The following is a 72,089-nucleotide window of genomic DNA, read 5'->3' as shown; positions in this document are numbered from 1 at the left end:
TGACAAAGACCAGGGTAGACTTCATCCATGAAACGACCACCCTGAAAACTTCGAAATCCTGCGTGGAGGACCATGATCTCTGCGACACCTTCTTTGACCAAACATGGAACTAGTCACTCCTTTATTTCTCACATCAAGCTACATCACAACTGTCTATGTGTCTGCCATGCGTAGAACACTCATTTATTGAGCACCTCTGTGCCAGGACCTTTATGTTCTCTCGTTAATCAATGCAGTAATGCTCTGGGATATGTATTACCATTTCCATTTGCAGATGAGTAAACCAAGGTTACGTGAGTGACCCAAGCCAGGTCTGACAGCTAGTACAGGATTGTCGTCTCATAGTCTTCTCTCTCCACTACAATATTCTTCACACAGTGCCTTTCCCATGGTAGGCTGGCACTAGAGCAGGCTTTCAAATGCGAGCGAAGAGAGTCAAAGGTGTTCTTGTAAACCAGCTTGGGCAGGAGAGGTGGGGGGAGTCCGAATTTGTCAATTTCTGTGATACAAGTACTCCCGCTTTGGCTGATTTCAAGCTATCAACCTGCTTGCAAAATTCCTCAATGTTTAACTACGGCTGTCTTGAGCCGGTAGCAGCAGCTCCAACACACCCCCTGAAGCTCAAGGTCATCAGGTACAAGCTCCTTCCCCTCCTACATTTCCTCTTCACTGCACTTCTCTATTCTTGGACTTGACTGCAACCTCAGAAGGATAAGGATTGTTCTACCTCTGCTACAGCACACCTTTACCAGAGCCCCACAACCTATTCCAATTCCAAGCGGTGTTAGGAGACCCCACATCCCTTAAACATCCTCTCCCTATCTTATTTATATCCAGGACTATTCAAGCCCTTCTGCCTTCAAACATGCCCAGGTCTACTCTTTTGTAAACATCTGACCGACCCCACAGCCTCATCCAGCTTTCTACTGACAAGCAGTATGGCCCAATAGTCATGAGAATCTCCTCTGAAGTCACATAGCCTGGCTTGACTGCAGACAAGATGCATGCCTTTAGGCGAGCTCTGTTATCTCTCTGCCTCAATTCACTCAGCTATAAATGGTGATAAATATAGTGACTACACCTCATGTGGTGGCAGTGGAAATCAGATGAGTAAGTAGATATAAAGGGCTCAGAATGTGGTATGTACTCAATATCCAACTTATTATCATCATTATGTCCTTATGCATGGTGTAAATCTAGGAAGACCACAGAGCTGCTAAGAGTTTGGATTTTCTCCTTTGACAAATTACTTATTCACTGGCAACAATGTGTTACACTAGATGCCATTAAAAGCTTAATTCAAGGGGGCAACCTATTCATTTTTCTTTTAATTAGCAGTCTGTGGCTAAGCATACCTTTTTCCGTACTTATCTATCCCCATTACTCAAAACTTGTGCTTTATCTGCCGGAAGAAAAATGTAATTTCCTTAAACAACTTGCTAAAAGAAATGGAAAGGACATGAGAACTTCTAAAAAACATTTTGTATTGTATGTACATATACACATAATGTACATATACTAGAACATGCAGAAATATTCTCTTTCCGCGCTCTACTTGTTTTAGGTCTCTTGGTATCTTATTTCAATTCTAGAGGAAAGAAAATGTTTTTAATGTCGAAAACCACTGGCCAGCAGAACCTCGGGAGATACAGGCTCTAAAGAAGAGTTGCAATCAACTCTCGGATGTCTCATCTGAAAAAACTGGAGATCAGCCACCCTTACCGCCAGCCAAGGGGTTGTGTGAGTACTCATTAATAGTGATCCATAGCTTTTAGACCCTATGAAAGAACAGCCATACAGTTTATTACCACTGTTAGTTTCTAAATTTTAAACCCTATTGGGGCGCCTGGGTGGCGCAGTCGGTTAAGCGTCCGACTTCAGCCAGGTCACGATCTCGCGGTCCGTGAGTTCGAGCCCCGCGTCAGGCTCTGGGCTGATGGCCCGGAGCCTGGAGCCTGTTTCCGATTCTGTGTCTCCCTCTCTCTCTGCCCCTCCCCCGTTCATGCTGTGTCTCTCTCTGTCCCAAAAATAAATAAAAAACGTTGAAAAAAAAATTAAAAAAAAAAAAATAAACCCTATTAGGTAGTTGATACCAAGAAGAAGATCCCTCTCTAATTTCCCCAAGTGCCAAAATTCCAGAATCCCAGGACAGTTGATGACTACAAGTCATTGGTGGAGGGCTACAGTCACCTCATGAAGTGGCCTTGGATCTTCCCGGTTGGCAACCCGCACTCCAGACCCTGATTTGAACTGAGAGTGATCTATGTCTCATTTACCACCGTAGATGTATTAAGACCAACTTTTCCACTGCAAAGATAAATGAGAACATTGTAGTTCTCCACCAAAATGTTTCTGAACTTCCTAATCTACAGATCCACAATATCTGTAATAATCTTTCAATAATCTCAGAAACTCTTTTGATGCTGTATTGCAATGCGTAAGGCTGGACTACCTCCTACTCCCCTTGATAAGGTTCAATGCCAACCATTACGTTAGTTGACTAGGCCTCTAGTTCAGTCATTGTTCAGTCACTGTTCAGTCACTGGTCTTCCTAAGACAGCAAAGTATTTGCCAGCTCACTACCATTATACAATAACCATAGTACGGTGCCTCTATACTTATGATTTAACTAGGAGAAAGGGGCACCCGGGTGGCTCAGTCGGTTGAGCGCCTGATTTCAGCTCAGGGCATGATCTCACAGCTTGTGAGTTTGAGCCCCGCATCAGGCTCACTGCTATCAGTGCAGAGCCCGCTTCAGATCCTGTCCCCCTAGCTCTCTGCCCCTCCCCCCCACACACTCTCTCTCTCAAAAATAAATAAAACATTTACAAAATAAAAAAAATAAATAAATAGGAGACAAATGCATGGTTTATATGGAAATTATTATCATTATCTTCAGATGAACCAACCTCAGCTATTCTGTAGGCAAACCCAAGATGTTATTAGCATCACTAACTGGACTCTCGGCTTTTCACTGGGCACTTGACTCCCAAAATAAAGGTTTCATTTCCCCGTCTCCTTTCAGCACACATATATGACTAAGTGACCAAATTCTGCCCAATACAACATAAGCAAAATATCAAGTGCAACTTTCAGGATATGTTCTCGAGTGGAAAGGACATGCCCTCTTTCAGCTCTTCTTTCAAGCGATGGCCAAAATTTGGACCCCCATCTTGGAACATGAAATGGAAGACAACTGCTGAGGACTGTGGAACATGAACACAGGTAGACTCAACATTGGATCCAGCAGTGTGGAGTACCATGCAAGCCCTGGACAGACTGCCTCTATCTCGACTTCTTTTAAGTGAGGGAGAAATGAGCTTATGTCTAGTATCAGCCACTGTCATTTTGGGTCTCCTGTCACATGTGGCCAAACCTAATCCTAACTAAGACACTTATGTTGCATTGTAGGAAACACATTCACATTATAGGATTTTTAAAACTTTTTTTAATGTTTATTTATTTTTGAGAGAGAGGGAGACAGAGCATGAGCAGTGGGAGGGCAGAGAGAAAGGGAGACGCAGAATCCAAAGCAGGCTCCAGGCTCTGAGCTATTAGCATAGAGCCCAATGTGGGGCTCGAACTCACAAACCGCGATATCATGACCTGAGCCAAAGTCAGACGCTTAACTGACTGAGCCACCCAGGTGTCCCTATAGGAAATTTTAAAAAGAAAGAAAGAAAGAAAGCAAAGGAAGAAGAAAAGCCATTCCAAATCTCACCATCCAGATGCAGTCAAGATCTAAGGCTCCCGTTTCACTCCACAGACTTTCCCTGAGTGTTCTTCTTCACCTCACCTGTAGTTCAAACGCTCCCAAATCTATACCTTCCTCTCACCCAGACCTACATACCTACTATCCATATTGGACAATCACCACATGTCCAACACCAAATTCACCATCTTCCCTGGTCTAAATCCTGTCTCTTCTCTTAACCAATGCTATCACCGTCCTCCAATCTTCATTGCAGAAATCAAAGCGGCGGGTTTGACTTCTTCCTCCACTTCATCCCACACTGGGTTGTGAATGTCTCCCTTATCAAAACTTTTCCCTGACGAAGAACCAGATTTTATTAGCCTGTATTTCTTCAGTGTCTATTACACTGGCAAGATAGATGCACAAAAACATTTGAGGGATTATTCATATTTTGTGTATTTCTTTCTAGTCCTTTTCCTATACTGTTAAAAGCAAGACAGAACTATTCTGTAAAATCGATTTTAAACTCTTGGCTTTTTTCATTAGACATTATGGTACAGAAAATTCCCCCATGCTATTAAAAACTCTATGTGAGTCATTTGTTTAATGGCTGCATAATATCACATGAGTTAGCAGCTTCCCCTAAGCACTGACTGTATATCAAGAACAGTGTTAGGCATTTTACATACATTCTCATTGAATCCCCACTTTACAGATGAGGAAACAAAGGCCCAGAGGAGCAAAGGGCCCTCTACTTGTGGTGACTATGACTAATGATGCACAATAGATAATGGGCCCATGAAAGACAGAACTCATGTCATTTATGTGTGAGAGCAGGCCCTCAAATATTGTTCAAAGAATGAAAAGAATCAACACTTGACTAGAATGTATATCTGGCAATTAAAGAGAGTTTTATCTTGCTTTATAAAAAGCTTAATCTAGGGGCGCCTGGGTGGCTCAGCTGGTTAAGCATCTGACTTCGGCTCAGGTCATGATCTCGCAGTTTGAGGGTTCAAGCCCATGTCGGGCTCTGTGCTGACAGCTCGGAGCCTGGATCCTGCTTCAGATTCTGGGTCTCCCTCTCTCTCTGCCCGTCTTCCACTCACGCTCTGTCTCTCTCTCTCTCTCTCTCTCTCTCAAGAATAAACATTAAAAAATAATAAATAAATAAAAAGCTTAATCTAAATCTAACTTTTTCATATCTGAGTATACTGGGAAGACATTAATTAAACACTATGTTAGATGCATTATAAACATTATCCTATTTTTTTAATTTTTTATTGAATTATAATTAATATACAGTGTTATATTCATTTCAAGTGTACCATATAATTATTCAACAATGCTGTACATTGCCCAATATAGTTTTAATCCCCTTTATCTATTTCACCCATCCCCATACCTCCTTCCCTCTTCTATGGCAACTACCAGTTTGCTCTCTGTACTCAAGAGTCAAATTATCCAATTTTTTTTTTAAGTTTATTTACTTATTTTCAGAGAGAAGAGAGAGAATGAGCTGGGTAGGGGCAGAGAGAGAGGGGGACAGAGGATCCAAAGTGGGCTCTGTGCTGACCGCAGAGAGCCTGATGCGGGACTCAAACTCACAAACAGAACCATGAAATCATGACCTGAGCCACAGTCGGACACTTAACTGACTGAGCCACCTGGGCATCCCAACATTATCCTATTTAATCCTTACAATGCAAACAGAGTAACAACACTATCCCATCCTACCTGGTGCAGATTTGAACCCAGGTCTGTGTGACACAAAAATATATTTTCTACTTCTTTATTTAAGAGGAGTCCTTTCACGGGCGCCTGGGTGGCTCAGTCGGTTAAGCGTCCTACTTCAGCTCAGGTCATGATCTTACGGTTTTGTGAGTTCGAGCCCCACACCGGGCTCTGTGCTGACAGCTCAGGGCCTGGAGCCTGTTTCAGATTCTGTGTCTCCCTCTCTCTGTGTCTCCCCACTTGTGCTCTGTCTCTCTCTGTCTCTCAAAAATGAATAAATGTAAAAAAAAAAAATTTAAGAGAAATCCTGTCATAACATGTGTGAGTTGTTTTCTTGAATAGATACTCAGCTTCCCCTACCTACCTTGCATTCATTCCAAAACAGCAATTTACTTGAATAGAGGTGTATGTGTACAGATTCTTATGTGAATGCTACATAACCACTGGTCTCCATCCTCTTGATCCATCACATAAGGGCAAAGCATACACAATTGGTTCAATCAGCACAGTGGTTATTTCCACAAATAGCACTAAAACAGGTGTAAAAAGCAGTCTGGTCGGAGGCGGGGGGTGCTGTATGTACAGAAGTTAGTGAGGAACACCGTGACCTACAAGATCATAAGCACAGTTTAGATCAAAGCACGGTTCAGCATTAAGAGCCTAGCCTTTGGAGCTGGATTCCCCGGATTTCAAGTTCCAGCTGTATCACTTACTGCTTGTATGACCATGAGCAAGTTACCTGGTCTCTTTGTGCCTTCGTTTCCTCATCTGTGAAATGGAGATAGCAATATCTGCTTCACAGAACTCTGTGATTAAAATAGTTAACATTTGAAGTGCTTAGGGCAGTGGCTCATCGATATTACCATAAAAGGGTTTCTTGCTATTATTATTATTATTCCATAAGGAACATGAACAGACAATTCAGATAACTGAGTACAATGAAGGAAATACAATTCAGATCTTTTAAAAACTGCCTCATTAATATCAAAGAAATACAAATTAAAATAAAGCCACATTTTTTTTTTACCTCTCAAATTGGCAAACAATAAGTTTGAAAAAGCTCTTATCATGTGGCACTGGGGTGGCTCAGTCAGCTAAGCATCCAACTCTCGATTTCCTCCCAGGTCTAGGAGTTCGAGCTCTTGCATGGGGCTCCATGCTGATGGTGTGGAGCCTGCTTGTAATTCTCTCTCTCTTCCTCTCTCTCTGCCTCTCCAGCATTCTCTCTTTCTCTCCGTCTCAAAATAAATAAATAACTTTTTTAAAAAAGAATATTAAAAAAAAAGTTCTTATCATTTCTTAACACCCACTAACTATGGGGAAAACTGATTGAATTCGTGCAATTATCAATTAGCACACATCATTTAAAAGGCTCTAGAAATTTAGAAATGTTAATACTCTGATTCAGATATCCATTCTGGTAATCTGTCTTATGAAAAGAATTCTAAATACAACAAAAACTTTAGGTACAGAGAAAAATATTTCTAACCTATTATTCCATAATAGCAAATAAGACTGGCAACAGACTATTTATCCAACCATAGTGGAATGGCTAAATAAAAGTATTGTATGGAATATTTTATAGCAACTGAGAAAATCATTAATAACTTTTAATAACATGCAAAAATATTTTTAAATAATAAAACAGAACATAGGATACATAAAACATATACAATAACAGTGGTTCTCTCTGGATATAACTACATGTGCCCTTTGTGTTTCATTTTACTGCATTCTGCAAATTCTCTAAAATGAACATTTTTATAGGCAAAATCAAAATGCCTAAAGAACATTTTAAGCCGCATCCATAAAATAAACAGAACAACCTTCTATGGATCCCCACTCCCTACAGCACAAAGCCTCTTTACTTTTCCACTTTTATCTCTCATCATTCTCTCTGCCAGGCACTCCTTACTAGATTCAGTCTAAATAAACAAGCCATGATGTTTTCTCATTTGTTTTGTTTACAGCTATGAATTCCTCACTCGCCCCTTTTTTCCCACCAGGAAAACACCTGTCCAACATGCTGTCACAAGCACTCTGTGATCCTGCAGCCTTTCCAGACACTGGATCACACTGAAATTAGAGGGGAGGCAGATGGGAACAAATAGAATGACCTTAAAAAATGAGACTGTGCCTTCCTCATCTTTTTTCTCCATCGGTGCTTAGTACATACATAGGTGCCCAAACACATCTGTTGAATGAATAAACATCAATACCAAAGTGGTAAGGTCTGAGCTAGCCTAGGGTACCCCTGAAGGGGTTCCCTATGGTCTAAGCTAGTCTAGGGTACCATGTTCCTTATGGTACCTCTGAAGGGGTTTTTATTTGTTTAAAAACAGCAACCCCTGGAGAGGCAGCTGGGGAATCAGACAGGCCTGGGCTTGACGCAGCAACACTGAGCAAGTTACTAAAATGCTGAGTATCTGCTTCCTCACTCATAAAGCAGAGTTAAATCCAGCAACCTCACAAGGTCACTGTGAGGATTAAGTAAGAGATGTGAAACACAGGCATTAAAAAAAAAGTTCATCAAGAAAAATAAAAAAAATAAAAAGATAAAAAATTTTAAAAAGTTCATCAATATAACTCGAATGTTTGTTCCTTTCCCTCTCGGCGAAGGCATTAAAGCCGTGCCCTCTATAGGCAGCCGGGGGCAAGGATGATACACATCGGAACCTCTGAGCCAGTGAGTGACATATGGTATCCCGATACTCACTTCTGGCAGACTGTCACACAAGTCCTCTCAAACCTTCTATCTGTTTCCCACGCCGACAGGTGAAGAATATGGCAGCAGCTACCAGACCACGTGAAGATGATGACACCGATGTCTGTTCCTCGGATCAAAGCCCCCGGGCAGATACCCAAGCCACGATACAAGGCTTCATAGAGCACCAAGCCCTGTGAGTGGCAGCTCGTCCACAGGGGCAGCTGAGGCGCAACCGTCACGGGGGCAGCTTGCACAACCTCCGGTTAAACCAGCCACCGTCACATCCAGGAACACGGATCATAGTATCAATACCACGAACATCATACATAAGGAGGGAGGGTGAGTCATGAAGGGCTCTGAGGAGGCAGTCAGAGGAAACCGAAGGGAGGCACCAGGAATTACCAGTGGGTTCACCAGCAAGCCAACTCTCCTCTATGTGAGTACTTTTCCAAGCCTCGTTTCCTCATCATAAGAAGGTGATATCACTACGGACCTCACGGATGGCATTTGGAAGATTAAGTAGGAGGACACGCATAAGCCTCTGGCACAGGGAGGATGGCATCTATGACCATTACCACTGCCCACACACAAATACTAACACGTGCCTCCGGGGTGCTGGGCTCTTCTCTCTCCAACACCCATCTTGGGAGATCTGAGTGGATCTGGACAGCTGTTCTCAAATAATAACCTTAATTTGTATAGACTGGTCCGAAAGCCACCCCAGAAGAGGGAAGAAGGAACTGTCAGGGTGGCAGGGCAGGCTCCTGGCAGCACAGCTTTCCTTCCCGATTTTCCTTGACAGATGATACCACTGCCATCAGGACCTCTGCAGAGCCGCTCCAGTGCCAGTCCGGTTAGGCGGCACCCTGCGCCAGCTGCCACAGACATCAACTCTACAAGCAGCGGAGGAGGCTTGCTGGGGGGGGGCGGGGGGGGCGCACAAAGCAAGTCTAACTTTGCAAGAGCACAGTTCCCTACTCCACTTCCAGCGCTGAGTACACAGCAAGTCCTCAATAAACACGCTGGATGAAGAAAAGCACCCGCCTGATTCTATACTGAATACCCCTGCCCACCAATGACCCCCTGGCTCTTTGAGAACCTGCTGTGCTCCAGGCACTGTGATTAGGTAGCCAACACGGGTGAGAAAATAATGCCTGTGGAGGGTTCCTCATGGAAGCGATTCCTTCACAAAACCAGCACTTAGAGACCACACGAGCCCACTCCAGCTTTGCAATCCCCAGCTTCTTAAAGACACGGACCTGACCACGTATCTCTCCTGTGTGGCTGGGTCTGAGGCCCAGCACATGCTGAGCAGTGTTCTTCCTATGCCAAGGACAAGTAAATCGCATAGAATCCAAAGTTCTTAGATTAACACTCATACGTCCTACTTGCCTTAGTACTCAAGATGTCAAACTTTTGGTGTCAGTATGCCTTTATACTCTTTTTTTTTAATATAAGTTCTTTTTTTTTTTTTTTTTTTTTAAAGTAGGCTCCACACCCAACGCGGGGCTCACACTCATAACTGCAAGACCAAGAGTCCCATGCTCTACAGACTAAGCCGGCTGGGCGCCCTGCGCTTTATATTCTTAAATAATTATTGAGGACTCCAAAGAATTTCTGTTTATATGGGTTATAGCTATCAATACTTACCACATTAGAAATGAAAACTGACTTTTAAAAGTATTTATTTATTCTCTTAAAATATTCACAAACCCATTACATGTTAACTTAAATAACATACTTTTAAAATAACTATATTTTCCAAAACAAAAAAATATTGAGAAGGTTGGCATTATTTTACATTTTTGCAAACTTTTGTCTATCTGGTTTGATTGAAGACAGCTATAGTCTCCTATCTGCTTCTGCATTCAATATATTGTAATATATTGTTTCAGTAGAAGCATACGAAAAAAAAAAACCACTCTCGCAAAGACAATGAGTTGGAAAAAAGGAGAAATATTTAATAGATTTTTCAGATAATTGCAGATATTCCTTGATACTACACCAAAACTCAACAAGTAATAGTTGATTAAAGGTAAGTTGCAACGTGGAATCCGAAAGCAGATGCATGAGGTTTCATACTCTGTCACATTAAAAACCATTGGAGTATCTTGAACTCTGAATGGCTCTTTTACCCACGAACAACTTTGTAAGATCAAACATTGATCATTCAGAAAACAGTCATTCACTAATGTATACAGATTTTCTAAATGCTGACATATTTCAATACACAATATCAAAATAATTAGATTCATGATTGTTACATCGAACTTCATCAGAAAAATCTTTAAGTCCCGAAAAGCTATTGAGCTCACACGCCAGGTACAACTTCTAAGATTCTGATTTTCATCTGAAAGCCCAAATTTTATCATGGGCAACAAATACGATCAGTAGTTCTCCCTGAAGTGACTGGCTTGCCTTGTTCATTTGGGGAGAGATGTTTCCTAAATGCCCTGGTATGAATAATCCAAATAATTTGAATAATTTGATTGTCAGTCAGTCTTTAAGGTACACCTGGTATTCCCTGAGAAAAGCAGCCAGTTCAGTTTGCAGTGCAAACTACGAGGTGCACAAGTGCTTCTCCTGGAGACAACCATCATGCTTCATGGCAGCAAAATCACTTTATGCGTACTTTCCTCGTCACACAGAATATGAAAAGATGTCTGCTCAAACGGTTGAGATTCAACAAAGGCAATGATTTTCCCTACCTCATCGAGAACAATCTTAGGTAAAATGGCCATTTTCTTTTATTATGAGTATGGTGGCAAAGACTATAATGGAAACTAGTACCATCTGGTGGTACTTGCGAAGTTTGGGTCATGCTAAACTTCAGCAGTTTTACCCACAACTGCTTTTGCACCGTCAACGAAACTGCCAAAACGGTAGAACAGTAAATAACATCTTAAACGTTATTAGAAAACAGTTTTGACCTTGAGGACCTCCAAAAGATCACAGGCATCCCCAGGGGTGTGCAGACATTTTGAGAAACGCTGCCTGGCTCCGTAAATCCTGATCTGTTCCCGCCAGCTGTGCAGACAGTAAGTCAGCACGAAAAGGAAGACATCTTCTTATGTGTGATGAAGCAGTAAGTGAAAACCCAGAGATCACCAATTCCCTCACCCAGCACGAGGCTCCCGTCCTTCGACTACAGAAGCTGGTTCAGGCCAAACCTGTCCCGACTCATATACTTCAGGTTTTCTTAAGGTGGGACTTTACCGAGGGGTGAGTGGGAGCGCCCAGCTGTGATCTGTAGATCCACGGACACTTCCTCAGTAAGGGGAAAGAGCTTCCTGTCTGATTAGTGTTGCCAGAATTAAAATGCCTTTACTAACTTGCCATCCACCCGTGGCACCTTTGTCATACTCTGTGCCGTCCGACTCATGCCCCCTTTGGGGCACCTGGTACCTCTGTCATACCCATCCTCCTCCACTGTTACCTCCCGTACTTTCCCCATCCTTAACAGACATGTTCATTTGTTTTATCTTGTTAGTTTAGTTAGTTTGTTGTAGGTTTCCTGATTCACACCAAGTTGCAAGTTGACTTAACTCTCCCAGGAAAACTTACATTTTTAAAAGGCTACTTTTTGACCCAGATGAAATTTTAATTATTGGGGTTTCCTTCTATAGACTATGGAGTATTAGGGGCAAGAACTTTCCTTGTTCTTCTGGAACAGAAATGCTATCATATGAGGGGAGACAGACAACACGGTATTATGGGAAGAACACAGACTTTGAAACTAAACAAGGCTGTGTCCAAATCATAGCTCCACTACTTATATGACTTTAGGGAAGTTGTTTAACTTCCCTGGAACTCAATTTCCTCATCTGTAAAATGTGGATATGTTCCTTGTAGAGTTCTTGTGAGGATTAATGAATTTGAATACAAGCCCAGAATAGTCCCCATGAAGCACAGGCACTCAGTGGGTGGGACGCTCTCTGTGTCGGGGAATCTGTCTTTAGAAGGATCAAAGAATAGTTTCCTGCCCCACAACTACCTCCTTCCTCCCGACCCAGAAATGAGCTTTCTATCTCAATTACCATGTCTCTCTCTCTAGCGGAGTCTCTTTTATTTTCAAATACTATTTGGTATTTGAAAGGTGGCAAATTTGTAAAAATAATAAAGTTACCATGAAACCAGTACATACTGTACCTGTAACTAAACTCAAGGTTAATAGGAAGAATGATTTCAACAACAGGAAACTCATACCAAGGTTACAACCTAGGTAGACTACAGGCAAATACGAGTAGTCCCAGGGAGTGGCTTGGCTAAATGGTCAAAAAGAGGAATCAACAGGTGAGAGCTCACTAAACAATACAAACCTCAAAGGAGAAAAATAAAAGCCAGACAAAACAGATTAAATAAAATATACAGACAGCAGATATAATTTACATGTTAAGCAGAATCTTACCTGCTTGATCAAGTTCGAGCAAAAAATAAGGAACACACATGGACTTAAATAACTTCTTTACCTGGAAAAACAAGAGGGAGAATAAGGCAAAAGAAAAAAAAGGCTTTTATCCAGCTTTTTACTTTCCTCTTAATCAGCCCTCTCCTTTGCAAATTTACCAGCCCATTTTTATGCAACCCACAAGATTCTCCCTGTTGACAGTAACGATACTTAATGGGTATTTGAAGTCTGTTGACTCTACTCTACGCTCAATGATTCACCTGTATGGCTTCATAAAATACATTTTACATGTGGAGTGACTCCGTCTACCCCATTATAAAATGGGTTTAATACTAACCATGTTTAAAAATACACTGGAATACTAAATATTTCCAAAACAGGGGCGTCTGAGGGGCTCAGTGGGTTAAGCATGGACTCTTGATTTCAGCTCAGGTCATGACCTCACATTTCCATGGGATTAAACCCCTGCTTGGGATTCTCTCTCTCCTCTCTGCCCGTCACCCGGCTTGTGCATGCTCACGAACTCTTTATCCCTCTCTCTCAAAATAAATAAACATTAAAAAAAACATATTTCCAAAACATACATGCAACCCTGAAGAAAAAAAAAACACATCCTACAATAGTCAAAGTATTATTTATTTTTTGGCCAAGTAAACCTCAACCAACAAATCAATTACAAAAGTCACATGCTCAAGATTACACAAATTGTAATGGTAAAAAAAATTTACTGGAAGGGTAAGAGTTAGTTTTGCCAAATCTGCTCCACTAAATGACATTTAAATTACTGAGGAAAGAGACTTTAAAATGACATTTATATTGAAGACACAATAGCCTATCATTAATGCTTTAGGAAAGAACTACATTTCCTCCAGCTTCTACAATCAAATGGCAAAGGCCAGTACTATGGCCTGGAGTTTATAGAAATGACCACTAGAGAGAAGGTACTCTTGTCTCATTCTAATTTAACTACAAAAACAGTAGGCTGAAATATTTCTATCATTTTTGTAGGACCCAATACAACATTTTGATAAAAATGAGAAAACGAGTTCATTCACACAGCCTCAGTGGCCTTCCTCCTAAACTCCTCTGGACAGCCTCTGTGCCCCAGTATGGATTGAGCTCCCCCTGGGAGCTGAATGTACAGTTAAAAACAGAAGAATCCTTTAGAAGAGTGATGGGGTGAGAAAAGAAGAACTTTAAGGAAAGAGCAAGGAAAGCTACAGCTGGGAGACCATCTGGACAAAAGTCAATTCATATTCCAGTGCTCATTTTCTAAGACTAAAAATAAAAAGTTCACACACACACAAAATCATGGATTCTTCAGACTTCCTTAGCGACTTAATTTTAGAAATAAACCATTTGCAGTTTGTTACAAGAAACAAGTTTTCCATATTTACGGAGTAGTCCTAAAAGCGGCTCCTAAAAGTATCAACATTTGACAGTACGTGAAATGTAGACAATATATGCTCTCGGTTCTGGGGTACACATGACCCTACTTCAAGAAACCATTAGGTTGGTTACTTTAACTCTGACTAAACTTTAGCATTGATTCACAGCGTAAGATTAAAGGTCTGTATTGAATACCATTAGCACCGGTTTCCAGGATATTCTATTTGATAAAAGTAGGGGATGGTCAACTTTGCCTGTAAAATAGACACACTCTGGAGAAACGGCAGTGGATCTGGGTGTCAAGCAATGGATGAGCTGTAATGAGACCTCATTTGTAATTCCGACTTCATACTTTTAATCTGCCACTGAAATATCCATAAGAAACAGATAGCACATTTTCTGAAAAAGGAGAGAGTTATCTCTGCACTATAAAGCCCAGTCTTCGCAGTAGGATGTATGCAAAGCACACACAGTGATGTGTTATGCAACAAGCAGGAAACTAACTAATGTAGAATTTCATTTCTCTGTGGGCATTTCCCAACTTGAATTAATGCAAATTGCGTTACTCATCCCGGAGAGAAATATAAATTCATCAGGTCAAGCACCAATTTAAAAATGCAGTTTCTCCCATTCTGATTTACTCACATCACAACTGCTAGATGATAAAATCAAAACTGAAAGAAAATAACCTGGGCAAATTCTGTGTCAAGGTAATTTTTAAAAATAATATAATAAAAAATTAAAATAAAACAAAAATTAAAAAGGCATGCCAACAGTCAGTACATAAGTTGTATCCTCACAGAAGAAAATCACTATTTTTACTAGAAGAGACACCTAACCATCCTTCACAACCAAAGACATTGAAAATTAATTTCCATATTAATTGGCACAAATCTGAAAATAGCTTATCTATGATGCATTCAGAAAAACTAAGGAACTAGTACTGGTTAAGGTAAAACCAGAGGATTATTTGTCCAAAAGATCTGGCATATCCAGGAATGATTCAGATAATGGCATTAAATAAAGTTGTAAGAATTACTATATATTTTAATACAATAAATATGCAAATATCTGCCACAAATTTTATTTGGGAAATTTATTCCCAAATTTTGTTTATTTCCCAAATAAATAAATAAATATGCAAATATCTGCCACAAATTTTATTTGTGAGATTTATTCCCAAATTTTATTTTATTTATTTCCCAACTTTTATTTGGGAAATGTCCATCATTCCCAGAGTACATTTAATTGAGTAAAACTGAAAAAAAGAGAAGACTTTGCCTTTTCAGAGTCAAGGAGGAGAGCTAGGAGATGAAGAAGTTAGTAGAATTCAGGGAAGAGATAGTAGAAATAAGTGTAATTATAGATCAAAGAGCTCTGAGATGTCAGGGAACACGGAAAGAAACTGCCCATCATTACTAGCAATCCTGTATCCTCAATGCAGAACTAGAGCAGAGTCAAGACTGCAATTTTCCAATTCCTTACTAGTGTTTTAAAATATAAGTAGAGTGACAAAATCCTGCCTGGCATTCAATGACAAAATACTGTCGGCATTCAATGGTGACTACTAATACTAAGTGTATGCTATAGGCTTTCAAGTGCTTTCACATAGATTTGAAATTATTTGGTCCTCAGAATAAAGCTGTGTATTTAACAAGTATAGTAGATAAGGTGGCCTTGTCAACCTTATTGTTGAGGAAACTGATTTACAGAATGAGAACTGATATCTTTCAACTACAGTGTTCCTTCAACTACACCACCATGTGCATAGAGTTTTGGAGGGAGAGGTTAGTTTAGAAAAAACAACCACTTTATAATAGGAGTAACTGTACTTGGAACAAAGTTAGATATTTGTTGATTTCCACTTAACTGAGCCTCAATATTGGTGAAGGAAGATCACCATCCAAGATTTGAAGTCTTGATAGAAAAACAGGAGGGAAAATAGTTCTTAAAAACATTATATAGGGACACCTGGGTGGCTCAGTCAGTTAAGCATCCAACTTCAGCTCAGGTCATGATCTCGCGGTTTAGGAGTTCGAGCACCGTGTCAGGCTCCACACCAACGGCTCAGAGCCTGGAGCATGCCTGGGATTCTGTGTCTCCCTCTCTCTCTGCCCCTCCCCTGCTCACACTCTGTCTCTCTTTCTCTCTAAAAAGTAAATAAACATTAAGGTTGGCTGTTTTTTTTAAATAAAAATAAAAATAAAAACCATTATTTGGGCATTTATTATGTGCCAGGCATGTTCTATGGCTTCTATAAATATTAGCTAATTTGATCCTCATGACAAACTTATGAGATAGGTACTACTATTACCCACATTTTACAGATGAGGAATCTGAGGCACAACAGGTAGGGGGAAAAAAAAGCCAAGGTCACATGGCTAGTAAGTCACAGAGCCAAGATCCAAATTCTGACTTTAGAGTTCAGGCTCTTCATCATTATTTGGAAACAGAAAAGATTATACAACCACATAAGTTCAGAACTAAAAGGAATCTCAATTGTCAGCTAATCCAAGCCCTTCATTTCACAGATTACACAAACAACGAAGATGAGCCTAAAAAGACCACCAGTGCTAGATGAGGAAGCTCCCAGAGGCCGAGAATTATGCGGCAGATTTCTAATACCCAGCCCTCTACCAAATTCTCTGTTTACCGCCTATGCTAATCATTTAGAATTACCTTAGATCCTGGGATACCTTAGATCATTTTCCTCTTTAAGCCTAGGATCTGCCTTCTCAGTTTGACTAAACCCCCTCGGGAGGGAACTTGTGCCTCCTATGTCTTTGCAACCCTGTTCCCAATATGATGTCCTACACAAAACGCTCCACGATGGCATTAATAGGGATGAAGCTTCAGGTGACAATGAAGCAGACTATGTATCGGTAAGAAACCGAGAAGAAAGGTTCTGCCTACTTTCAGTGTTTCCACTGCTTGCCCACCTTCCCTTCTTCCTTATTTAGAACAAGAGCACACACACACACACACACACACACACAGAGAGTAATGAGTAATAAGTAATAAGTAATAAGTAATAAGTCAAGAGATAGACAAGCTGAGAGAAAAATTGAACTTTATAAATTACAAGTGAACCTGGACAGAAGGCCAGCTATGTTCACTTAAGAATCCACTGTGTCTAGTCCTGGAACTATCCAGAGTATAATTTAAAGCTAAGCTTCAGTGACCTTTGAATGTCCTCAACCTTCCTATAAAGCACCCGATCGGGTCTTTCAATTCTCGACATCATTCTGTGGTTTTAAATCAGGCCGGATTAAACCAATGCTCCCTATGGCTGTGATTGCTGACCTTTTCTCTCAGATAACCTAAGGTTAAGAACCAAGTAGGAAGCACAGTTTATTCTTTGGGAAGTCATTTTCCCCCATAATGAGCATGAAGAGATACTTAAAATTTGGAAGTACCTTAAGTAACAGCATCTTAGGAAATATTCTCTATAGACAAGCCTAATGAGGAGCAAATCACCTGGTTTGGGAACTCCCCCACCCCAACTCTCCCTGACTTTGAGTACCTGAAGACATCCAGTATTTTGCAAAAGCTCAGGAAAAGAGATGACTCAAGCAACTTTTTGTTCTCGAATCTTCACTCTCCAGGGACTCTGAAGAAACATCTACACAAACCACTTCCTAAGGTGAAATCCAATTGTTTACAGCTGAGCCCAAAAGTCTGTCAAATTTCTAGAAGGCAACAGTTTGTGGCCCCTCCTAGAAGTTGAAGCCTTACCTCAGCACAGCGCTCGCATGTGGACTTGCTGAGGATGACGACAGGGTGGCTGTCTATACAGGCCCTAAGCCGGGCTCTGGGGTCCAAGACCCTCACGCTGGTGGACCCTGAGGGGCCACTCGCACCAGTGGCTGGGCGTTCTGGCAAAGGCGGACTGGGGGGATGAACCTTAGCTAGAAGTAATGGAAGCAAAGATGGTAATTATCAGAAAGGAAAACATGATGATGCATTTCCTAATATTAGGTTCAGTCTCAAAGCCTTACAATTTTAGCCCCAACCACCAAAAGAAGGAGTCTGAGGAAGGACTCTAAAATGGATTACACGTCGAGTCCTGTCACCTGACTGGAGCCTTCTGGCAACTCACCCAAGATTTCCAATTTGGTTTGCCACACTCGAGATTAGTTCTCAGGGGACCCTGACAAAAGACAGCAAGAGTCTGGAACCTCCCCGAGGTAAGAGGGTAAGTAACAGGTTCTAGACACCGAGGGCCACTTATTACCCCACCCCCACCCTACCCACTGGTTTAAAGGCAAGGAGGCCAAAGATCAGAGATTGTGGCCCTTTCTCACATAACCCTGCTCAGAGGCACAGGATTAGGCAACTCAAACCAAGACTTACTCCTTTTTCTCCAGCTAACGCCTGGACAAGCAGACACAGGATCTTCAGGCCACAGGCACAGCAAGATTAAAAAAAAAACAAAAAAAAACAAAAAAAAAAAACGTACTTTCTTCAGATTCTTTGCTTTCCTGCCCACGATTTTGCTGCAGTCCAATCGGACACCATGACAAACATGACCCAGCTTAGTGGTATGTTACCCCACGTGACACCACTGTCATCCTGGGCATCGCCACCGGCCAAAACCACGGAGAGATTGCTACCTCTGGCTTGTAAATATTTTAAACTAGCTATCTTCTCCAGGGCCCACAAACAAACCAAGCTCAATCCTACCCTTATGACCTGCTCTGCAAGTTATTTCCTCTCATTTCCGCTTATCTAAGACCTAACCATTCTTCTTCACTCTCCTCATCATCTTCATAGTTGATATTAATGTTTACCCAGAACTAGACAGGGGGTTAATAGTTGTATGCATCACCTAATTTAATCTTTACAGGGATATCATTAGATAGGCATTCCTACCATCATCCCTATTTTGCAAATAAGGAAACAGACCCAGAGACGCTAAGCAAATTCCCCAAGTTTGCACAGCTTACAATAAGTGATGGAGCTGGGATTCAAATGTACGTTATAATTCTCTAGAACCCATGCATCTTTTAAAAACAGCTTTATTGACATATAATTCATATACCATAGAATTCACCAACTGAAAGTATACAATTCGATGATTTTTGGTCAGAGCTGTGTAACCATCACGAGAACCAATTTTGAAACATTTTCATCACCCCAAAAAAGAAGCCCTGTGCCCATTAGAAGTTGCTCCCCATTTCCCCCCAGCCAGCCCTCCCCCTGTCCCCACCTTTAGGCAACCACTACCCTACTCTGTGGAGTTATACAATATGTAGTCTTTTGTAACTGACTTCTTTCACTTAGCATAATGTTGTTTAAGGTTCACCTATGCTGACAAATAGCATTTCATTGTATGAATATACCCTATTTTTAATCTATTCATCAGTTGGTGGACATCTGGATTGTTTTAGCTATTGTGAATAGAGCTGCTATGAACATTCACGCACAGGTTTTTGCTTTGAATTCCATTTTTCAACTCTTTTGAGTAAATACCTTGTAGTAGAATTGGGTAATGTTAAATCTTCTGAGGAACCACCAAACTGTTTTCCAGAGCAGCAATTCTATTTTACATTCCCACCAGCAACATACGAAGGCCCCTATTTCTCCGTACCCTTGCCAATGCTTATTATCTGCTTTCTGATTCTAGCCATTCTAGTGGGTGTTAAATGATGGCTAATACTGCTGAGCAACTTTTCATGTCCTTATTGATTATTTGCATATATATCTTCTTTGGAAAAATGTCTGTTCAAATCCTTTTCCCATTTTCTAATTAGCCTATTCATCTCTTTATTGCTAAGTTGTAAGAGGTTTTTTATTGTTTTTGTTTTTTTTTTTAATTTTAAGTAGGCTCCACACCCATATGGGACTTGAACTCATAACCCTGAGATCAAGAGTCACATGCTCTACTGGTTGAGCCAGCCAGGCACTCCTAAGTTGTAAGAATTCTTTATATATTCTGGATACAAATCCCTTATCAGATATATGATTTGTGAGTATTTTCTCCCATTCTATGGGTTGGTTTTTTTGGTTTTTTTTTTTACTTTTTTTTGGTGTCCTTTGAAGCACAGACACTTTTTAATTTTGATAAAGTCTGATTTCTTGATTTTTTTCTTTTTTCTTAAGCTGTGGATATCATATCTAAGAAATTGTTGTCTAATCCAAAATCATAAAGATTCACTCCTATGATTTTCTTCTAAGAGTTTTATACTTTTAGCTCTTACATTTAGTTCTATGATCCATTTTAGGTTAATCTTTGTGTATATGGTGTGAGGAAGGAGTCCACCTTCATTCTTTTGCACAGAGATATCCAGTTGTCCCAGCACCATTTGTTGAAAATATTATTCTTTTCTCATTGAAATGTCTTAGCAACTCTGTCAAAAATAAATTGACCATGAATGTAAGGGTAGAGCCCTTGCTTTTAACCAGTATGCTGTCATAGCACCCCAAACTGATATTTAAACAAAGTGTTAACAAAATGTGCTAATCCCAAGAAAGTTGACAGTGGTTATCTCTACTAAGCTTGAATTTCACTTTTCATCATATAATCTTTTGTAGTATGTGTTTTTAAACCATAAATATGTATTATTCTCATAAAAAGTTTTTTTGAAAGCTAGTTATAAATTTTAAAAATAACCCCTACTATACACTGTCAAGACAGGGTCAAAAACTAAGCGACAGCCTTTTTATATACCAAACATTCAAATATTACTAATACCTGAAATATAGATATAAAAATAAAAAAGGATATAGAAATCCCCATATCTAATATGAGGAATGTGTGCTTCCTAAAGAAAAACTAGAATCTATGCCAATTAATTATAGGATCCCAAAAAGGCAATGAGGCTTTGTACTTGTTGCAGAATATTCCAGACCAGACCAGACCTTTAGTATCTACCATCTATAAGCTCCACCAATGCCCTCCAGCCTCACCAATGACACTTCACAATTTTTATATTAAACTCTGGTTTTCATATTCTCTTTCCCATGTTGCTTTTTTTTGGAAGGCAACATGGAAATAAGGATTCTTAGTGGTAACATCTCATGGAAAGAAAATCACAAAATGTCAGCATGGGAAAGACACTGGAGGTCATAGGCCAACCTATTCGTTCTACTAATGAGGAAACTGAGGTCCAGACAGGTAATTAATTGGTGTCAGAGTCACGGCTGCCACACAAGCCTTTTGATTTCATTATGCCTTACTGACTCCTCTGACTTTATGGCATGACTGACTCTAAAAGAAGGTGACAATTCCTTACATAACATCTATGCTAAGGTCACCACCCACCTATGAAGCTCAGATACTTGCCAATACGCAGAACACAGAAATCAGGGCCAGCACAAGGAAAGGGATATCTTCTGTAACCAAAAAAGCTGCAACCTTACTGGGTAAAGACTTCACCCAAAATAAACATAAAACAAACAAATGAATAGGTAAATAGATACATAGAGATTGCCAACTAATCAAAATCATTAGAATTTTTCCTTCAATTCTGCGTCTAACAAAAAGGCAAATTTTGTTTTTAAATATTTTCCCTTGTTTTGAAATAAAACTTGAAGCAGCACTCAAAGAAATATATTAAGTAAATGCAGCAAGAACAGCACAGAACCATGTGACCAGAAAAACTCAGATAAAATTGTAATTATGAGTTTCTTATTTCACCTCAACTCTTCTGCCTAAGATCAGTTCCTAATATCTGGATCCATGAAGTACTTACTGTCCTATTTGTAAAAACTCAAACAAAAGATAATAATAAAAGTGCTCCATTTACATAATTTACAAAAATTATGTATGTCAATAAAAAAGATCAGATAGCTCAATAATAGACAAATATAGAACAACTTATGTTAAAAAGATATCACAAGACAATAAAGAAAAATGTATTTTAAAAAAAAATTTTTTTAATGTTTATTTATTTTTGAGAGAGACAGAGACAGAGTGTGAGCAGGGGAGGGGCAGAGAGAGAGGGAGACACAGAATCTGAAACGGGCTCCAGGCTCTGAGCTGTCAGCACAGAGCCGGAAGCAGGGCTCGAACTCAACAGACCGTGAGATCGTGACCTGAGCTGAAGTCGGACGCCCAACCGACTGAGCCACCCAGGCGCCCCAAAGAAAAATGTATTTTTAAAAATAGTATGGTAACGATGGCTTGATAATTTAGAAAAAAGTTTTTTCACTTATCTATTATAAATGTTTTTTAATGTTTATTTATTTTTGAGAGGGAGAGAGAGTGCAAGCAGGGGAGGGGCAGAGAGAGAGGGAGACACAGAATCTGAAACAGGCTCCAGGCTCTGAGCTGTCAGCACAGAGCCGGATTCAGGGCTCAAACTCACGAACCGTGAGATCATGACCTGAGCTAAAGTGGGACACTTAGCCAACTGAGCCAATCAGGTGCCCCTACTTATTTATTATGTAACAAAGCATTTTAAATGGAATATTTACCGGATCTCTAATGATAACTTCCTAAACTTAGAAGTAAACACAAAGAGAGGTGCCTAGATGGCTCAGTTGGTTGAGCATCCAACTTCAGCTCAGGTTGTGATCTCGTTTATGGGTTCAAGCCCTGTGTCCCATTGACAGTGGAGAGCCCTCTTCAAACCCTCTGTCCCCATCTCTTTTTGCCCCCCCTCAAAAATAAATAAACATTAAAAAAGAGAGAGAGAACAGGGGCGCCCAGGTGGCTCAGTCGGTTAAGCATCCAACTTCAGCTCAGGTCGTGATCCCGAAGTTCGTGAGTTCGAACCCCGTGTTGGGCTCTGTGCTGACAACTCAGAGCCTGGAGCCTGCTTCAGATTCTGTGTCTCCCTTTCTCTCTGCCCCTCCCCCACTCACATTCTGTCTCTGTCTCTCTCAAAAACAAATAAACATTAAAAATTGTAAAAAAAAAAAAAAAAAAAAAAAGAAGAACAAAGGGAAAGAGCAACAGACTGTATTGCAAAATAATATTAATTTTTTTAGGCAAAAGGGCAGCTATGGAAAATACTTACATAAAGAAAAAACAAAAGAACAAAAAGAACTCAAGCAAATTGGTGAAGGAACAGCAAGACCACAAATGATAAAGTGAATAAAGAACAGGAACAACCAATTTATTAGAAAGAAAAGAGCAAACCTAGAATAAAAAGTCTATTTATTTTACTTTTCTTTCAAAATCAGAAATGCAAATTAAAGGAATGCAGTATCATTGCTTCTATGTTAAAAATGGAAACTCCCAGTGCTGGTAAATGTATACTGAAGTGAGTCCATGGACATAAGGGGGTATATAATATAAGCTGTTACTATTCTTTTGGAAAGCAATTTGACAGTATGGACCAAAAACCACTGAAATAGCCATACCTTTTAACCGAGCATTTTTACTTATAGGAATTTACCTTTAAAACTTTTTAAAAATTTAAACTAACAAAAACATAACATTCATAAAAATGACCCTCGCCTCCTAGTCTTCTCACAGGAAAACCTTTTAGTAATTTCTATTAATATAATTTGCACCGCCTAGTTAACGGGAAAATTTCTCAATTTTCAATCTGAGCGCTATAGCTTTAGGAGTAATCATGTTAACCTCCTGTAAACTCCGACAGAACAAAATAAACCACTGACCTGACAACACTCTCCATCCCTACCTCCTGCACATGTGTATCCTCCTTTGTAAGGACAGGAACAAAGTTCTATCTTATGTCACCTGCCTTTCCCTCTCCAAAGGCTAAAAGACAAGCAACTTCTATACCTGCTCTCTCGGCTCCTTCACCCCTTTCTATTCCCAACCTCAGTCCCCTCTTTTTATCTACATATTACCAATAGTTGAATTACAGCATCATTGGTTATAGTAAAAAATTGGAAAACAGCACATGTCCAACATTAAGAGAATGGCTAAAATATGGTAGCTGACTTGTTTTTCAATAATTTTAATGGTTCTATACTATGCAAGATTCAAAACAATATGGAAGTAGTTTGACATAACGTTAATTGCAAAGAAACAGAATACCAAATCCTATGTGCCATAGTTTTACAATTATGCGAAACCTTGCATCCAGGAATCCTGAAAAGGGATATGCAATAGGGTCATAGAAGTTTTACTGGCACAATAGAATTATACATGGGTTTTCCTTTCTTGTATTTCTCAAACTTAAAAAAAATTTTTTTGCAAGACATAATAATTGGCCACAAATTGCAATATATGGTCCTTAATTAGATCTTTGATCCAAATAAACTGGGGATACAACTGAGTAAATTTTATTTTTTTTATTGTATTCTATTTTTTTAAGATTTTATTTTTTAATTTTTTTAATGTTTGTTTATTTTTGAGATAGAGAGCGACAGAGCATGAGCTGGGGAGGGGCAGAGAGAGAGAGAGAGAGGGAGACACAGAATCCACAGCAGGCTCTAGGCTCCGAGTTGTCAGCGCAGAGCCTGATGTGGGGCTTGAACTCACAAACTGTGAGAATTTCTAAGTAATCTCTCCATCCATCATGGGGCTCAAACTCACAACCCCAAGATCAAGAATTGCAGGCTCCACGGACTGAGCCAGCCAGGTGCCCCACAACTGAGTAAATTATAATATGAACTTAACATCAGATGATATTATTGTATTAAGTCCACCAGGTTTGTGTGGAAGAGTACTTGTTCTTAGGAGACACATGCTGAAGTTCTCAGGGCTGAAAGTCATGATATCTATAACTTACTTCAAATGGTTCAGGATAAAAGTGTGCGTGTAGGGGGGGAGGGGGGAGAGATATTGGAAGAGAAAAGAGGATATAAGGAAGAAAAATGAAACAACTGTATCAAAATGGGAATCTTAGAAGGGAATATGGGTACTCATTATATTAGCCTTTCAATCTTTCTGTTGACTGGGGGAATTGCTAGAATTGCTGGGATAATGGCCTTCAAAGTTTTTCGATAGAGCCCATAAGAGTATATCCCTGTTGACATTTGTGGTAAAAGTCTGGCTCATTCATCTTGACTCTATCACCTTCAGTCATGTCTCTGCATATGGCTCATTGGAGTTTGAAAAACTCAGGAAGCTGTAAGTCAGCCCACTTTGGGTCAATCAATCTGTACTAGTAAGGAATCTCTAGGACTGATTACTTGATTTCCTTTCTTCAGGAGACATCTCCTACGCCAGTGACCATCAAGATGTGGTAGGCATGACTCTGGAGATCCCTGAGGTCAAAACTATTTTCATAATAATAAGATGTATTTGCCTCTTTCACTGTCGGGGTCCTTATCAATGTTGCAGAGTCAAGGGGTACTAAGACCAAAAGTTTGAAAAACAACAACCTTGATATTTTTAAAAATTTGAAAGAAAGAAAACATGGCAAGTACTGTTTCCATAGGAGCTAAATTTTTTTTTAACTAGGATTGAAAAAAGTTCTTCTCTTAAAACTAAATTAAGTGAGGGGCATCTGGGTGGCTCAGTTGATTAAGCATCCAACTCTTGAACTCAGCTAAGGTCTTGATCTTGGGGTCATGAGTTCAAGCCCCACGTTGGGCTCTGTGTTGGGTGTGAGGCCTGCTTAAAAAGAAAAAAAAAAAAAAAAAACCCCAAGTAAAGTGAACACAACTTGGCTTCTCTTCCAAAGTCCCCAAAACTAGTTAGAATGGGGCAGTCCTTCAATCTAGACCTCTCTTTACAAATTAAAAAACAAAAAAAATTGCTTCTGTTGTTGTTGTGAATTCTAATTCTGTGCCATTTAAAACAAAATGTAGCAACAGAAGGAGGGGGAGGAGGGGGAGAGGGAGGGGAAGGGGGGGGAGAAGAAACAGCTTGATTCCAACTAAAAAATCGATTCACCAACATTTCCTCTTTTCTTGATCCTTAACACATCACATGAAGCTACAAAGGCCTGAGTTTCTATGCTGCGGTGGGTCGTGAGGACAAAAAGCCAGCAGCAGATCATTATTAGAGTTGATTGATCAGACTTCTGAGAGCACCAGGTCAAAAGATTAGAGAAGTAACTGGTAAATTTCAGAGCAGGGAAACAAGGGGGAAAGCAAAGAGGCGCCCAACAAAAGAAAGCAAAATAACAAAGTTAAACACAGCCTAAAACTGGCACTTGTTAGAACTTGAATTTCTGCCATTAATAAGCAGCAGGATCACTTCAAATGTGATGATGAAAATTTTATAGCACTCCACTCTGCCTGTTGCCATCACTTTCTCGTTTGGAGGCTTGTCACATGCATGTTTTTACCCTGTTGCCTGCGGTTAAAACATCTGGACTGTAAAATGGCAGAAGAAATCAAGGACTCCTGCAAATCCTATAGCTCTTAAACACATTTTTTTTTTAATTCAGCTCAAGAGTTTTGCAAACATACCACTGCTCCCAGATCTCTTTTAGCAAATTAATACTTTGAATAATATTTTATTCAATCCACATGACACACAGAATATTGGGGCGCCTGGGTGGCTCAGTCAGTTAAGCATCCGACCTCCGCTCCGGTCGATCTCACGGTTTGTGAGTTCAAGCCCCGCGTCGGGCTCTGTGCGGACATCTCAGACCCTGGAGTCTGCTTCGGATTCTGTATCTCCTTTTCTCTGCCCATCTCTTGCTTATTCTCTGTCTCTGTCTCTCAAAAAATAAATAAATGTAAAAAATAAAATAAAAAAAAAAGACACACAGAATATTATCACACACGGGTCTAACAAGACTCCGTGAAATAACGAGTTATTCCATAAAAAAACTAAGAGTGGGGAAGCTTTAATGGGGAAGCATGACATGATCTATAAAGTGAAGAAGACCAGATAATTATGCCTGCTTTTTGAAGTCTATAGGGTATGAGACACGCTAGAAAAAGAAAACATAAGAACATAAGAAGGAAGACTAAAGACTTCTTAATAGGACGTGATGATGACTTCTCTGACGCGAAACATAATAAATGTATCTTAGTTTTTAGCGCCATTTATTTGACAAATTAAAAAGAAAACTCTAGGACACTTTTTTTTTTTTTAACCTCAAAGGGATTTTTAGTTCTTACAAAGAACCTGTCACATAAAGCGCTTACTGTGTTCCAGGCAAGCTGCTACCAACAGGCCTACAATGTCCTGGGCAGAGCTCTTCTTGTATTGATGCTGTTAGTACGAAAATCATTTTAAAAGAAATACTATAGAACTTTTTTTTAATGTTTATTGATTCTTGAGAGAGAGACAGAGACACAGAGCACAGCAGGGGAGGGGCAGAGAGAGAGGGAGACACAGAATCTGAAGCAGGCTCCAGGCTCTGAGCTGTTAGCACAGATCCCAATGTGGGGCTTGAACCCACGAACTGCGAGATCATGACCTGAGCTGAAGTCTGACACTTAACTGACTGGGCCACCCAGGTATCCCATAGAACTTCTTAAGATCAGAAGTGTAAAAACATAAAAGATGTTACATGAAAGAATTAAATTGAAAAGTTTTCCATAGTACGTCATCTTTAAAAATGGCTTTCAGGGCACCTGGGTGGCTCAGTCAATTAAGCCCCCGACTCTTGATTTTAGCTCAGATCATGACCTCATGGTTTGTGGGATTGAGCCCCGAAGCAGGCTCCATGCTGTCAGCATGGAGCCTGCTTGGGATTCACTCTCCCTCTCTCTCTGCCCCACCCTCTTTCTCTCTCAAAGTCAACTTAAAAAATAAACTTAAAAAAAAAATTAAAAATGACTTTCAATGACTTGAGAGATGTATCTTTGATTCAATAATGCCTTCTCAGGGCACCTGGGTGGCTCAGCTGGTTAAGTGTCCGACTACAGCTCAGGCCATGATCTCATGGTTTGTGGGTTCGAGCCCCACATAAGGCTCTGTGCTGACAGCTCAGAACTTGGACCCTGCTTCGGATTCTGTTGCCCTCTTTCTCTGCCCCTCCCCTGCTTGTGCTCTGTCTCTTTCTAGTCTCTCAAAAATAAATGAACATTAAAAAAATGTTTAAATGCCTTCTGGACTTCAATTCTTCATCTGTGATATGAGTTGGTCCAGATACATGCAAAACTTATGCAACTATGCCCTTTGTGAACATAAAGTATATACATAGAAGAAAATGTAGATGCTACCTTTGATTGTATAACATAGCCACTATAAAACCTGAATACAGTCATTAAAATACAGTAAGAATCTGTGGAAAATGACTGAACCGATGCCTCACACACATGCACATGGGCACACACACACACACATATACTAAATACCATTAAAGAGCTAACTAAAAACTCTCGCCTACACTAGACCCTTAATTCTCATAATTTCAATAAGCATGCTTCAAACATATATACAGAAAATATTTTGCATTTTTCATATTCTTTATGTTACCTAATGAGTGTCAAGAATAGCCAATGAGTGGAGTAATCATAGTATGCTAAACATCTAGACAATGTGACCAACGTTAGGGTTTTAAACAGTCTCAGGGCACCTGGGTGGCTCAGTGGGTTAAGCATCTGACTCTTGATTTCAGTTCAGGTCATGATCTCACAGTTGGTGATTCTGAGCCCCACTTCAGGCTCTGTGCTGACAGCGCAGAGCCTGCTTGGGATTCTCTCTCTCGCCCTCTCTCTGCGCCTCCACCCACCGGCTCCTATTCTCTCTCTCTCTCAAAAGTAAATAAACAGTTAAAAAAATTTTAAATAAACTGTTTCAATCTTTCCAATTCCCTCTTAAAAGAAACAAAATATAACGCTGCATTCTATTCGAACATATTTTTTCTTAACCCCAGGGCTTAAGACAAAACTAGAGAAACCAGGTACATTTAGAAGTCCCTCTGATTCCGCAAAATTTTCACACACACACACACACACACACACACACACGCACACAGAATACCAGAAGGAAAAAAAAAAAACTTAATAAAAAATACTCTACTGAGGTTCCTGGGTGGCTCAGTCAGTTAGGCATCTGACTCTTGATCTCAGCTCAGGTCTTGATCTCAGGGTCCTGAGTTCAAGCCCTGCGTACTGAACATGAAGCCTACTCCGAAAAGCAAAAGCACAAACAAACAAAAAAACCCTCTACCAATCTACATAATCTTGTCTAGAAAATACAAGAGGAGGAATTATCTTCCAACTCATTTTATGAGGCCAACATTACTGTGACACCCAAACTAGACAAAGATATTACAAGGTAAGAAAAATATTGACCAGCGTTTCTCATAAACAAAGATATAAAATTCCTCAGCAGAGTAATGACAAACTAAGTCCAGCAATATATAGGGACTCCTGGGGGACTCAGTCGGTTAAGCATCTGACTCTTGGTTTCGGCTCAGGTCATAACCTCATGGTTTGCAAGTTCAATCCCTGCATCAGGCTCCACACTGTCGGCGTGGGATTCCTGGGATTCTCTCTCTCCTTCTCTCCTCCACTCTCTCTCTCAAAATAAATAAACTTAAAAAAAAAAAGTCTAGCAATGTATAAAAAAGTAATATACCATGAGCTAATGGTGTTAATCCTGGGGACATAAGGCTGGTTCAATATTCAAAATTCAATCAATATAATCTACCATATTAACAGTCTAAAAAAAATCAACAGTATCCCAACATATTAGACACCCTACACCAAATGGACAAATTCCTAGAAAGGTATGTTACCCAAACTGACTCAAGAAGATATGAAAATCTAAATGGATCTATAACAAATGAAGAGTTGAATTAGTAATCAAAAAAACTTCCCACAAAGAAAAAAAGCCCAGGCTCAGAGGCCTTCATTAGTGAATTCTACCAATCATCTAATGCAGAGTTAACACCAATTCTTCACAAACACTTCCAAAAAACAGAAAAGGAGGGAATATTTCCCAACTCAATTTATGAGACCACTTATTACCCTGAAAACCAGATGAGAACATTATATTTTTTTTTTAATTTTTTTTAATGTTTATTTATTTTTGAGAGAGAGAGAGAGAGAGGAGACAGAGCATGAGCAGAGGCAGAGAGAGAGTGAGACACAGAATCTGAAGCAGGCTTCAGGCTCCAAGCTGTCAGCACAATGCCCGATGTGGGGCTCGAACTCACAAACCGCGAGATCATGACCTGAGCCAAAGTCGGATGCTTAACCGACTGAGCCACCCAGGTGCCCCGAGAACATTATATTTAAAGAAAAACACAGAAAAATATTCCCTATAGACATAAAAATCCTCCATAAAATCCAGCAACATACAGAAATAATTATATATCGATATCCAGGTGGAATTTATCCCAGGATTAACTTTGCATAGGTTGACTTAACATACGAAAAAAATCAATTGATGTAATCTTATAATAATAGAATGAAAAACAAAAACCATGTGATCATCTCAATAGCTACAGAAAAAACATTTGACAAAATCTAATACCCTTTCATGATTAAAAAAAAAAAAAAACACTCAACAAACTAGGAATGGAAGGAAACTTCTTCAACCTGATAAAGGCCATCTATGAAAAACTACAGCTAACATCATACTTAATGGTGAAAGATGGACTACTTCCCTCCTAAGATCAGGAACAAGATAAAGATGTCTGCTCTTGCCACTTCTATTCAACACTGTACTGGAAGTTATAGCCAGAGAAATTAGACAAAGAATTAAAAGGTATCCAAGTTGAAAAGAAAGAATAAGACTATATTCACAGATAACATGATCTTCTGTGTAGAAAGTTCTCAGGAAAACACACACACACACACACACACACACACACACACACACACCTTTTAGAATGAATAAGCAAGTTCAGCAAGGTTGTAAGATACAAGATTAAAATAGAAAAATCAATTATATCCCTATATATGAACAATCTGAAAATGAAATTAGGCAAGCATTTCCATTTACGATAACCTCAAAAAGGATAAACTACTTGGGAAAAAGTTTAACAAGAGTACAGACCTACACATTGAAAACTACAAACATCACTGAAAGAAATTAAAGAATCAAATAAACGGAAACACAACTCAAGTTCACTGACTGTAAGACTTAATATTGTTAAGATGGCAATATTCTCCCAAATTAATCCACAGATTCTGTGCAGTTCTACCAAAATCCCAGTTGTCTTTTTTGCAGAAACTGACAAGCTGATCATAAAATTCATGTGAAAAGACAAGGGACCCAGAAATGCCAAAACAACCTTGAACAAGAGGAACAAAGTAGGAGTACTCACACTTCCTAATTTTAAGACTCACTCCAAATTAATAGTTATCAAGATAGTGTAGTACTAGCATATGGACAGACATACAGATCGATGCAATAGAATTGAGACTCCAGAAATAAACTGTTATGTTGATCTTTGACAAAGTGTCAAGACAATTCAATGAGAAAAGAAATGTCTTTTAACAAATGGTGCTGACATAATTGGATAGCCACATGCAAAAGAATGAAATTGGACCCTTTCCTCACACCATACATAAGAATTAACTCAAGATACATCATACACCTACATATAAGAATTAAAACTATAAAATTCTTAGAAAAAAAATAGTAGTAAATCTTTGTGGCCTTGGATAGTTTTAGAAACAATATCAAAAGCTCAAGCAACAAAAGAAACAATACATTGAATTCATAAAAATTTTTAAAGTTTCATGCTTCAAAAGACACCATGAGTGAAGTTTAAAAACAATGCATAGAATGATAGAAAATATTTACAAATCATATATCTGATAAGGGACTTGTATCTAGAACATATTTTTAAAAACTCTTTTAATTCAGCAATAAAAAGACAAATAGCCCAATCACAAAACGGGAAAAGGGTTTGAACGGATGTTTTTCCAAAGAAGATATATAAATAATTTAAGGAATCTACTCCTGAAATCATTGTTGCACTATATGCTAACTAACTTGGATGCAAATGAGATACCACCTCACACCTGTCAGACGACTAACATTAACAACTCAGACAACAACAGATGTTGGCAAGGATGCAGAGAAAGAGGATCTCTTTTGCATTGTTGGTGGGAATGAAGCTGGTGCAGCCACTCTGGAAAACCCAGCAATTGCACTACTAGGTATTTATCCAAAGGATACAGGTATGCTGTGTCAAAGGGGCACATGCACCCCAATGTTTATAGTAGTGCTATTGACAATAGGCAAATTATGGAAAGAGACCAAATGTCCATCGATGGATGAATGGATAAAGAAGATGTGGTATACATACAATGGAGTATTACTCGGCAATCAAAAAGAATGAAATCTTGCCATTTGCAACTACATGGATAGAACTGGAGGATATTATGCTAAGTGAAATTAGTCAGAGAAAGACAAATATCATAGGACTTCACTCATATGAGGAGTTTAAGACAAAACAGATGAGCATAAGGGAAGGGAAGCAAAAATAATATACAAACAGGGAGGGGATCAAAACATAAGAGACTCTTAAATATGGAGAACAAACAGATGTTTTTCCAAAGAAGATATGTAAATAATTTAAGGAATCTACTCCTGAAATCATTGTTGCACTATATGCTAACTTGGATATAAATTTAAAAATTAAATAAATAAATACATATCTATATGTATATATATAGAGAGAGAGACAAAAAAAGATATATAAATAATAAGTACATGAAAAGATGCTCAACATCATTAGTCATTAGGGAAATTCAGATCACAACCACAATGGGATGCCACTTGACAACCACTAGGTGGCTAAAATAAAAAAGATAGACAATAACAAGTGTTGGCAAGGATGTGTAGAAATTGGAACTCCATACAGTGCTGGTGGGAATGTAAAATGGTGTGGACCCTTTGGAAAACAGTTCAGCAATTCCTCAAAACGTTAAACGCTATTATCATACGATCCAGCAATTCAACTTCAAGTATACACCCAAGCAAAAGGAAAATGTGCCCCCACCAGAGCTGCACACTAATGTTCACAGCAGCATTATACATAAGAGCGAAAAAGTAGGAACAACCCAAATGTCCATCAATAGATGAATAAATAAAATGTGCTACATCTATACAATGGAACATTATTCAGCAATAAAAGAAAATGAAGCATTGATTCATCAACAGCATGTATGAACCTTGAAAACATACTAAGTGAAAAAAGCCAGTCACAAAAGAACAGATAATTTATGATTCCATTTCTATGAAATGTCCAGAATAGGTAAATCTATAGAGACAGAAAGCAGACTGGTGGTTGACAGAGTGTGGGGCGGGTAGTATTTACTGCTAATGGGTCCAAGGTTTCTTTTAAGGGTAATGAAAGTTTCTAAAATTCCATGGTGGTGATGGTGGCACACTAAACTAGGCACTTGTAGATGGTAATTGTTATGGTATGTTAGTTATATCTCAATTTTTTAAAACCCCTAAACAAGTGTTTGTAGCAGCTCTATTTATAATAATAATAATAAATCCAAATATCATTCAGTGAATGAAAGGTAGATACATTTTGGTACATTCACATATGTCATAGAATAGAATAAACTATAGTTATACACAGAAAATTGGATGAACCTCTAAGGCATTACACTGTGTGAAAGAAACCAGTCTCAAAAGGTTATATGACAATCCTGAAAATTAAAAACTATATTGATGGAGAACAGTGGTTCCCAGAAGTTAGAAGTGGGGGTTGGTTGGGTCCACAAAAGGACAGCATGAGGGAGTTTTTTTGAGGGCTATGGGGCTGTTATGCATCCTGATTCTGCACACATGTGTTAAAACTAACACCAAAAATGTCAATTTTACTTATATGTTAAATTAAAAAATGAAATTTAAAAAGATATACTCATTTCCCATGCAGTTGTTATAAAATATAAAACAAGACTGCAAAAGAGATCTTATACGGAGAAGTGGGACGTGCATTTAAGGATCATTCCTTTCAGAGAATGTGTTCCAGAAATACACTTGAATTTATGCACACTCCTCTACTCAAATCTTTTTCAAATGCAAGTAAGACATTGTTTGGATCTTTCTATTTATTACTTTAAAGCAAGTTCTTTCTTGCTATGTCAGAAGTTACTGACTTGTCCACATAAAATGAAATGAATGAGTTAAAACCTCAGTAGTTATTCAGGCACGCATTTCAGTAGCCAAGACTGGAAAAAAGACATGTCTTAGACAATACGAGTGAAATTATCTTGTGTCTGATGGAATCCTATAAAATGCTAGGTATTTTTATTTGGAATTATTACATTTCCTACGCATTGGGGACTCGAGGTTTAATTTTTCTAGGAGACAGATCCACAGAATTTTAGAGCCGGAAAGGATTTAATGTTTATCTGTTCACTTTATTTTGCCAAGGAAACCAAGGCCCAAAAGTGCTATGGAACTTGTCCAAGATCAGAGAGCTAATGGATGGTACAGCAAGAACTAGAACTTGTTTTCTTAACTCTAATTCTTTGGCCCTTGCCCCTCAAGTGACCTGTGGAGTCATGCTCTCAATAAGGAGCTGTCTGTAATGTTGGGGACCACATTGGGGACCTACCTGGGAAGCTGAGTTCTTATACGTCAAGTTCTTCCAGTCAGTGTAAGGCTATTTTCCAGGGACACAACTGATCTTGTGGACATGAAGTGATAAAGGAGATTCTACTCTGCTTTGCAGACAGGTCAGCGAGCCCACAACATTAAGCGTTCACCACCTAAACTGAACATTTTGGGCTATTCAGGATTTCTATGAGTAATTTTTATTCTACTTGTCCCTAAATATAAAGTTAAACTGTCTGGAATATGCTTCTTTTCCCACTATTTCCAGGTACCGGCAATCCTCCAAAAAGTTGTATTTTAATTCAACTGCTGGTTCTCGTGATGACACAACATTTTATCTCTGAGTCTTCCGAGGGGACAGAAGGCTGCAGGTTCTCATTACATTAGAAATGGCTAATCAGTCTATTGAGTCAGGGATTAAGTGAGTCAGTGTGGCACGGGAATTAAGAGCATTAGTTCCTGGGTCAGGATTCAGGCTCCACTCCTGACTAGTTATATGCCCTTGACTTCTCTGTGCCTCATTTGCCGCATCTGGTTGTTCCATTGGTTAAATGGGTTAATACATGTAGGCACAATACCTGGATCGCAATGAGCATTCAATAAATATTACAATTTTTCATTAAGTCTCAAAAGTTATACATTACTCTTGAGAACAACCCCAGAAAGACATGTTCACCCATAACCCCAGCATGTACAACCATGAATAGCATCTATAAGACGGTTAGTTTAAGGGTTGAATGAGTAAATGCAGCCTAATTTACAAGACTGCCTTCGGAGTTACCCTGTCTTCAAGAAACTATTTTACTGGGAACTACAACATTCCATATGTGGGGTTGGAAATACCATTCCCTCTCCCTCAGGACAAGGGCAGCTCTACCTGCCTGTGATGTCCCATTTGTAGGATTCCAAAGAGTTGGGGAAAGAGAATTAGATAAAAGAAGACGTTTCCAAACGTTTCCCTTGGCAAAGTTTCCTGGGTTGACTGTCACTGGGACAGAAAAATCAGACAGAAGGGAGTAACTTGACTCGCTTCATTCAAGCATTTATTAAGCATCTACCATGGGCTGCAGTACACCATCCCAAACAGGAAATTCAACTCTGAGCAAGACATCCTTGCCCTGGGAAGTCAGCCTAGTAGGGCACACTACCCAATGCACTCTATGTCTATAGCAGAAATGGAAAGGGCCATCGTTGTCCCCAAAGGGCAATACTAACTCTATTTGGGGAATCACAAAACTGTCATTTGGAATGGGTCTTTATGAGTAAGGAGAGTCTGAACAGCAAAGAGGAGAAGGAAGAGTATTCCAGGCAGAAAACAAACAAACAAACATTCAAGAATAGATGAGTGAGGGGAGGTTGGCAGGGTTAGGGAACAGGAGAAAAAATAAATAAAAGTGTGCCAAATGCAAGAGAGAAGAGCTCAAAAAGAGGCCTAAACCTGTCAAAATTTCTTTGTTCTTAAAGGAAACTTCACTATGACTTCCAGCATCGATCTAATCTCATATGAATGTTTATTAATCAGTGCCTAAGCAAAAAGAAATGATCTGACATACAGTTCTCTATAAAATCTACCCCCTCCCTTTCCCATACTACTCTGCCCACATCTGGAGCCAAAGATGTTGATTTGACTTTGTTTTGTTGTATTGTTTTAATAAATACAACTAGCACTCCTTAGCAAGTCTGTTCTGGCTGTTGTGCCCTAAAACAAGCTTCCAGATATACGCTTGCTCGTGGTTTTCGCCTCCCTCCTTGCCAATCCCTACCCCCAGCTGCTTGTTAGTGATACCAGAGAGCTGTTACCACTATTCCCTGTGCTTGACTGAGGACCAAGTCCCAGTTCAGCTTTCTTTTCATTCTGCTGTGGCCCGGACAATCCCTCTTGCTCAGCCAGATCAGCCCAACCAAACCCTGAGGGTTGTATTACCAGCCTAGCTGATCAATCACAGCCAGAGAGATATCATGGAATCCTACTGCAAACAGGTACAAGGAAACCTTACTTCCTGCTCTCCCAACATAAAGATTGTTTGCCTCGGTATTACATTTCTGACAAAAACTGATGGGGGTGGAGAGCTGCTTACCAAGTTCCAGTTCCTTCTACTCCACCCACCTCTTCTTTGATCTCACTGCATACGATAAAGAAAAAAACAACTAGCTGTTGCTCAAATACGCACAATTACTTGCAGAAACCTAAAACAAACCTGACGGCTAAGAGCACTGTATCCACTTCAAAATAAATCTTCGTGATAAAGCATTCAGTGAAACAATCATTAACTGGACGTAGAGGGGAGCAAGTCTTCAAAATGGTCAGAGTGGTTTTAAACCTTTTGCAGGCTGCTGCACATAACTGAAAAAAGTAGTCAAATTTGGGCAGCACATTGGGGAGGGAGGAATAGACAGCTTAAAATACCCCTAAATAAGTGAGCACTAACTCCAAGGTAATCATAACTGTGGTATAATGGCCACGATCTTAAGAAAAAGTATCCAAAACTTGAAATTAAAGTAAGAGGGTAACGATGCCATTTCAGCGCCATACTGGGGCAGTGTTTAACAAGCCCATTGAAGGATCATTCAGTCCTCTCGGGAATGTACCTGTTCTTGACTCCGTTATGTAATATTTTATCAGCGTCCAGACACGAAGTTTTGTTGTATTTTTTTTAAGATTTTAAGTAATCTCTACACCCAAAGTGGGGCTTGAACTCACAACCCCAAAAGCAAGAGTCACATGCTCCACCAAGCCAGCGAGGCGCCCACGAGACGTTGAAGTTTTATGCTAACTTGTGCGTGTTTGTCCAGTAATAACAAAGGTTACAGTTTATTGTGCTGGAGGACATTAACCAGTTTTGTAACTACTAACAAATTCAATTCTGCAATCCTTTGACTACTCCTTGGATTCTCCTTCAAATCAGCAACTTTAGCACCTAGTGATTCCTTTATACGTTGAATTTAATAAACTTTTATACATGTTCATCTTATTTTTGTACAAGCATCATGTTTTTAACTTTTTGAAAGCCATACTTTAGTCATTGTATTGTTCATTCAGCCATTTCTCTGCATTGTGTTGCTATCTACGAAAAACTGTCTTCTGCCCCGGCCACTTCTCAAAAGGCACCATCTTTTCTTTCTTAATGTGCACCAGCTTGACGCTAACACATTGACAAGCCAAAATGGCCTGTCAATGGCCTGATCGTACCTTGCTTGGCCTTAAGTGGTTTATTTAATTGAATTATTGCTGACATTTCCAAACTGGAAGCAGTCACAACAACAATAAACACAGATTTCTAGTTTCTCTTGAAAAAAATCAGAAGGTCTGGCAACAATAGAGTCATCTTCCCACCCAAGAAAGGACAGCTGAGTCCCTTTTAGAGCATTCCGTCCCTCGTTCATCCCAGTCTCCACCGCCACTGTCACCTGCCTGTCCTTGCAGTTAATTTAAGTTTTAATCCCTCAACTATGGCCTCTTAATTCTTCTCATAACAAGCTGTTTCTCAATCTCTCCCACTTTCCACCACCTGCTCAGCTCAATTTTTCATCTAACAGACACCGGCATCTGATGTATGTGTGTCTGTGTGTGTATACATACCTTATACACACACACATTCAATGGTGACATAAAATAACTTTTAAATATTGATCAAAACTTGGTAGCACATATTTAAGGCATTCTTAACACATCTGACAGTTGAAAGCTGAAAACCATTGCACTGTCCAATTTCAGCCAATAGGCAACAAATTGTTCTTCAACCAAATAGATTTGTGATGGTGATTTACAGCTGTACCCATGTGGACTAGTTTGTGCCAGCACAGTAAAGCTCAGAGCTTAGAAACAGGAGATAAGGAACATTCATGAAATAGTCAATGATGTATGAAGGTTAAAAACACTAACAGAGTAATCCCTTCTTTCAAGGGTTTAATCCAACTGTAAATCCAAAATATACTTTTTTAAAAAGACAAATTTAAAAGCTTTAACTACTGAGAAAACATGAGTAGAAAGAGGTGAACATTCTAGTGTGAAGCTCCAAACAATGGACAGAGATTTTAATTTTAAATTACCTAGCTAGGGGCGCCTGGGTGGCTCAGTCGGTTAGGTGGCCGACTTCGGCTCAGGTCATGATCTCGCAGTCCGTGAGTTCGGCTCAGGTCATGATCTCGCGGTCCGTGAGTTCAAGCCCCGCGTCGGGCTCTGTGCTGACAGCTCAGAGCCTGGAGCCTGTTTCAGATTCTGTGTCTCCCTCTCTCTCTCTGACCCTCCCCTATACATGCTCTGTCTCTGTCTCAAAAATAAATAAATGTTAAAAAAAAAAAATTTAAATTACCTAGCTAATGTGCGCTAAGATCAAGTTTTCTCTCAAATTACCTAGTAAATGATGCAATATTAACGTCTGACTGCAGATTCCTAGCATGTCAGTCAGGATGATCTTAATTTCTACACCACGGCTTTCGATTCCCTGTCGTTACATCTTCCACCCGAGCCTCAACCCCACCGCTGAGGACAAGAGCCTCTCCCCAGGAAAAGGTGGGTTCACTCCGGCTCAAACACCTCACTCCCATGTTATCAGACTTTGGGTCAAACAGAATCACCTGAGGCACCAGACATGGCGATTCCTGGCCCAATAATACCCTGAGACTTGACTTAGTAGGTCTGGGATAGAGGCCAGGAAGACGGAGTTTTTACCTTGCACGTCCCCACCCTTTATGTGATAAATTCTCTTGCAGGTGGTCTTAGGACACACTTTGACAAACACGGTCTCCTTGCCTTACTGGAGAGCTGTTGTAGAGAACAAGATGGGGTCACTCGCGTCAAGCAGGGGCCTGTGACTAGCAATGACGCAAGAGGTTAAGGGTACTGCAGCTACAAGGTATGGCCAACACCAGCATCAGCTGACTCACCACAACTGATAACAGGCAGAAGCAGAAGAGGTCTGCAGGGGCCGAAAAAGGGAGGATTTTTTGCAGCAAACTGTCAGACTCCTCAGACACTGACCCCTCTATAGCTGACCACTTTAAAAAGGCAGCTGCCGGGGCGCCTGGGTGACTCAGTCGGTTAAACGTCCAACTTCAGCTCAGGTCATGATCTCCCAGTTTGTTGAGTGCAAGCCGGGTCGAGCTTGGTGCTGACAGCTCAGAGCCTGGAGCCTGCTTCAGACTCTGTGTCTTCCTCGCTCTCTGCCCCTCCCCTACTCGCACCCCGTCTCTCTCTCCCCCCCCAAAAATATTTTAAAAATATTAAAAAGGCAGCTGTCGCTAAAGGCTCTGCCCGACGCATCTCAGAACAGAGCTGAGATCCTTCACCACTTGAACATAAGCAGGAAGTGCTGAGAGCTGACCTGCACCAGACTGAGGCCTTATCCTAACTGTGTGCCACAGACTGACTTCATGTTTGGTTTGTTAACTTCCCCACACCCTCTGTTATCTCATTCGTTGTATGACTTGTCTTATGTTCTGCTTTGTGTGCCGGGTAAGAAGCCAAGGCAATTATGTGGTGAAATGTCACGGAGTTTGGAAGCCTGAAACTGCTTGCCCGTGACACTGGTCAACGTTAGTAACATCGGCTTTTCCAAAATTCCTCACAAAAAGTTACCCTTTGCCACGTGGACTCTACGGCTACATTTACTGAGTCTCAACCATCCGTAAGGAGCTGTGCCAAAGGACTCTGGCCGATATAATAATGAACAAAACGTATTCCTAACCCTCAAATATCGAGCAGGAAAAATTAATGTTTACAAGTTAGTTAAAATAGAATGGAGTATGTGTCATAGCAGGAATGCAAATTAAACTCCACGCACTCAGAAGTTAAGTCCCTCTAACATTCTCCAGAGCATCTTGTGCCCATCTATCTTTATGATTATGCATGATGACACAGCATTTTCCATGCCATTCCTCTCCACTAGACTGTATGCTCCAGGGCTGAGATCATGCCTTGTTCACTCCTGAGTTCTTAGTGCCTGATAAATAATAAATGCTTAGTTGAAGAGTCATTCAATCAAGATGGTCTTCATCATTACAACTTGGCCCCAACTGTGAGAGACTTCACATTAGAGTCTGGCTGCTCACTTAAGAAGTCAGTTCCTTGAAAACTAGCCATATAATTTCACATTTGGAGGGAACTTGGAGAACATGTGGTCCAGCATGTCACTAAATTTGGTTGTGTAGATCATTGGTGTGTAGATCATTCAGAAGACAGCTTCTAGAATGTTCATAGGTGACGTATGCAAAGACATTTTAAATTTCAATAGGATGCATGTATGTATGTGTGTAGAAAAGATCTAGAACAAAGGAGTGCTTGCATAGATTAATGCTTAAAACAATGCTAAATTTATTTGAGAAAGTAAATATAGAACGGGTGAAACTTTTATGTTATTAGAAATCATAGTGGTGGCCCTTGGTATGGGAGTCAGAGGCCTGATGGGGGTTTCTGGGGTACAGAAAATGTTTCTTTAGCTGGGTGCTGGCTGCATGGGGATGGTCAGTTTGTAAGCTGTGTTATGATGACTGCTCTTTTCTGTATGTCCAATGCATTTCAATCCAAAAGTGTTTTTAAAAGGTGAATGTAGTTAGTGAAATTAATGGCAGCGCATGGATACTGGAAAAATCCTAAGCTGGAAAAGGAAAACTAAATTTGGAACACACAGACTCCAATTCCATTGTGTACATGAGAAGAAACTCAGTGATTGCCACAAATTAGCGGCGACCTTGAGCAGGAACTACCTTCCTCCAGCCTTTTCTCCCATTCTCAATTCCAGCAGGATCTGTACCCGCATTGTCTCCACAATGGTTTTATCAGCTGCTCCCAGCTCAGACACCCCTGACAAATCCTAACTCTTGCAGGGAGGTGCCCTACCCCATTTGGCTGTTTTCACCATTCCTCTAAGCCCTTAGCCATATGCTGCCTTGTAACTAAATTGTCAGACTCTCAAAGAGACAGATCCTACATTTAACAATTCCATCCACTGGGCAAGCTACGGGGGGCGGGGGGCGGGTGAAATCATGATTTGTGCTTTGGAGTCAAATTGCCTGTGTGCCAGCTTGTATCCCAGCTCTAGCACTTACTGCTGTGGGACTCCGGGCAAGTTTCATAATCATTTCGTGCCTCAGCTTCTTCAACTGTAAAGTCAGGATCATGATAAACCTATCTTCTGCTGTTGTTGGTGAAGTGGAAGAAGATGGTCCATGTGGAGTGCTTGAAAGGGTGCTTAGTTAACTGTTCGCCATCATTACTATTATCTGCAAAGTGATGAAAACACAAGCACCTTTCTCCTGCCAGAGTGAGGGAAAGGATAGAGTGGGCTGGAGCTGTCGGAAATGTGCCTAAGCCTCAAGGGGGCGAGGACAGGGGAGGTCAGGAAGATCTGAGAAGATTCTCCAAGATGGAAGGTGTGGGCGGGCAAGGCAAGGGGGATACAGGGGCGCCACCCAAGACCCAAGCAACAGCACGCGACCAAAAGCGGGCTAGTAACCGCCTTTTTGCTCGCTCGTGAGCCGTCTTCGGGCAGGTCCTGCGGCCGGCACAGTGCTCCTTCCGCCTACCTCCGGGAAGGCCACCGGCCGGGCCGCCCCTTCTGGGCGCAAACTGGGGAAGGCCGTTCGGCGCCGGCGGTGTTGACCCGGGGGCTTCTCCACTTCCCGGCGGGGCGCGGGGCGGCGCGGGCAGTCTGGGGGGGCGCTTCCCCAGCCCACGCCTCGCCCACACTCATACCTGACGAATCGCTGCCCCGGCCGTGGGCCTCCGACTGGGGCCGTGCGGCCGCCCTGCACTCCTTGCTCTTCCCGCAGCCCATCGCGCGCGGGGCGCTGTGGGAACGCAGGGCTGAGGGCAACAGAGCGGGGGCCGCGCGCCCCCTGCCGGCGATGGGCGGGGCTGACGGGGGTGGGCGGGGCTGACGGGGGCGGGGCGACGGGCGGAGACACCCTGGGGCCCACGCCTCCTCTCCTAATAAACTCGTGGATTTTTTTCACATGAAGATACGCTGACTAAAGTAGGCAAATGCAACGTGGAAAGGAGGGGAAAGGTATCATCACAGATCTTATCTGTCAGATGACTGTTGCCGCGTTTACTATTTCTTTCCAGTTTTTTTTACCCTCAATACATAGTTTTGCTCGCAGGTTTTCACTTACTACTAGCATTTTCCATACGATCACATAGTATGGTAAGCCACCCAGATAACTTCTTGACTTCCACCCTCGCCTCAGGCTTTTTCAACGGATGAGACTGACACTGACCATTTTATTTCAAACAGAAGCCTGCTCACCCCATCCTCACCTCGACGGGCACAATTTACCCTACTCTTCTGTTTTATATAGCAATGACAGTCTTCTAACTTACCCTCTGTTCTCTCTCCTACTCACACTTCCCTCCCCTTACCAGAATAGCATCTTAGCATTTTTTTTCTTTCATTTCATGTATCCCAAAAGCTTAGAACTGTGCCTGGGACATGGTAGGAATTCAATATTGAAAGGAAGAAGAGAGGAAACATTATCTTTAATAACTACCAATATAAAAGCCCTCCCAATAGAGCTACTGTACTAGGCTTACCTAGTCCTCTATTGATAGATACTTGTTTCTTATTTTAAATACTATGCATAAGACTGCAGTGAACATCTTTGTGTTTAGAGCTTTCAGACTCTCCTTGCACATTGCCACATGGCCTTCCAGAATGGTGGTCCCCCTTTATACTCCTAGGAGTAAGGAATCACAGTTCCATACTACCTGAGAGTGATTTTTAACATGGAAGCCACATTGGGCCACATCAGATGGGGTCACTGTTCTCAATCAGCACAGTGCTTGGTTTTTCCTTCTTTCAACAAATTAACATACGTTAAGCATCCAACCCATATCCGGCTTTGTCCTAGGGTTACTGGATGTCTAAAACCAAGTTGCCTGCTCTTAAGGAACATCCATCCCAGCTGAGATTTAGTGAGCTTGTCTGGTCACCAGATGTGTGGCGATGGTGAGGCCCTTTGTTCTCATCTGGATTTGTGGGCAAGCTTATTTCCTGCTCCTCTTGGGAGCAACCCAGAGTCAAAATGCTCTTGGAAAACATTGGGTGCTTATTTGCTTAAACACAGAAAACAAAAGCTGAACCCAAACCTTTTAAAAACAGACACTGCACAAAGCCAAAGTGAGGCTGAACAATCTCATCCAGGTGCTTACACTCTGTTATGATGGTAAGTAATATAACTAAGCAGGGGACTTTTAAAGGCAAAGAGAAGTTCCCTCCCTCCGTGAGCCAGGTCTATAATTCCTTTGTTCAGTTGGAATTATTATTTCAGAGATCTTTTTTAACATGGTTTTCTTTTTTTTTAATGTGTTTTTTTTTTTTATTTATTTTTGAGAAAGAGAAAGAGAGAGAGAGATACAGAGCATGAGCAGGGGAGGGGCAGGGAGAGAGAGGCAGGGACCCAGAATGTGAAGCAGGCTCCAGGCTCTGAGCTGTCAGCCCAGAGCCTGACATGGGGCTCGAACTCAAGGACTGCAAGATCGTGACCTGAGCCAAAGTGGGACGCTTACCTACTGAGCCACCCAGGCACCCCAAAACATGCTTCTCAACATATGCTAAAATTACTACATATTTTGTCAGCAAAATTCCAGTTGTGGTTGTCTTTTCTTTTTCTCTATTTAAAGCACACATTTCACTCAAATGATGGCTTTTCCTTTTTTTTTTTTTAAATACCTACGCAAAAGTAGCTGACAGTCATGTGCTTGCCTGAGTCATCTTACCATATACCAGCGATTTGTTGGACACTCAAGATGAGCCAAGCACCCTGCTTACTGTTTTTCTCACATCATCTCATGTTGTCTACACAAGAGCCCTATGTGGTAGGGCCTGTTATTGTTCCTATTTTACAGTGAGAAGCCTGAGGCTTCTGGGTTAATTGCCCAGATACACAGGCCTACTATGCAAATCCAGGTCTCCTTATTCCAGGGCTTCGGCTCTTAAGCACTAACTTATGTAATGATTGCAGTATCGCGATCCATTAATCCCTATAACATGAAAGGACTCTTTGGGAAATGTGTTTGAGGGTTGATTTAATTATACATGATTTGTGTAATGCACATCAAAAAAGAGGGCTCTATTTGGTCCAATAATAGTGAATGTTCAGTCCTCGGCTTACTTGGCCTGTCCATAGCATGGTACCTCCATTTTTCATTCTCTCCTCCTTGGAACAGTTGCCTTCCAGGATACCACACTCTCCCATTTCCCATTTCAGTCTCCTTTGCTGGTTCCTTCCCAATCTCCCTGGCACTTAATATTTAAATGTCCCAGGGCTCAATCCTTAAACTTTCCCTGCCCTTCCCTCCCACCCCCATCTCAATCTGCATTCGCTCCCTTGGTGACTTCATCCGGTCTCAAAGCTTTCTGTGCCATCTGCCAAACTTACATCTCTTGCCTTAACCATCATCTGCACCTGAGTGTCCAATAAACGGTTCAAACCTAGAGGGTCCAAATAGATTGTCCCCTCCCCAAACCTGTACCTTCCTAGGTCTTCCCCTGCCCCGAAAAAGGCAACTCCATTTTTCCAGGTGTTCGGACGGAACACCTCAGAGTCATCCTCAACCCCTCTTTCACATACCCCACCTTGTTTGCCAGAAAATCCTGTCCATGCTACCTTCAAACGATATTTTTAAATGAATAAAAATAAACAAGCAAGCAAAATCCCTCTAACTACCAGCGTATAGGAAGCAGAGGACAAAGGAACAAGATAAACAACACATAGGTATGTAATCAGCAATATCCAGAATGTACCGATTTCATCAACGAACACTGACAAGAGAAGAAAAGAAAAAGAAGTGGGAGCATCTCATTTCAGAGAGACTTAAGATATATGAGGTATCTAAGGGGAGTCAAATTCATAGACACAGAAAGCAGAGTAGCAGTTGCCAGGGGCTGGGAGAAGGGGGCAGAGGGAGTTAGTGTTTAATGGAGACAGAGTTCGGTTTGGGAAGATGATAAAGTTCCAGACAAGAATGGTGGTGGTGGTGGTTGCATAACAATGCGAATGTACTTAATGCTACCGAACTGTAGACTTTAAAATGCTCCAGACTGGGGGGGGGGGGGGGGGGGGGTGGGCGGTGCCTGAGTGGCTCAGTTGCTTAAGCGTCCAACTTTCGATTTCTGCTCAGGTCATGATGTCACAGTTTCTGAGTTTGAGCCCCTTATCGGGCTCTGCACTGACAGTGCAGAACCTGCTTAGGACCCTTTCTTTCTCTCCCTCTCTCTCTGCCCCTCCCCTGTTCATGCTCTCTCTCTCTCTCTGTCTCTCTGTCTCTCTGTTTCTCAAAATAAACATTAAAAAAATAATCAAAATCAAAATAAAATGCTCCAAGTGGTAAAATTCTCATGTTGTACATATGTCAGTACAAGGCAGCGTGTGGACTTTGGATCCTGATTTGAACAAATCAATTGTAAAAACATTTTACAGGTGTAAAATACGGACTGCATATTTACATATTGCTAGTGTTTTAATGTTACAGTTCTTATCTTTTAGAGATACACTTTGAAGTATTTACAACTAAAATTATATGTCTGGGATTTTCTTTAAAATAATCCCATGTATTGGGTAGAAATATAGATAAAATAACATTGGCCCGGTGTGAATTGTTGAAGCTGGCTGATGGGAACGGGGGAATTCCCTCCACATTCTCTCTAATTTGTATGTTTGACATTTTCCGTAATAAAAAAGTTCTTAAGATTTTTCAAAATCCAGAAACGGAGTACCTCTCATCTGGATTATCACAACAGCCTCCTAATGGTCTCCCTACCTCTGCCCTGCCGCCACCCCCAACAGCACCCCCCCCCCCCGCTATTGCAACAGGTCAACCAGAAGCATCCTGTTAAAATCATGTCACGCCTCTGCTTAGAAACTGCCATGGCTCCCAATCTCCTAGGAGTGAATCCAGTGGCCTAAAAGGTCCTATGTGAGGCATCCCCAGCCCGACTCTCTCTGACCTTCTTTCCTTTTCTCCTCTTTGTTCACTCTGTCCAGCCACACCGATTTTCTTCTTTCCCTAAAACACACCAAGCACATCCCATCTGAAGTCTTTCCACTGACTGTTCCTTCTTTTTTTAATTTTTTTTAATGTTTATTTATTTTTGAGAGACAGAGACAGAGAGAGAGAGAGCACAAACAGGAGAGAAGCAGAGAGAGAGGGAGACACAGAATCCCAAGCAGGCTCCAGGCTCTGAGCCGTCAGCACAGAGGCAGGTCTGGAACTCACGAACCGAACCGTGAGATCATGACTCGAGCCAAAGCCAGATGCTTAACCGACTGAGCCACCCAGGCGCCCCTCCCCTGGCTGTTCCTCCTGCTGGAACCACAATCCCCTCCTCTACCCATGTGGCTCACTCCCTTGCCTTCCTCAGATCTTCATTCAAAATGCAGCTTCTCGAGGAAGATTTCCCTGGCCGCTCTTCTTTTCTCTTGCACCCCTTGCTCTGCTGCTGACCCCAACACCTCCTTTCCCTCTTCTGGGCTTCAATTTTCTCCTTAGAGATGATCACCATAGAGCTGGGTGGCTCAGTTGGTTGAGCATCTGGCTTTGGCTTAGGTCATGATCTCAGGGTTCGTGAGTTTGAGCCCTGCATCTGGCTCACTGCTGTCAACATGGAGCCCACTTCGGATTTGGGCAGGAATTGCTGTCTGTTTTGTTTGGTACCCAGAGCAGCATCTGACACCAGAAAGGCCACCACTAACTATTTGCTGAAAGAAAGAAGGAGAATCAACGAGACTACTCGTTGGTGATCTTGGAGCGGCATTCATCCATCCCCACAGAAAATACTTATGGAGCCCTTGCTATGTGCAGGGCGTCGCTACGGGACAAGAGTTTATGGATGCCCACTCCATCCCCCACCGCTACCGTCTTTGTGATTTTCAGTATGGGATGATTGATGTCAAAGCCGTGGTCAGAACATCTCATTTACATTAAATCATCCAGTCCACCTCAGAGGGCCACTCCATAAATGGAATTTATTTTATTTCTTATTATTTTTTTAAGTTTACTTATTTTGAGAGAGGGAGTGTGAGCAGGGGAGGGGCAGAGAGAGGATCCCAAACAGGCTGCCCTCCATCAGCCCAGGGCCCCACACGGGGCTCGAACTCACGAACTGTGAGATCGTAACCTGAGCCAAAATCAAGAGTCGGATGCCCAACCAACTGAGCCACCCAGGGGCCCCCATAAATGGAATTCACGAACAAAGTCTTAAAGTCCTAACAATTAGGGCTTTGCAAGTATTTGATGAATTTAATCTCTAAGTGTTGGCAATCCAGGTACGGTACGTTTCTCCTCATCCAGAAGAGGAGTTCCCTTTTCTAGTTAACTCTGCGTGGCTTGCCCGGGTTGTCCTGCTCCCGCCTGTCCCTGGTCCCATGGCCAGGTCCCTAGCCCACCAGCTGCTCCTCCCTCTACTTGCTAAATCTCTGGATTCATCTGCTGCTCCCAGCCCTCCCTCTGGTGCCTCGGTCACCCAGCCGCACCCCCACCATTTTCCCTCCACCATAGTGAAGTTCTCAAGGGCAGGTCTGTGTCTAATTCACCTTTGTGTCCCCAGCACCTGGCTCAGTGTCCAAAGAGAATTAACGTGAAAATAATATAACACAACACCCACCATCAATCATACATTGAAAAATATTCTAGTTTTTTTTTTTTTTGAGCTTTCCAGTTATTTGGGTTTGCCATGGAATTTACATTTTAAAGCAATCTTCCTAAATTGAAGTTCTCTACTATTAGAACTTTCTGCTTGAGTCACACGCAAACTCCACGGTCCATTTTAAAGGTGATTGTAACACTGCATTACCCACTTGTAGGACTGTCTGTTGTCTGTTCGCCCAAGACAATTAACCAAGTATGCCAGGCCAGATAAATGCCAGGCAAGGTAAAAATGAATGCCGGTTTTGCTACAGATGGAAACGTGGGCTCCAGAACTAGCTGGGGCAGGTTGTGGGGAAACGGAGCTAGAAACCGATCTTCCTGAAGCATTCCAGACAGGGCTGCTCCTGGCCTCGGAGACTTCCCACAGTGCCCGTCCTGGGGATTGAAGTCCAGGCGAGGAGGGTGGAGAACCTGGCTGTGTGGCCCCAGACCCCCATTCAAACCCTGCTTCCCTCGCTCTCAGCTGTGTGATTTTGAGCAAGTTCCTGAATTTCTCCGAGCTTCCACCCTCTCTATAAAATGAGTATCTACATGGCATGATAACTAGGAGGATGAAATAAAAGACAGGTAAACACTCAGTGTGACAAGTGGCACACAGGCACACAGCAGACACAGAGCAAGGGAAATCTCCTTGCTCTTCCCAAGTCTTCCTTGGGGAGCTGTGCACTTCAAAGTTCCCCTGAGAAAAACACCAAGTGCCCTTACAACACCCCGAGTAACGGCTGGGCATTATTATCCCCATTTTTCAGGTGAGGAAACTGAAACATGAAGGTGTTAGGTTCCTACCAAGTGGCAAAAGCAGGGGCGCCCGGGTGGCTCAGTGGGTCGAGCATCCAACTCTTGATTTCGGCTCAGGTCATGGTCTCACGGTGGTGGGATGGAGCCCCGCACTGGCTCCTCGCTGGGCACGGCGCCTGCTTAGGATTCCCTCTCTCTCTCTCTCTCTCTCTCTCTCTCTCTACCTCTGCTCCAACCTCGCTCTCTCTTTCTCTCAAAAGAAAAAAAAAGTGGCAAAACTAGAATTTGCTCCCAATTCTATGCGAATCCCACATTGTTTGTTGACAGATTCTTTTTTTTTTTTTTTTTTTTGGCGTTCATTTATTTTTAAGAGAGACAGAGACAGAGCATGAGTGGGGAGGGGCAGAGAGAGAGGGGGACACAGAATCCAAAGCAGGCTCCAGGCTCTGAGCTGTCAGCACAGAGCCCGACGCGGGGCTCGAACCCACGAACTGTGAGATTGTGACCTGAGCGGAAGTCGGACACCCAACCGATTGAGTCACGCCGGTGCCCTGTTTGTTGACAGATCTTACACACTGTTGCCTCTAAAGCAACTTCAGGGGCGCCTGGGTGGCTCAGTCGGTTAAGTGTCTGACTTCGGCTCAGGTCATGATCTCATGGTCTGTGAGTTTGAGCCCCGTGTCAGGTTCTGTACTGACTGCTCAGAGCCTGGAGCCTGTTTCAGATTCTGTGTTTCCCTCTCTCTCTGACCCTCCCCCGTTCATGCTCTGTGTCTCTCTGTCTCAAAGATAAATAAACGTTAAAAAAAAAATTAAAGCAACTTCATCTGGTTTATAATTTTCTTTGGGCTGGCTTTGTCTTCTGATTCAAGAACTGTTTCCTCTGCCATTTTAATCTTTTTTTTTTAATCACTCAGAGGCGAATGAACACAGGGTTAGTATTTCTTTTTCCTTCAAGAATAATGTTTTTATTTTTTCAGTAAAACTCAACATAACATTTCCCCCTGAAAAAATACAGAAGAATTTACACTAAAAAATACGCTCTCTCCCACCTTACCTCAAGCCCCAAACCTCCCTGCCTAGAGGCAAGTGTTAGGTTCTTGTGGATCCTTCCAGAAAGAATCTTTGCATTTATAATCATGGCACAGCTGTAAGGTGGGAATCGAGGACTTTTCCTGTATCAGGCAAATTAGTGTCTGTGATATTGCAAATCAATCAAGTGTTGAGGGGAAAAAATCCTTTTAGTCTGAAAGAATACTGAGAATTAAGGTAACCAAAGGCCGACCATTTGGGGAACAGATTGGATTTTTATTTCATTAAAGTGGCCTTTCAGCTCGGAGCTTCTGGAAAGTCCCACGGAAGGATGCACCTGTGACTAGCTTCTACATAAAAACGCTATTGTGTGCCCTCTGAAAAATACTGTCCTGAGGAATCTTCCTGTACAGAGTAAGCCGGGAGCTGGGAAAACGAGTTAAGCAACCACACAATTGTTATTTGTGCTTCCCTCTTTATCTCTTTCCAGCCACTTCATTTTCATTATTTCATCCGAGCCCCCCAGAAACCCCAAGGCGCAGAGAAGTGAGGAGATTTTTCCCAATGGCATGTGGCTCATACGTGGCAGAGAGAGGACCTAAGCCCTTATCTCCTGCCTGTGTGCTTTTCCCCCGACATGGCTACAGGTCTGGGAGCCCAGCATCTAAGTGCTGGAATCAAGTGAATTACTCACGAAATTCTGGGACTGCACCCACATTCACAGCAACACCATTCACAGGAGCCCAGAGGCGGAGCCAGCCCGCATCCATCCCTGGAGGGCTGGATAAACAACACGGGGTACACGCATACAGCGGAATATTACTCAGCCTTAAAAAGAAAGAAAATTCGGGGCGTCTGGGAGGCTCAGTCAGTTTACGTGGCTGACATTGGCTCAGGTCATGATCTCATGGTTCGTGAGGTCCAGCCCACATCCGGCTCTCCGCTGCCAGCGCAGAGCCTGCTTTGGATCCGCTGTCTCCCTCTCTCTCTGCCCATCCCAACTCTCTCTCACTCTCTCATAACTAAAGAAACATGTTTAAAAATGTTTTAGAAAAAGAAAGAAAATTCTGACACATGGTACAACACGGATGAACCTTGAGGACATTATGACAAGTGAAATCAGCCAGTCGTAGAAGGACAAATCCAGTATGATTCCACCCATAGGAAGTATCTAAAGTAGACAGATTCATAGAGATACAGAGTAGAATGGTGGTGACTAGGGCTGAAGGGAGGGAGAAACGGGGAGGTACTGTTTGGTGGACACAGAATTTCAGTTTGGGAAGAGGAAGAGTTCTGTGGACGGATGCCAGTGACCGTTGTAGAACAATCTGAACGTGCTTAACGCAACTGAAATGCACACTTAAAAATGGTTTGGGGCACCGGGTGGCTCAGGCAGTCGAGCGGCGGACTTTGGTTCAGGTCATGATCTCACAGTTCCTGGGTTCGAGCCCCGTGTCCGGCTAAGCGCTGACAGCTCAGAGCCTGCAGCCTGCTTCGGATTCTGTGCCTCTTTCTGTCCCTCCCGCATCTGTGTGCTCTTTCTCTCAAAAGTAAATAAATATTTTTTAAAAATGGTAAAAGTAGCAAAGTCTGTTACGTGTATTTTACCACAATTTTTAAGAATTGAAAATGAGAGGCGCCTAGATGGCTCCGTTGGTTGAGCAGCTGACTTTGGCTCAGGTCGTGATCTCACGGTTTGTGGGTTCAAGCCCATCGGGCTTGCTGCTGTCGGCACGGAGCCTGCTTCGGATTCTCTCTCCCCCACCCTCTCCACCCCTGCCCCACTCGCTCTCTCTCCCTCAAAAGTAAATACACGTTTAAAAAGTTTTGAAAATGAAAAACACGGCTGAGACTCCTCTAACACAAATTCGGACAAGACAAAGGGCACGTCTCCGTTGGAGGCTGTTCACCTTGACGCTTGCTGAAACCAGACTGGTGTGTGCAACAGACATCTGGACACATTTGACTGCCCTGCACCCCCTTCCCCTTCCTTCTGAAAACGGAACCCTTCTTTTTGGTGGAGGAACCCACAGCGTAAAGCTCAAGGAAACCCAGACCTCACCAGTCACATACGCCACCACTTGAGCAAACAGAAGCTTGGAAAAATGAAGGTAAAACACATAAATGCAGAGAGCATATGCTCAGTGCACGTAGGCACAGATACGCCAGCCCTTCTGGCTTCAGGTCTCCAGGCCTGTGCCAGCACGGATTGGCTGTGTTGACTTGAGGTGAGTTCTGTAGTATCTCCGGGCTTCAATCTTCCTCGTTTGTGAAGAACGGGACGATAATAATAGTGCTTACTTCCCAGGATGTTTATGAGACTGCATAAGTTAATACACGTAAGACACTGAGAATAGAGGAAGCGTATACAGTCTGCTTGGGCTGCCATAAATAAAAAGCATACAATGGGGAACTTAGACAATAGAAATTTACTTTCTCACAGGTCTGGAGGCTGGAAGTCTGAGATCAGGCTGCAGGTAGGGCTGGATTCTGGTGAGAGCCGTCCTCCTGGTTTGCACAGGACCACCCAGGGCCATTTCTCTGGGTGTGTGTGAGGAGAGAGAGAAAGAGAGAGAGAGAGAGAGAGAGAAAAGGAGGGATGGAGGGCAGGGGAGGGGGAAGGGAGGAGGCAGGAGACCCTGTGGGGGGAGGGAGGAGATGGGGGGAGGGCGAGGGAGGAGAAAGGAGATGGGGAGAGGAGGGGAGAGAGAAAGGGAGAGATCTCACTTCCTTTTCTTACAAGGCCACCAATGCTGTCAGATTAAGACCCCATCCAGTCACTTGAGGGGTTGGGGTTTCAACATATGAATTGCAGGGAGTGGGGAGGACACACAATTCAGTCCTTAGCAGTAACTACGTGCTGGTTTTCTTGTTATCGTAAGTATTAGTCCTATTGCATTTCCGGAGGGTAACCGACATCGTCTCCTTTTTTTGAGAGCGGGCTTTGATAGGGAGAAAGGGGCAAGTCAGTGGAGGAAAAGGTGAAGTCTTTGGTTGCCTGAGGACGAGGAATCTGAGGAAGAAGAAGGGAGGGTTCTTTCCAAAGAGCCTCCCGGTGGTGTTAACCTAGTGCCAGTCCTAAGTTGTACTTGCCCCCAGAAGCAGTGCACTTAAACTTTTCACACAGGTATTTTTAAAATAAATAGGGATTTGGCATATTAGAAAAAAAGTAGAAAATGCGGAAAACTAGAAAGAAGATAAAACACCCATAATCCACCTTCCAAAGACAAGTACTAATAGCAATATGGTGTCTTTGGGTGCAGGCTGGAGGCACCCGACGATGCATGAGGCAAGGGGAGAGGGAATTCTCGAGGCTCATTCCTTTTGCCACTTCAGTGCTCTCATGAGCAGCTCCTGTTATCAGATTAATGGGCGGAGAAGTCCCTGCTGCCCATGAATCTGGAGCCACCTTTTTCCTGCCCACTTGCCACCGGGGCCTCCAGCCTCACTTTGTTTTTGGGTGGCCTCAGCCCCCAATATCTTTCCACAAGTCCCCTTTTGCTCAAGTAAGCCAAAGACAGTTTCTGTTGCTTACAATCAACCAATCCTAGCTGATAAACCGAAGCTGTCAATTTTTTTTGAAAACTGCAGTTTAAAAAAAATTGTTTTAGTGTTTATTATTGAGAGAGAGAGAGAGACAGAGACAGAGCATGAGTGGGGGAGGGCAGAGAGAGAGGGAGACACAGAATCTGAAACAGGCTCCAGGCTCTAAGCTGTCAGCACAGAGCCCAATGTGGGGCTCGAACTCACAAACTGTGAGATCGTGACCTGAGCCGAAGTTGGGCGTTTAACTATCTGAGCCACCCAGGCGCCCCTATTTATTTTCATTTTTTTAATGTTTTTATTTATTTTTGAGAGAGACAGAGTGGGAGCAGGGGAGGGAGGGGCGGAGAGAGAGGGAGACACAGAATCCGAAGCAGGCTCCAGGCTCCGAGCTGTCAGCACAGAGCCCGACGCGGGGCTCAGATCCAAAAACTGTGAGATCGTGACCTGAGCCGAAGTCAGCGCTTAACCGACTGAGCCACCCAGGCACCCCTGAAAACTGAGTTTTTGATGGCTACATGATCTTCCATTTCAGGGCTGTATCCTGAAATGTACATTAAGTACACGAGGTGCACTCAGCCAGGTCCATTTTGCCAGACACTTAGGTTAGATAAACAACTTTCCCCGGGGGCCTGGGTGGCTCAGTCCGTAGAGCGTCTGACTCAGGTCAAGATCTCACGGTTTGTGGGTTCAAGCCCGTCGTCGGGCTCGCTGCTGTCAGCCTGTCAGTGAAGAGCCTGCTTCAGATCCTCTGTCCCCCTCTCTCTGCCCCTCCCCAGCTTGCACTCTCTTTAAAAAACATAAAAATAAAATAAACAACTTTCCCTCCTGGATATCAACAATAATACCAAATTCATGTAACAGTTGCTTTTCTGTTGTCCCTTTCTCCTGTCTCTGTCCCCACTCACCAAGACTTTACTCCAGCTATCACCTTTTTAAAGTTTCTTTCTCTTTATGTATTTATTTGATTTTATTTTTTAGAGAGAGAGAGAGAGAACAGGGGAGAGGGATAGAGGGAGAGGTGAGGCATCTCTCTGGGACCTCTTTTATAAGGGCACTGACGCCATTCATAAGGGCTTCACCCTCATGACCTAATCACCTCCCGATACCATCACATTGAGCAGTAGGATTTAACATGTGAGTTTAGGGGAGGTACACAGACACTCAGTGTTATGGCATCCAGCAAGAGGGGACTGGCTACGTAAATTATGATACATCCATAAAATGCAATGCTGAGACCCCATAACAAGAATGAGCAAGCTCTAACGTACTGATATGCACGTTCTCCAAAATAGTCTTTAAATACAATAAAGCCAGAGCACGGCACATAGCCGTGTGCATGGCATACTACCATTTCATTAAAAAAAAAAAAAAGGAAAGGAAAGAGGAGAAGAATCTATACATGTACATGCTCATGAGTACAGATAATATCTCTGTAAGAATTTACAAATTAGTAACAGCAGTCACCTCTGTTAAGGGATTAGGAAACTTGAGCCAGATGGGAGTAAATTTTGCTGCATGTGGCTTTTGGTACCTTTTGAATTTTGGACCATATGATTGCAAAGAATATTAATAATGAGGAAGAAACCTAAAAAAAAAAAAAAAGTTGTAGTGAGAGTAAAGTCCTGGTGAGTAGGGACAGAGATAGGAGGAAGGGAAGACAGGGAAGACAAAAAATAATACCACGAATTTGGCATTATTGTTGACATCGAGAGGAAAAGTTGGACCTACAAAGAAGGGAGAGGATGGTCTAGGTGTGTGGGGCTGAAGAAGTGTGCAAATTCACCTGACACGCCGGCCGGCCATTACCATCCCAGCCGGGCTCATATTAGTGATGTGTTTGAAAGGGCAGGTGGGTGTGGCCTGGAGTCAGAGAGAAACAGTCAGCCCTCAGGATTCAAGGTGCCGTGGTTGACATGGAACTTTCCTACAGGGCTTCAGGTTATGGGAGACATTGTGGTAACTAGTCTTTGTGGACCAGGTGGCGGAGGAAGGTTTATTTCGCAAAGATGTACGTGCAAGGTTGGAGTCAGGAGAAGGGAAGGAAACCAGGTCAGGGAAAGAAGAAAAAGAAGAAAAATTAAAATGATAGAAAACCTAGTTTGGACCAGCCACTGTCCCAGCAGTATGTGTGGACTTGTGGACTTTGCCAACATCCAGGCCTCCTGTCTTCTGGTAATAGCAGAAACGGGATGGCTGGATCTATTCAGAATTTTTTGAGAGCCCCCAGACTGTCTCCCCAAGTGGCCACACTATTTTGCGTTCCCACCAACAGTGCACCAGGGTTGTGATTTCTCCACATCCTCGCCAGCATTGTTATTTTCTGTTTTCTTCAGACTCGGTTTTATTATATTTTCTTAAAACTCACTGGATGCAGCATAGAGAATGGATCCGAGGGGCTCCAGGGTTAACTCCGGTGGGCCTGGATGAGTTGCTAAAGTGAGAGATGTGCCTGCGCAGCACTGGCCTCTGTTCAAGACATAATAATGTTCTGATAGCGTTGCTTTGTAACCACGGAGCCAAGGCAAGTTTCAGGGAAGCTTGTCACTGCCAGCCTGTCAGTGTTGTTCATTGTCACCTGTGAGACTAGTGATGTGTACCTGGTCTCAGTGAAACCCCCTTGGGCTCTGCCTTCGGGATGGTTACAGAGCAGGAATCTCCCATGTGACCAGCAGGGTATAAGCAGCCCAGCCTGCACGCCAGTTTGGACACTGATCCTAAGATGTTGAGGGCGCGTGTCGGTGGTTCCTGATCTGAAAGAGAAAGTATACCCACTCCGCCCTGTAACAAAAGGACAATGGTGCCCATTTCCGGCCTCCCCAGACCCTTTGTTGTGATGCAGACTTCGGCTACTCCCTGTGCATGACCTCACTTTAACGCTATTACCGTATTTTAGCCTTTTCCTGCAACGTTGTCTTGGGGATCCTAATAGGGCTTCCTTAGGGCTCACCCCCTGTCTAACTGCTCCCCCGACTACAAAGGGGAATGACTGGTTCTATAGTTTCCCAGTGCCTGGCACAAAATACACCTGTATCCTAAATATTTGCTGAATAGTCCAGGTTAGGAGAGGTAAGGAGTGCAGAGTGGGGACAGGAGTCCTACAATCTAGCGCCTTCTGCCCCCCACCGGGTCACACAGATCACTTGGCAGTGCCTCGCCTGTCGTAGCTGCTCAGTAAACATTTCTCAAATGAGTAAGTGAACGTACGAAGAAATCAATGTTCCGTTTACCTGGGCTCGGCAACGACATCAAAGGTGCTACAGAGCAAAAGAAAGGAAGGCCAGTGAGGAAGCTGCATGGGGCTTATCTTTCTCCAGGCCTTCTGGACACGTCTCTCTCATGACTGCTTCTCTCAACCTTTTTAGACAAGATGGCTGAGCTTATTAACTTGTCCTGAAGTTGGTTCTCAGTGAGAGGTCCCAACTGGCTTTATTCTGACATTTTACCCACATTTCACCCATGCGCCTCAACAGTGCTATATGGGTTCGCTGGCCTGTTTTGAACGGCCAATAATGGTTTAAAAGCCGATTTTTTTTTCCTGCCCGTTTTTTCTTGTCAATCTTGCCTTTTTACCAGTTTCCGTTTCCCAAAATTGCCCATAATTTTTCTCTGCCCTAAAAACCTCTAAATAGAGACTTTCTCCACTTTAAGATAAATGTCTTTTGAAGTCCTATATATATAAAGAGATCTTAAAGTGCCATCATTTCTTGGGCTTCTCTCCTTTTATCTTCCTTAAGTACCAACTGGCTCCCCACAATGTGTGAAGTTTTTCTCAAGCTCCGTTTTATTTCTATTCGGTAGCCACAAAACTCCTTTTGTGCTTGAGATGGGCTTCGGCGGAAAGATCTAGGAGTAAGTGTTCATTTTTAGATTTTTCCGAGAATAAATCAAAATGACCTCAACGTTTCACTGAAATTATTGGGGGGAGGGGAGAGTGGAATTGCCCCTGGCTTTGGTACTTGGAAGATGAGCGCCCAGTTTCTTAATCCAGCCCTTTTAAAACAGCTATACAGATAGCGTTTGTAACCATAATAATAATTAAGGTGTTAGTAACACAAAAGAGAAATAAACCAAAGAGCTTATCTTGGGCAAAGGAATGCACTTTGGTATTTATATCTGGAAACGGGTTTGCCCGAATTCTGGCAACTTCCTTGCTACATATCCAGACAAGAAGGAAGCGGCTCTGTGAGACACTGACTCAAGAAGGGCTAGAGAGATACATGGTTTCCTCACGCAAAGATTCTGCCTCAGTCATGTTTCCTACCCCATGCCATGAGGCCAGGGCCTTCCTTTTCACGTCTCATCCACACCTCCTCTGAGTAAACCTGAGATAATAGTGAAGCATTTTTTTGTTTTAAAGGTATAGTAGTTGGGGACTCCTTCAGATGCAACTGGCAGAAACTCCAAACCAGCTAGATTAAATAAGAGACAATTTATTGGTTTAAGGAAAGGAATGTCAGCTTCAGGCACAGCTTGATACAGGAGCTCAAATGATGTCATCAGGACTCCTGATCTCTTAAATTTTTTTTTAATGTTTATTTTTTTTTTTAATTTTTTTTTCAACGTTTTTTATTTATTTTTGGGACAGAGAGAGACAGAGCATGAACAGGGGAGGGGCAGAGAGAGAGGGAGACACAGAATCGGAAACAGGCTCCAGGCTCCGAGCCATCAGCCCAGAGCCTGACGCGGGGCTCGAACTCACGGACCGCGAGATTGTGACCTGGCTGACCTGGCTGAAGTCGGACGCTTAACCGACTGCGCCACCCAGGCGCCCCTAATGTTTATTTTTGAGAGAGACAGAGACAGAGTGTGAGCAGGGGAGGGGCAGAGAGAAAGGGAGACAGAATCCAGAACAGGCTCCAGGCTCTGAGCTGTCAGCACAGAGCCCGACACGGGGCTCGAACCCACAAACCGCGAAATCATGATCTAAGCCGAAGTCGGACGCTTAACCGACTGAGCCACCCAGGCGCCCCAGGATTCCTGATCTCTTAAACAGGCTTTCTCTACTGGAGATCATAATGACCAATGGAAGCACATACCAGCTTAGCATCCTCAGAGGAAGGAGAGGATGTTTCTTTGGCAAAAAAAAGTCTTAAGGAAGATTTTGAATGGTATCATTTGGGTCATGAGCCCAATTCTCCCATGCATGAGGTCCAAGGACGTGGCCATGACCCAAGCCACTCAAACCAGACAGGGCAGCTTTTCCCATAGGGAAGAAGAGGGAAGAGACGTCAGGCAGGAAAATGCAACAGATCATTCTCACAAAAGGCCTTTCAGAGTAACTTAGTGGAATAGCGGGCAGGAGGAAGTAAGTCGGGGATGGGGTGCTAGCTATGGGACAATTTCTTTCTCTTCCAATTTTTTCCTTTCCTCCTCCCTTCCTTCGTGTCTTCCAACAATGCGCCTTCCTCGCTGAAAAACAGCAGGAGCAGCAGCTGCGACCGCAGACTTAAGACACATTAAAATGAAGATTTTAATAGAGATAGGAACAACAGAGACTGAGCAGGCTTCCCGAGAACGAGTCAGGAGGGAGACTGTGGGCTGCCGCAGGGGAGACAAGGCAGGCCAGGCAAAGAAGATGGCCCGCATCACGTCACGGCTTTGCAGCTGGGGAGTCACAGTCATTCAATACTGTGGCTGGGCAGAGCCTGCATGGTGGGAAAGGGGGGCCTATGGGAGAGGAGCTAGGAGAAGGACCCCAGGGCACATTGGAAGGCTTATTGAACCTCATGCCGAAATGTTTGCACTTGATCTTATCTCTAGGTTCGAGAGAGCAGGGGAGGTCTTTAACCCTAGAATTCGTTTTTCAAATATTTTGATGATGACATGTCTGGCAGCTGAGGGGGAGGTGAGGCAGGATTGGGCAAGACTGTTGCCAAGGAACCCAATTAGGAATCTAGGGTGGGAATCCGGGCAAGAAGTGACAAAGACCCCGAAAGGCAGCGGCAGAAGGAAGGGTGGGGGTCCAGAGGCAGAGCTCAGGTAGAACCCATGGGATTTGGTTCCGCTACAGTTCAGGGAAGGATTGATTTACAGAAGAGGAATGTGGAGACAAGAGTTGGAAGCAAGGAGCTACTGCCCTCCCCTGGCAAATTATTGACAGAATAAATCATCCATAAGAGACAAAGTCCATTGTATTCTCAGAACAGAAGCTGCCTGTCACCAGGAAACAACATCAGGAGGTACTTGTTGTGTAAGTGTAGCTTTTCATTTCATTCACTTCTCTGCAAATATTTATCAGGCTCCTGTTACGTGCCAGCTCCAGTGCTGCATGCTGGGTATAAGCTGGGGAATGAAACACACATGGGTCCTGTCATCATGGAGCTTTCTATATACCCTCCAGGGGGAGAAGGACAACAAACAAATGCGTGTAGAATTAAAATTTACCAACTGTGTATGGAGGCAATCGATTCCGGGTCCAATGAGAAGAAATGAAGAGATAGGGAGCAGGAGACCTCCCAGAATAGGGGTCAAGATGAAGTTGGGTTCTGGGTGGGACCATTCACATCTCCTTCATCTGGGGTGGACATTTCTGAAATAACAAAAATACTGATACATGGATAAACCTCATTTTGAGTTCACATATCTCTCTCCCCACGTATCTTGTGGTTTCAAATACACTCTGAGTAACAATACTTGTTTTGCCTTCAAGGGTTTATGACTATAACTCACTTGGTTGTATTTTATTTTTATTTTTATTTCTATTTTTATTTTTAAGTAGGCACCACACCCAACCTGGGACTTGAACTCATGACCCTGATATCAAGACTCGCATACTCTACCAACTGAGCCAGCCAGGAGCCCCTCACTTGTTATTTTGAAATTTACAATATAATTCTTCATATATGGTGATTGAGTTACCCGATGTGCCTGTGGTAACAACAGTGGCTCCCACTGGGTGAGGCTTTCCTCTTTCCAACCTCTTGTGTAGACCCCTCCCACACTGATGTTGTGGCCATGTGACTTGCTTTGACCAATAGGACATTAGGAGACACGGGGTGGTGCTGCAGCATTGGGCTTGCCCTCTCTCGCTGCGGGAGAACAACCAGTGAAGACGCTTGAGCTGTTTTACTGGAAATGAAGGAGCAGAGATGAGGATTCGGGCATGGCGTCCTAGATCCATTGACTGAGCCAGCCTAGAAACTATCATCACAGGAGGGACCCCAGATGAAACCAGCAAAAAAGCTCCCTAGCTCAGAATACCTAACTAGCTGAATGCAGTCCGAAGGACCAACACTGGGTAAATTAAGGGATTGCTGTTTTCAGCCACTACATTTTAGGGTAGTTCTTTTTATGCAGCAATAGATAACTGATAGGGTGTAATCTTCAAACAGCTTAATTATTTTTGTTTTATAAACAAGGAAACTTAAAAGCAGCAAAGAGAAATGACTGTCCTAAGGTCTCACAACAATTTGGGGGTAGACCTAAATTCTTGACATCACGTCTTAGACTCTAAGGACCAGTTCTTCTCTGCAACTTCCAATATCTCTTAGAAAATACCCAAACCTTAATCTACTACTTAACGATGGCTCACCAACTTTTTAGTTTTCTTAGCAGGCAACTCAAAGTGTTATTAGGATAGTGGACTTCGATTCAATTTTAAATGATTAAGAACCAAGATTAGATATAAGTGTAGGAATAAATAGAACTGAACTCATCATCTTCAAAATAGCCACACAACCTCATAACCAAACCTCATAACTTCTTGGGAAATATATTATTTTATCAATTCCAGACAACAGACTAGTTGAGAGGAAACAGAAGAACATTTTACTCAACTTGTTAAAAAGAAATCATTGTGACTTTCTTTAATGTGCTTATAGAAGGACTGCATTATTCTAGTTCTTTGAAATATTAAAATAACAAACCTGAGGTGGTGTAATCTAACACATATGTTTCTAAGTCTTTACAGATAGGAAATCATTTGTTTCCCAGGACATAAAAGAAACCCATTTCTCTTAAATGTTTTCTGCCCTTTTTTTTTTCCAGCTTGGAAACTACTTTCAACTTTTTAATAATAAAGACTTGAAGATGTTAAATTACTTGCCCAAAATTACACATTACAAATCAGAGAGACGGAATCAAATATTTTTCTTTCTGATGCCAAGGCTCATTCTCTCACTGCCCTAAGTAAAATAACTATTATTATACAAGTAACACAAGCTCATAAAAACCCAAACTACGAGAGAAATATACAGACTAAAAGGTCCCCCTCTCAGCGTAGGAAGCCCTGTTGGTTACTTACCTGACTTTCATTCCCCACTTCCTTCTTCCTAAGAGCACCTGGATTTTTTCCCAGTTTCTTATCCTCCCCCTAAGAACCAAATGATTCCAGGGAGGTGGGCGCTAGCTGAGTTGGAGGTGTGGTTCTGATTTGTCTATTTTTAATTTCTTTAATGTTTATTTATTTTGAGAAAGAGAGACAGAACATGAGCAGGGGAGAGACAGAGAGAGAGAGAGACAAAGACAGACAGAATCCGAAGCAGGCTCCAGGCTCCGAGCTGTCAGCACAGAGCCCAGCACCAGACTCGAACCCACGGACTGTGAAATCGAGACCGGAGCCGAAGTTGGATGCTAAACCAACTGGGCCACCCGGGAGCCCCCTGATTGGTCTATTTTTAAGTCAATTATAGTGGTCTTGGTAGGGACAAGGACATGTGACACATGTAACACATAGGGGGCGTCAGCTGCCCATTTGTTCTTCAAAAGACAGAAACTTGTGACTGTCCAGAGGATGTCCTCTCAGATCAGCAGCCGCAGGAGCCCGAACAGAATGATGGCCACTGCACCGCCTGGGCATTGGAACCAAGTTTCCCAGCGGCTGCGTCCAGCCGTGCTGGAGCGTGGCCAGGATCCCAAGACAGGCTTGTGGCCGGGTGACCTGGGACTCCTCTGGCAGGAGACTCTGGCCTCCTCTGCTGCCGATGTGAAGTTTGAATGTTTCTCCTGAAACTGACTGCACCCGTCTCCCAAGAGGCGCGCTGCCTGAGAACAAAGCCTACTCACTGACGATGGCAAAGCAGAAAGATGGAAAGAACCTGGGTCCCCAGTGATGTCCTGAGCTGCTGAGTTAATGAACCCCAGAGTCCCTCTCCCCACGGACTTCTCGTTTTACAAGATAATACGTTTCCTTATTGTGTGAGCCACTGAGTTGGGGTTTTCTTTACTTGGCGGCAGAAAGCATTGCTACTGATACCCTCCGAACCCACTTCCCAGAAAGAACTTCTGAGAACAGTTTACTCTGAACGTTTCCAATACATTTACCAACATACATCTCATTTTGCAACTTGATTTATTTTGTAGTCATCAATATATACTATGTACATCCTTCCACATCAGTACATAGAGATCTTCCTTCATGTTTTTCATGGCCACATAGAATTCTATATAGGGATGTGCCCTAATCACTGTGCTTTTATCCTTGACCACTTATCTTGTACCCTTTTTCTGCATCAAAAGACAGGAGGAGAGACCCACTGGCAGAGCCTTCCCTAGAGGTCAAATTACTGTGTTCTTCCTCTTTCCATCGCAAGTGGGGCCACGTTGAAGGCAAGGGAAATATACTTTTAAATGAACACCAAAGGCAGTCTGAGCACATAAACCAGCCTTAAGAACAAAAGAAGGCAGATGTTTTGTAGAAGCAAGATCTCCCAGCAACGCCTGGTCGCAAAGAGGCAACCTGAGACTATGTGAGGAGCAGGGATATTCCAGACTATTCCAGCCACGGGAGCCTCCTCCTACCCTCTCCTCTTTTCTTCATTGATGCTCCACTCCGTCGACCTAGCCTCCTCTGGTGTGCCAGGTTCTAGGGGCCCCGGGGGAGGTGGGGCGTGAGGTGGCTTAGCGGGAAGAAGCGTCCAGCAGGAAGAGGTCAGGAGGCACAGCGACCTGCTTGGCCTCCAGCTCGGTCTCCCGCCCCCCACCACCCGCGGGGCCCCGCCTCCAACACGTGCAGGCCCCCCCGGCCCCGCCCCCTCCCACCCCCGGCCCCGCCCCCTGCTCCCTTCCTGGAACACCGACCTCTAGATGAGATAGTCCGCGCCCTCATCACTCTATATGGGGTTGTTTTGAGTCTGTAAACAAGCAAACAAACCAAAACCAACAACCCCCCCCCCCCCCCCGCAAACAAAGCAGAACAAAACTGCCAGGAAGTATTCATTCTAACCTGCAGCTATTTATTGTTAGAGCGAAACAGCCAATGTGGTTCACCTAAGGTGAGCCTCCACCTTACCTTCCGAGAGATGGAGGGGTCCTCAAATCCTAAACCCATCACAAAAGTCGGATGCTGAAGACCCAGCTCTGCACCCTGAGCCTCACAGGAGCTGCTTCTGGGAAGAACTGCACTTGCTCGCCGTTCCGGGATGCGTCCCGCATTCAGCCAGCTGATTTCAATCGCTCTATCGACCTCAAACTGGCCCGGCTTAGAGATGGATTTTGTCTGGGTGGGAAGATAAAAGCGGCTGGCTTGACTTTTTCTGAGCTGTTGGAGGCCTGCCTACCTATCATGGCAAAATTAAAATAGCACCCAGCCACATCACACATTAAATACACTTTTAGGGTTTTGCTGTAAATGTTACTCGATCAAAATGGAGAACAGTGAGTATATTATGCCAATGTTTACATAAAACGAGGGAAATACAAATTTATATGTATGTTTACTTATTTGGAAGAGAAAAGGATAATGGAAGAACACACCATTAAAAAGAACAGTCATCTGTAGAAGGGAAGAAAGTAATTAGAACAGAAATAAAATCTAGACTTCTTCGAGTATACCTTGTTTTGTAGATTCAAGGAATCATGCAATATTTCATATGGTTGTAAAAAATAAAATCAAATGATAAAAAAAAAGCAATATCGAGGGGTGCCTGGGTGGCTCAGTCGGTTAAGTGTCCGACTTCGGCTCAGGTCATGATCTCACAGTTGGGGAGTTTGAGCCCCACACGGGGCTCTGTGCTGACAGCTCAGAACCTGGAGCCTGCTTGGGATTCTGTGTCTCCCTCTCTCTCTGCTCCTCCCCTCCTCGCTCTCTGCCTTTGTTTCTTTCAAAAATAAATAAACATTAAAAAAAAATGTTAAGCGATATCTGATACTGCAAGTTAAATTTTTAAAAAGGAACAAAAAGAAGGTAACTGTGTATTCAATATCCAGCATTAGCCACATTGTGAAGAACTAAGACCAAGATCACAGACAGCACTCGTGGGGCACCATTCGAGGGTTTCAGAGAACCAACTCGTGCTTTTGAAAACCAGTAAATAAAAGAATCAAACATTTCTCTTGTCTTTCCTCTACAAACTCTACTTCAGGGGAACGAAATAATCGATGAGGGGGTATTTCCTCTTATAGCATCCCAACTATTAAAGGAATGATGAAATTAGAATATCAGCGTTTTACAACTTTTAATGACTTCATGGCTCTAGGCAAAGATCACCAATGGTTGCAAATATCTCACAGACACTGTGTGGCCCTGATGGATGGAGGTACCTCTGAGGAGGCTTCCAAAAGCAACTGCATCTGAATCTCATCAAGTAACTAGACTGACTACCCCTCAGAGGAAATACCGAGGAAAGGACACATTAAATGGCACTGTGAGGTGCAAAGTAACAGAATCCACACTGTGGTAAAGTCCTCGAGACAAGCAACCTGGTTTATTCAACAATAAAAATTGTAAGTAAAAAGAAGAGAAATGAAGGGGAAAATCTATAGACTGAAAGTACAGTAAGACCTTGGATTGTGAGTAACTTGTTCTGTGAATGTTCCCCAAGGCAAGCAAGCATTTCTAATACATTTTAACTTGATAAACGAGCGAAGTCTTGCAATATGTGTAGTACGCGACACCGAATGTCCCATAATCACAACTGAGCCAATGGTTCTTGAAATTCGCTTTGACATACAAGTGCTTTGGATTACAAGCACGTTTCCAGAATGAATTATGCTCACAAACCAAGGTTTTACTAGTATTTTTGAGGGGCGCCCGGCTGGTTCAGTCGGTGGACCTTGAGACTCTTGATCTTGGGGCTGTGGGTCGGACCCACTTTGGGTGTAGAGATTACTTAAAAGTAAAATCTTTAAAAAAAGTATATGAAAACATTCATTTGTAATGAATTGACTTCATTTGGATCCTGCTTCAAACAAACTATTTAAAAAAAATCTACGCTCGGGGCGCCTGGGTGGCTTGGTCGGTTAAGCGTCAGACTTCGGCTCAGGTCATGACCTCGCGGTCCGTGAGTTCAAGCCCCGCGTCGGGCTCTGTGCTGACAGCTCAGAGCCTGGAGCCTGTTTCGGATTCTGTGTCTCCCTCTCTCTGACCCTCCCCCGTTCATGCTCTGTCTCTCTCTGTCTCAAAAATAAATAAACGTTAAAAAATAAAAAATTAAAAAAAATCTATTCTCTAACAAGCACAAAAACGTTATCACTGGCTAGGTATTTGATGGTATTAATATTTTATGTTGTCTTTGGGTTTTTGTGGTTATGTGTATTTTTTTCTAATTTTTTTTTTACATTTGTTTATTTTTGAGAGACAGAGAGTGAGCAGGGGAGGGGCAGAGAGAGAGGGAGACACAGAATCCGAGGCAGGCTCCTGGCTCCGAGCTGTCAGCACAGAGCCTGATGCAGGGCTCGAACTCACAAACCTGAGATGATGACCTGAGCCGAAGTCGGACGCTTAACCGACCGAGCCACCCAGGCACCCCTTTGTAATTATCTTTTTTAAAGGAGTTCTTATCTTTTAGAAATGTTGAAATAATTACAAATCAAATGACAGGGCATCTGGCTATCCTCCCACCCCCCAAAATAATCCTGGGTTGACCGCCAGGGGAAGAGGTAGAGGGTATAAAAGAAACAAGAGTAGTTGTGAGCTGATAATTACTAAAGCTGATTGAAAGGTACTGGGGTTCGTTATATACTATTTTCTTTACATTTGTGTTTGCTTGAAAATTTCATTGATAAGACATTTTAAGAAATCCTTCGGAAGGAGTTCTTCTAATTTTGCTTTTAAAATTACTTAAGTATGGGGCACCTGGGTGGCTCAGTCGGTTGAGCGGCCGACTTCGCCTCAGGTCACGATCTCGCGGTCCGTGAGTTCGAGCCCCGTGTCGGGCTCTGGGCTGATGGCTCGGAGCCTGGAGCCTGTTTCAGATTCTGTGTCTCCCTCTCTCTGACCCTCCCCTGTTCATGCTCTGTCTCTCTCTGTCTCAAAAATAAATAAACGTTAAAAAAAAATAAAAAAAATAAAATTACTTAAGTATGAGTAACTCATTTAATTTGGTTGTGATTTGTTAGAAAAAGCCCATATTTCGGAATCCTTTCCAAGTGGGAAAATCATGGTAATAACAACAATTAGTACACACCCAGTACTTGGAGTGTGCCTAGCTAAGTGTTTTGCTCCTTTAAGTCTTGTCAACCGTTTTTCAGGTTGGTGGTATAATGATTCCATTTTTTACACAGGATTACAGAAGATGAGGAAACTGAACCTCAGAGAGATTCAACGACTTGCTGGAAGTCCCAGGAAATGGAGGAGTCAGGATTTGAACACAATTTGGCTTCACAGTCCATGCTCCTAACCACTATGTTAATCTACAAATTATTTTCCAGTGTATATGGGACATTTTTATGAACAGTAGATTGAACAATTAGTGAACTTGACAAATATGATACTTCATGCACATTTAACATTTATTAACTTAAAAAATTTTTTTAGTGTTTATTTATTTTTAGTGAGAGAGAGACAGAGCATGAGCGGGGAAGAGATAGAGAGGGAGGCACAGAATCCAAAGTGGGCTCCAGGATCCGAGCCGTCAGCACAGAGCCTGACGTGGGGCTCGAACCCACGAGCCGGGAGATCATGACCTGAGCCAAAGTCAGACGCTTAACCGACTGAGCCACCCAGGCGCCCCAACATTTATTAACTTTTCGAGATTTTTTTTTCTTTGTATTTTAAAGCAATGTGTTTTTTTGCAAGGTCCCAAATATGTTCATGGGCCCCAAATATCCCACAGGCCCTTACATCCTTAAGACGTCTCTGGAATTCAACCATTGGCCTGTTCAATCCTTATCTAGGTTAGGAAACTTTAAGATGACCCAAGCAAATAAGACTCCGAGTCGGAAACACAGCCTCATGTCACCGAGGAGAAAAACAAGAAGAGGAAAACGCCAGAGCCGTACTGCATTTTGTAAATATCGACGTTGCTCTTTGCATACTTCCAGCCGAAAGAGGGTTGGTACGCGAATTAAGTTCCCTGTGGTTCTTGGGATGTGACAGAGTCCAGAGTGTGCCAGGCAAAGGTTTTCTGAGCATGGTGGTGGTACCGGAGTGGTAGGGGATGAGTTAAGGTGGAGCACAAGGCAGGACAGGTGTGTGACATGGGGTGAGCCACCGTGTTGCCCAACTGCCGGGGATGCTATTTGTCGGAGGCTAAGTGAATGCTGCTCCCTGGCTGCTCCCTGGCCGTAGTGCAGTGCACCACCTGTCCCCGAGGGCACAGGGTAGGTCCTCAGTAAATGTTTGTTGACCTGGAATGAATTCAAAGGAGGGTTTCATCTTCTTTCAAATTCAAATCTAGAGATAAGATAAGCATTTCCTAAAGTGTGGCCCACAGACTAGTTGTCCTAGAGAAATGTTTTTCCAGAAAAGCAAACCGCTGCAAGCATATATCCATTCATAACACTCTAAGTACAGGTGCTAACAAGTCCTGCAATGAAAATAATTTTTTTACACTTAGTTTTGAACTCAAAATTTCCAATCTCATTTGAGCATAGGTTTCCCCCTTCCCTCCCTTTTTGGGTAACATAACATTTCTACAGACACTTAAGAGACTACCAGGGCATCTCCGTGTGTATAAACCAAGCTTTATTCACACCCCTCAACTCCGCATTGGAAGGCTGTTTTCTCAGTTTGCCCATAGGGAAAAAAGCGTTTTATTTACTTATTTATTCATTTGTATATTCACTCAACCAACATTTGTGGAGTGTCTATAATGGTTCGTATGCTAGGAATAACAAAAGATGCCCTAGACTTCCAAGAATTCATGGTCAAGATAGGAAGACAGAAGGCTAAGCAACTGAACTGAGAGACTCTGAGAGAGAGCAAGCAGGCACTGCCTCTCGCGCTGTGGGCCGTCACTCGTGCTGACGCCCAGATCCGGCTAGGAGGGGGCAGGGAGAACTTACCTGGCCGGGGTGTCTCAGGCTATTTGTGGTGAGGATCCAGTTGGTTTTTTGCCACATTTTGATTTACCATAAGAGATATTCATTTGGTCTTCCTAAAACCCTTAGAATTTTTTAGGTACTGAGAGGAGAACAAACCCCTTTTCCAACACATCTGAGTTTATATCATTGAGTGACTTTTGGAAAACCCCTAAGGATGGGGGCTGGTTGCCAGGGGACCCAACCAGGTGATCAGAGACTTGGAACTCTCAGCATCCCCTTCCCCACCTCCAGAGGGGAGGGGCTGGAGATTGAGTTCAATCACCAATGGCCAATGCCTTCATCAATCATGCCTATGTAATGAAGCCTCATAAGATCCCAAAAGGACTGGGTTTGGGGGGCTTCTGGTTTGGTGAACATGTGGAGGTGCTGGGAGAGTGGCGCCCCTAGAGAGGGCCCGGAAGCTCTGTGCCCCTTCCCTCGTAGCTTGCCCTATGCTTCTCTTCGATCTGACGGTTCATCTGTTTCCTTTATAGTATCCTTTATAATAAACTGGTAAACGTAAGCAAATGTCTCTCTGAGTTCTGTGAGCCGCTCTAGCAAACTAAGTGAACCCAAAGAGGGGGTCATGGAAACCTCCAGTCTACAGCCCATGGTCAGAAGCACAAGTGGCAACCGGAATTTCTGCCTGGCAACTTGAAGGGAGGAAAGACAGTCTTGTAGCACTGAGCCTTCAACCTGCGGGTCAGACATTACCGGCAGGTAGTGTCAGAATTGAGTTGAATTATAGGACACCCAGCCGATGTCGGAGAATTGCTTGTTGGTGTTGAAAAAAACCCCACACAGTGGGGTTTCTCTTTTTCAATCCATTGGGAATTGATACCTTTGCAAAAATACATTAAAAATGTATTACTAAGTCAGTGTGATACTGGCATAAAGAAAGTCATATAGATTAATGGAACAGAATTGAGAGTCCAGGAATAAACCCTCATGTTTATGGTTAATTGATTTTCAGCGAGGGTGCCAAGACAATTTAATGGGGAAATAGTACTCTTTTCAACAAATGGGGCGGAACAACTGGATATTCACATGTAAAAGAATGAAGCCGAATCCCTCCTTATACTGTGCACAAAAATAAACTCGAAACTGACCTAAATGTAAAAGCTATTCTTAGAAGGAAATATGGAAGCAAATTTTGAAACCTTGGATTAGGCAAGTTCTTCTTAGATACAACAGCAGAAGCATGAGAGACAAAAGAAAGGGGTGCCTGGGTGGCTCAGTCAGTTCAACTGCCGACTCTTGATTTTGGCTCAGGTCACGATACCAGGGTCCTGGGATCGAACCCCGTGTTGGGCTCCACCCTATCAGAGCAGAGCCTGCTTGGGATTCTCTCTCTCCTCTCTCTGCTCCTCCTCCACTCTCTCTCCCTCAAAAATAAATAAACTTAAAAAAAGCAAAGAAGAAAGTAAGTGAAAAAAACAACCCATAGAGTGGAAGAAGGTATTTGCAAATCTCATATCTGATAGTGGACTTATATCCAGAATTTATAAAAAAATTCCTACCGCTCAGTAAGAAAAGGGTAAGTGACCCAACTTAAAAAAATGGACAAAGGGTCCAAATAGACATTTCTCCAAAGAAGATAATACAGATGACCGAAGATGTGATGTGAGCAGGGTTTAGGAGAACCAACAGGAGACAATGCAGTTCCCCTGGGTTTGCAACATCAGGAAACCATTAACACCCGTAGGCCTGAGGGTGCAAGGGGACGGAATAGTTCCGGAATCTATGGAGGGTAGCTGACCGGAAGGGGCTGTACCGACAGGACTGTGTACTTCGGTATGGGAAGGCAGCGAACCCACGGATTCTAGCAGGAAAATAACTGGGGAAATAAATATCCCAGCTCCACTCTCTTCCCGCCTTTGATCTCCTGTAAGTCCCTCCCCCGTTGGCCAAACTCAAGAGTGGGCTTGAGTTCCACAGTTGGCAGAATGTGGTAGAAACAGGCCTGGGCAGAAGCGAATATGGGATTTGGGGAGTCGGAGGAAGAGGTGAGATTTATGGGTGGCCTACGGATGTGGAAAATCAAAAGAAATACGAAGGCGTGAGGCAGGGAAGGTGGGGGTGGGGAATGGGATGTCAGGCTGATTTAGATGTGATAGCATTTGCTGTCCTGAGCACCGGGATGTTCCCTGATGGGCAGATCCAGGGGACAGTTTGGCTTGGGGCAGAAGTGACCTAAAAACTGTTGTGCAGCTTCCGGAGGACTTCTGTAGGGTTTAAGCATCGCCTTGGGCCGGAGTCCACAAACTGTTTCTTAAAGGGACGGCTGGTGAATATTTTGAAGTTTTGCAACACAACTACTCAATTGCCGTGGTAGTGGGGAGGCAGCCACCCGTAATACAGAAACGAATCGTGTGGCTGTGTTCCAAACACAACTTTATTCATAAAAACGGGCAGCCGGCCTGCAGGCACTAGTCTGCCAACCCCTGCCCAGGACACGTAGGAATTTTTTCATTATTTTGCCTCCAGATAGCCTTGATGTGTCTATTTGAACAGGCCTTTCCCCAGTCTGGCTTCCGACAGATAAGCAGCTGCACACCTTTCAGAGAACCGGGAACGAATGAGCCAGTAGATTCGGCTTTAATTCCCATGGATGTGTTAGAAAGAATGCGTGTGGAGCTGCCTCGCCCATAATAAGGGATATGGGACAGGAAGTTGCAGCTCAAAATATTGGATTTCACATATTTTCCTGAAAAAAAAAAAAAAAAAAAAAAGCTAGGTTAAAGGAAGCTTTCCTTTTCATGCCAGGAACATACCTTAGTTTGGTGCAATGAAGGTGGAGCTTTGACATCCTACAGACCTGAGTCAAACGTGTCACTGACTTGCTGTTTGGTCTCACCGAGCCGCTGTCTCACCTACAAGGCGGCGAGAACGCTTGCCTCCTGGGTAACCATAGCTATGACCAGCAAATGTCTAAAATGAAAGCAGAACTCAGCGTCTCCCTTTCTTGACCCTCTTTAGTGCATCTCTCACTCTCTGGGCGCTGCTGGGTACTAGGAGCATCTTGGCGGTCCCTTGGATACCAGCCAGCCTTGTTTCCCTCATGATAAGCTCTGTAATGACTTCTTTTGCAGGGCACATCGCCCACAATGGTGGTGGAGAGGTGAGTATATATACTAATTCAGACGAAAGGAGATGACAAGCAGGTCACAACGGGCAGAATTAACTTCCCCTTGGCGATTATTATTCCTGGGACCGCACTAGACACGGGACGCGTTACTCAGGGCTCAATTTCAAGGGAGGAAGACCCAGCAAGGACTAGCTTAGACAGCGTGGAGAACCAGAAATGGAGTCTCTCCTCTGTTCCTCCTCTCCGCTTCTCCCTGTGTGTTGGCTTTCTCCACAGGGCTGGTGGCCAGGCAGGCGACAGCCCACAGGCCACCTCCTCCCAGCTTTGACACCAGTGACAGACCAACACCCGCTGTCCTTGGTGTCAGCTTTACAGTCCTGGGTAAGGAAGGGCTTTTTACGTGGGGGAGTTGGAGGTCAAAACCAGCATCAGTGGCCAGGGGCCACCAGCATCAGCATTGGGGCCTGGGGCAAATGAAAGCAGCCATCACTCCCAAACAACTTAAATTCCTCCCTCCCCACTCCAAAGCTTGTACGGGTCAGATAAAAATGTGTGCTGCCTCCAAAGCCCACACTGGCTGGGTAGGAGTTTATAACCTTTGAGCTCAAAGATCTCAAGAAC

General features: G+C 42.7%; 1 long non-coding RNA gene and 1 other non-coding gene across 2 annotated transcripts; both read right to left on the bottom strand.

The window, feature by feature from the left end:
* Positions 1 to 57,642: 57,642 nt before the first annotated feature.
* Positions 57,643 to 63,589, bottom strand: LOC144616793 (uncharacterized). The gene is made up of 3 exons (XR_013556540.2): positions 63,429 to 63,589; positions 59,585 to 59,729; positions 57,643 to 59,482 (listed from the first exon to the last, which is right to left on the bottom strand). It is a non-coding gene; the product is annotated as an uncharacterized LOC144616793 (long non-coding RNA).
* Positions 63,590 to 66,999: 3,410 nt separating this feature from the next.
* Positions 67,000 to 67,084, bottom strand: TRNAQ-UUG (transfer RNA glutamine (anticodon UUG)). The gene has a single exon. It is a non-coding gene; the product is annotated as a tRNA-Gln (tRNA).
* Between the last annotated feature and the right edge of the window lie 5,005 nt (positions 67,085 to 72,089).

Source organism: Panthera onca, chromosome B4, assembly GCF_046562875.1.
Source record: "Panthera onca isolate mPanOnc1 chromosome B4, mPanOnc1 haplotype 2, whole genome shotgun sequence".
Taxonomy (NCBI): Eukaryota; Metazoa; Chordata; class Mammalia; order Carnivora; family Felidae; genus Panthera; species Panthera onca.
The sequence above is the reverse complement of the archived record's forward strand: the minus strand, read 5'-3'. Positions and strand labels throughout refer to the sequence as shown.